At 53.4% G+C, this 70,992-nt stretch overlaps 1 long non-coding RNA gene across 1 annotated transcript; it reads right to left on the reverse strand.

Annotated features, from left to right (window-relative positions):
- Window positions 1-33,969: 33,969 nt before the first annotated feature.
- LOC125915229 (uncharacterized) lies at window positions 33,970-43,863 on the reverse strand. The gene is made up of 3 exons (XR_007455611.1): window positions 43,641-43,863; window positions 35,732-35,864; window positions 33,970-34,417 (listed from the first exon to the last, which is right to left on the reverse strand). It is a non-coding gene; the product is annotated as an uncharacterized LOC125915229 (long non-coding RNA).
- Window positions 43,864-70,992: the final 27,129 nt, after the last annotated feature.

Below are 70,992 nucleotides of genomic sequence, written 5' to 3' on the forward strand. Positions count from 1 at the left end.
GTCAGGCTCTGTGCTGACAGCTCAGAGCCTGGACCCTGTTTCAGATTCTGTGTCTCCCTCTCTCTCTGACCCTCCCCCATTCATGCTGTCTCTCCGTGTCTCAAAAATAAAAAAACGTTAAAAAAAAAATTAAAAAAAAAAAAGGTATACGTACACCTATCCTACGACGGAATGCCTCTACTTCGAGCCCTCATCCAAGAGGACTGTGAAAGCCTACATCCCCACGAAGACTCGTACGTGAATGTTCACAGCGGCTCCGTCTGAAAGAGCTGAAAACTGGGAACAGGGTAAATGTCCTTCGAGTTGAACGGATGAACCAACGGACGTGTCTCCCTGTGATAATACACCACTCGGCAATAAAACTTGTCAGTTGGTTGTTAACGCAACAGCGTGCACAACGCCTCGATATCGAGGCGCCGGAGGGAAAAGAGCACATATGGTGTGACTGTATCGGCATAAGAGTTTCGAACGTGGAAGCAGCTTGGCAGTGACTGGAAGCTCATGGGCTGCCTGGGGATGGCGGGGAGCGGGGGGCAGACGAGAGGGAGGGATTGCAAAGGAGTAGGAGGAAATTTGGGGAGTGGATGGATATGTTCATTATCTTTTTTTTTAATGTTTATTTATTTTTGAGAGAGAGAGCAAGTGAGCAGGAGAGAGGGGGAGAGAGAGAGAGAGAGAGAGAGAGAGAGAGAGAGAATCCAAGCAGGCTCCATGTTGTCCGCGTGGAGCCCGACGGGGGGCTCCATCCCATGACCGTGAGATCGTGATCTGAGCCCAAATCGAGAATCAGATGCTTAACCCACTGAGCCCCCCAGGCGCCCCCGCTGTGCTCATCATCTTGACTGTGGTGATGGTTTCGCGAGTGCAAGCACAGCTCGGAATGTATCAAATTACGTATCTTGAAAATGTGCAACGGATGGTGTGTCGATTACACCCCGACGAAGCTGTTAAATTAAACAATAGCAGAATAGTGCACAGGGGCGTGGTAAGCACTGGAAGCAGGAGTTTTATGAGGTGAAGTCGGATGCTACCAGGGAGCAGAAGCCGCAGGTGAGGAGGGCTGAGAAGAAAGCAGACGATCCATGTTCCTGCCTAAACCTTGCAGAGTCGTCTGGCTTTAGAAACCATAGACGTTTATTACTTTGCGACGTTTGAGACTTTTTCGTGATTAAAACAAACTAAGTCCACACACGCCTACACACACACACACACACACACACACACACACCCCTTCCCTTCCGAAGCAGGCTGGTCCCCCGAAAGATATTAAGCTTCTGTTATTTCGCCTCTGGGCCGTCGGTAGTGGTGCTGTTTGTTCGCTTTCTGCAGCCAGACTGCTGTCCGTCGGGCTCTGATCAGGGAACTGCACTCAGGGATCAAAACATCGTCCTGGATGGGGAGCCGGGGCCGGGAAGGATCTTTCCGGGGCCCTGGAGAGTCCTGTGTTAGAGGCTTACCAAGGAAGGCCAAGAACAACCCAGAAACGATGGGATCGCAGACGGCAGGCGGGACAAACATGACAGGGTCCCGGGAAGCCAGTGGATGCCAGGTAGAGGGATCCTGGGGAGCGTGTGTGGCTGGGCCTGTGCACCTGGCCCTGGCTTATGGGAAAGCCCCTCCCCCCTTCCGGGGAGTCCCCCGGCCCCCCCCAGTTTATAGGCTGATGCCAGGCCCCCGGTGCCAAGGCATTTTACCAGAGGGGCAGCCAGTCACAAGAATTAAACAAATTGGCTCTGGGCCCCAACCTGCCTGGTTGTAAATCCCAGCTGCGACCCACCCTGGCTATGTGATGGACGGGACCCCTCTGTGGTTTGTTTCCCCCACCGGGAAACGGGCCCAGTGACAGTGCACAACTCACAGGGGTGTTTGCTCAGCGACTTTGTACTTGGCAAGCCTGGGCAAGTCGCTTCCCTCCTTTGAGCCCCCCTTTTCTCACCCATAAGACGAAGATTAAAACAGCGACCCTCGAAGGCTGCTGGGAGGGGGGAAGGAGCTACCCTGCTCTGAGCAGGGGCTGACACAGAGTGACACCCCGACAGATGAGGGTCGTGGTGGTTTTCCCATCATTAGCCTCTAGGCTGGGGTCAGACCCCCCCACGGCTTCCCCGCCCTCCACCCCGGGTCTGCGGCCTAATCTTTCTACTCCCGGACTTCCTTCAGTTGCTGCAACGAATGCCAATCTCTGAATTCAGGTCTCAGGAAGCCAGACATGGTGGAAAGACCTTGGACTTCAGATTTGAAAAGACTGGAGGACCTTTGGCGAGTTACTTCACCTGTCTGGGCCTCACTTTGTTCATCTCCACAGGAGACGCGATTACGCCGTCGTGGGGCTGTTGAGAGATTGAAGTGAGAGAGTCTGCTTAAAATGCCTCACACACGGTGGGCATTCGATGAACACCGGCGTCTCCCCAGCCCCTCTTCGTCTTCCTCTCCTCCCGGAGGGCAGTGTCCAAATCCTGATCCCATAGCCCAGTGCCTGGTCTGCAGTAGGTCCTCAGGAAATGTGAGTTATTCCAGGTGAGTTATTCACTGAGTGAATACGGTGATGCCTAAGAGGCCACCCAGATTCCTCCCCCGGCAGGCCTGCCCGAGCGGCTGACATATCTATTATGGATGCCTCACATCCCGATAAATATTTCAATGCAAATAAATAAAGGATGCTATGGGCCTCTCAGCGAGTGACTCTTCATGGCTCACTGCACACAGTGTCTGTCCCTGATTCCTGCCCCAAGTCAGGGTGTCTCCTGGGATTCCCCACTGGCTCCGGCTGGACACAACGTGTGCCAACGTGGGGCCATGAAGAAACAATTAGGCTGGCTCCTTGCAAAGGGGAGGTGGCTTCTTACTTTGAGGTGGCCTGGGGGACACTGGGGAATCCAAGCTTCTGTTCCACGGGGGCTGACGCTCAAGTGCCAGCCGTCAGCTCATCACATCAAATGACCCCAGAGGAGTGAACGGGGCCGTGCTCCACATGTCCAGCCTCGTCGGTGAAAGGAAAAGTAGCCACCGAAGGTAGAGTCCAAGGAGCTGATTAGATGGTGAATGAGGGGTCACCTTCCAGGCTGATGTGTAACTCGATCCCACCGTTCCCTCCCAAGGAAGAAGCTGTGAGCCGCACGGCCATATTATTCATTCATTCATTTGTTCATTCATTCATTCATTCATTCACATATTCAGTAATAGGTTATGAGTACCTGCCATGGGCAAGAGGCTTGAAACACGGTGCTGGTAAAAGCAGACGAGTCCACCCGCACCCCCTCTGTTGTGGGAGGCAGAGTTCTAAGACGGCCCGCAAGATTCCTGCCCCCTTGTGTGCATGTCCCGTGAGCGCGGCAAGCCTCAGGAATATGAAGGGGTTTGACTCTGTGAGTAGGCCATATTATCTAGCAAAGGCGAAGAGATTTTTTTCAGATGTAATTCAGGTCTCAAGTCAGTGGGTTTGGGGTTCATTTTGAGCGAATCACAAAGAGAGATTGTCCCGGGTGGGCCTGACCTAATCAGGTGAAGGTCTTTAAACCCGCGTGGGCCCATCTGGAAGACAGAAGAGATTCTCCTCTGGCTTTGAGCAGGTAGGCTGCCACATGTGAGAGGGTCTATAAAAAGGCCACATGGCCGGGAACTGTGGGTGACCTCCTGAAGCTAAGGGCATCCCCTGCTCTCTCACCCCACCACCCCACAGACAGCCAGCGGGAGAGCAAGGGCCTCAGGCCTACAGCTTCAAGACGCTGACTCCTACCAACAACCACAGCATCGTGGAGCCCTGCCCAACACCTCGAATGCAGTCTCGTGACACCCTGGGCAGAGAATCCAGCCAGGCTGTGCCCAGTCTCCCGACGGGGAAAGTGTGAGGCAGTAAGTGTGCATTGTTTGAAGCTGCTAAGTTTGTGCAAATGTTTAGAGCGGCAAGAGAACATTAATACATCGTGTTTGTGGTTCTCAGAGTCGGCTGGGGGAGACAGACAACCCCAGCCTGGTCGGACTGGGGCGGCACGGGGGTGAGCCGGGAGGCTGTGGACATACGGACACTTGGCCAAGGGGCAGGAGTCAGGGGGGAGTCGGGAGAGTCCAGAGCGGGGAAGGGGAGAGAGGGGGGGAGGAGCAGGAGGCAGTGCATTCCAGGTGGGTGGAACCATATGCCCAAAGGCTTGGCGCTAAGCAGTTGGGTCATAGGAGGAGGGGAGGAGGGACTTTGAAGGTCACACGCGGATGCTTGGACCTGATCCTGAGGCTCAATGCCGAGAGCAACCATCAGAAGACCACTCTGGCCTGTGGGTGGAGAGAAGATTGAGGCAGGCGTTGCGGGAAGCCGCGAGACTACTTAGGGGGCGGCTGCAAGCCCCGCAGGGAGAGGAGAAGGAGAGGGCCAGGAACGTGGCAGTGAACGTGTTCACCACGTGATAACATGGGTGGCTGTAAGGAGGGGGCAGGATACAGGAGCAGGTTTGATTTCCAGGGTGGATGGTGGCGTCATTTGCCAAGATGGCGGGGGGGCGGCTGAAGAAGGGGCAAGTGTAGGGAAGAGGGGGAAATATTAACGACAATAGAAAAAGCCACGTAACAACTACCGCGAGCCAGGACTGTTCTCGGGGGCTTTGCCTACGTGAACTCGACGGCCCAGTGAGATAAGTACTGTCTTTGCTCCCATTTACGGATGGAGACACTGAGGCACAGAGTGGTTCAGAACCCCCCCCCCAAGGCTGCCCCGCCACCGGGTGCCAGGGGCCGGATTTGAACACAGCCAGTCCGGCCCTAGAGTGTGTGTGCTCTCGACCACTTTGCACGGTGCGGCTTGTGACATGCCGAGTTGACGAGGGGCTGGGTCAGACTCCTGGGTGGAACCAGGAGGTAAGCGGCAGGTGGCCCCGGTGAGGAGTCTCGGCCTATATATATATATATGCGCCTGTCAATGCTCAGTGGGCCCATGGAGGTCCATGAGGGTGCCCGGGAGGGAGGGCCAGCTGGGAAGGGGAGAGGGGAGGGGGAAGAGGAGGGGAGAAGAGAGAGGAGGGGCGGGCCGAAGGAAGGATCAAGCCCCAAGGAAGTTTGACCGCTAGGGCCCAGGCTGAAGAAGAGGTTCCGGGGAGGAGGCTGAGCCGGATCAGGCGGAGAAATGGGGAGCACCGAGCGAGGGGTCAGGGAACAGCACGCTGGAGGGAGGACGGAGAGATTAGTGTTGTGGCTGCTGTCGAGGAACTGAAGCAACCAAGGGCCAGATGTACTCATCAGGTGTAGGAACCACGAGGCCTCTTCTGAGGACCCTTGGGGAGAACTGCAGCCACGAAGCGGGGAAGTCAGCTCCCCCCCCCCCCCCCCCCCCCGGCCCATGACTCCTGCAGCTGCCAGGTAGAGAGTGGGAGCCTCGCCCTGGGGGTCAGGAGTCCTGTGTTCAAGCCCCTGCAGATGTGGGTCCACAGTCCCCAGCGGCTCTGTCCCTGGGCAAGAAGGATCCACTGGTCTCTGTGGTCCTGTCTGGCTCAGTCTTTCTGGTACCATCGCGGGCAGGCGCCTGGCCCGGGCCTTGGTGTGGCTTTTGCACAAGGAGCATAGGGGACGTGGTACTTGCCAGCTCGTGAGCCCAAGAGAAGCAGATCGGCTAATAGGGCCGGTGGTCAGAAGCTGAGGACCCCCCAGGCCCGTTCCAGTAAGGGGAGGAGCACACTTCACCCACGCCATGAGCGCAATGAGGCTCCAAGGAGTCTGGGGTTGCCCTGCGGGTTCAAGGGCAGAACCCTTAGGGACCCCCGCTGCTGGGTTTCTGGGCCCGCGGGGACGGGGTTTCTAGTCAGATCATCCCTGGAGCCTTCCTGGACTCCATGGCCTGTGGCGACCCTTTCAGCTTCACAGCTGCCTCAAAGTCAGGTCTGATGGGAAGTTCTAGAACAACGTGCAGAAATGGGAGACTAGCCCCACCTGATGTGGCCCCAGAGGCTGGGGCGACCAAAACAAGACAAGGGAGATGACTCCTCAAGCTGAAGAAGGGGAGTCTCATAGACTGGGGGATAATGGTGGGGCATGAGGAGACCCCCCCCCCAAGGAGCAAGGAAAGTCCTTCCCTTCCCCAAACTCTCAGATAGACAAACATGGACAACAACTCCAAGCAGCCTAGTGGCTCAGGAAAGGTATAGACCAGCAGAGAGAAACCCCCCCAGGGGATCCCGGAGAAGGGCCTAGAGGAAGCGGCATCTCAGCGGGGCTTGAGCCAGCGGCAGGGTCGCATTAGGCAGAGGAGAGCTGACATTCCCAGCTAGGGGTTCAGCATGGGCAAAGGCCCTGAGGTAGGACCTGGACAGTGTCAGTCTCCCTCACTGGGCTAGCATACATCTCAGACTCAGACACCGTGTCTGTTTTCTATCTGCTCTGCTGAACGTTTGTTTAATGGCTATCGCAAGGGGTAAAAGGGAGGCCAGGGTTTCCGTGCCCAGGTTCCTGGAGGTTGTTCATACCAGGTCCCAGAAAAGTGTGTGAGGTGGCCCCAGGGAGGCTTGGCCAGGCCCAGGGCTTAGACGGGCAGAAGGAAGGAAGTTGGATATGTTCTTGAGGGCTCTTTGATTGTAAGGGAGAGAAGCCTGAGCTTCGGGGCTGTGGAACAGGCTTAAGAACGGTGACTCTCGGTCCATCTCTCAGCCCCGCTCGACCCTGTGCTGTCCTCACCCTCTGACGGGCTCTTCCCACAGGTGACACGATGGTTGTCACGAGGCTTCCCTGAGAGTCTAGAACCCAGTGGACATAGACAGCATTTTCCCCCTGGTTCCCATTTGGGGTCATGTGACCTGGCTCGAGACCTGTGTCGGTCCAGACAAGAACCGCAAGGCATGGGATAAGGGAGGGTTTTTCTTCAAAAGAAAATGACAATGGAGCTGGCCATGGAACGGTGGGCGGGTACGGAGCCCCACAAAGATTGCCATCCACACAGTGGGCCATCGCTAAACCCTCCCCGCAGCCCAAGGAGATTGTTAAATACGTCCTTAGTACAGTGACGAGCGGTCTTGGCCCCCCTCTACTCACCAGAACCCTCCGCATTGGCTCTCTTTGCCTCTATGTATTGGAGTCCCTGGAAGCCCCGCCCCCCCATCCATGGTCTCTCCCCTGCCGCCTCCCCTACCCTCTTTGCTGCACTGCCTGAAATTCAAACCTTTGTAACAAGCATGATTGTGGCTGATACCCGATGTCAACATGTCTAATACTTATAACAACCTAATGCTCACAAAAGCCCTAGGAGGTAGGTACAGTTGTTTTACAGATGAGGAAACTGAGGCACAGAGAGGCCAAGTAACTTGTCTAAGGTTACACAGCCTGTAAGCGGCAGAGCTGGGATTCAAACCTTGATAGCCTGGTCCAGAGTTCATGCTCTTGGCCACCACACCACAGCTCCTCTCGCTGCTTATAGAACTAGGTCGTAAGGCGCTATCTGCATGTAAGGACCTATGGGGAGACTGTCTACCGTATTTTTATTTTCCCATCCAGGAGGAGATAAACCACCATGGGCCCTCAGGACAAACTCATCCATCCATCCATCTACCCACCCAAACAGTCAGCCAGCTACCCTTCCAGCCACCCACCCAACCATCCACTCATCCAACTGTCCATCCATCCATCCATCTATCCATCCATCCATCCATCCACCCATCCATCCATCTACCCACCCACCCACCTACCTACTCCACCCACCCAGTCAGCCACCTATCCATCCATCCACTCACCCACTACCCATCCTTCCATCCATCCATCCATCCACCTACCCACCCAAACAGTCAGCCAGCTACCCTTCTAGCCACCCACCCAAACATCCATTCACCCAACTGTCCATCCATCCATCCATCCATCCACCCACCCACCTACCTACCCCACCCACCCAGTCAGCCCTCCAGTCAGCCACCTATCCATCCATCCACTCACCCACTACCCATCCTTCCATCCATCCATCCATCCATCCACCTACCCACCCAAACAGTCAGCCAGCTACTCTTCTAGCCACCCACCCAAACATCCACTCACCCAACTGTCCATCCATCCATCCATCCATCCATCCATCCATCCATTCATCCACCCACCCACCTACCTACCCCACCCACCCAGTCAGCCCTCCAGTCAGCCACCTATCCATCCATCCACTCACCCACTACCCATCCATCCATCCATCCATCCATCCATGCATCCATCCACCCAACCCATCTACCCATCCTTCCTCCCTCCTTCCCTCCATTTTTCCCTTTCATTGTCTCTCCCTCCATTCCTCCTTCTCTCTTTTCTACCCTCCCTTCCTCCCTTCATTCCACTGAAAGACCATTAGCTATGCCTTTCCTGAAGGTCAGGCATCCACAGATTGTTTCCCAGAATGGGGTCAGAGTCTTGGGGGTGGCCCGGCCCCTGACCCAGGGCAGGAAAAAGTACAGAACCCACTTCCTCAGAGTAGGCCTTAACCGAATACATCTTACCGGACTCCAGCCTGCTACTCAGAGTAAAAAAAAACAAAACAAAACGAAAAAAAAAAAAAAACCCACCTAAAACCTCAGGATGGAAGCAATTTCTGGGAAACTGGGGCTGGTCTTCCCTTAAGCCCATACCTGCCAAACAGTACAGACAGACAGACAGACAGAGGCTGTGACCATGAATAGACGCGTATGCTGAGCCAACACCCCACCCTGCACACTTCCGGAAACACGGCGAGATCTGGGGCGTCAATTATTTAAACCCTAATTAACATAGCTCTGCATGTCTTTTTGGGGGGTGCACTCAGAACACACAGCATTGTTATCGTGGAGGAAAAGGAGAATGAAATATTGATGGGGGCCGGCTTTGTTCTCGGCTCAGCAAGAGCAGGCTGGTTGTAGGAAGCGGATTCCCGCCGTTGCTGCAGCTTTAATTAGGAAGGTCGGTGGCTTCTCCGGCGTCTTGGATCCCTTTAATTTCCACAGAGGGAAGCGGCTTCTGAATTTTATTGAACACAGTTGAATTTTTATTTTCAAAAATCAAAACAGAAACAGTTCTTGGCATCTGTTATGAGCGCTGGGTGTTATTTGCTCTTTAGAGATAAAGTTGTTTTTATACGGGGAGAGAGAGCCAGGGAAAACGGGGCCGGAGATTTGTCCTGGGAAAGACACTCAGCTGGGAGAGGGTAGTCAGCAGAAAAATAAACCTCCGCTCGACCCAGCTCGGCCTGGGCTCCCGGCACTCTGGCTGGCCTGAGAAATCCATTTGACGGTGAACGGTTGGAGCTGAGGTTGAGGTGGTTAACTCTTGGGGCCCTGGAGTCTGACCTGGCTCCAGAAGTTTCTGGGGCAGGAAGCCAAGGCCCTAGGTTCTGGGGGAGGCCAGGGCAGACCCCTGGGAGGAAGGGGAACCGGGGGTAAGGGGGGGAGACGCAAGGAGGAAACCTGGGGGGTGGGAAGGGGGAAGGCAGAGAAGAATGTGGGTGCCAGAAGCGGGGGTGGCAACCTCAAAGGCCGGAGAGGTTTCTGGATGCTCAGTCCCGGGTCCACCTGGGCCGGGAGAAGATGCCACGGAGAAGGGCTCAGGTTTAGCAGTGTCTCTCCCTCCTCTCGCCTTTTGGGGGGGGTTGGTTGATGGGGTCATTTACGAAGCACAGGCCACCCATGTTCCAGAAGCCAGACGCCTTAGCAGGCCCTGGGGGACCAGAGGGACAGAACCACAGTTCAGAGATAGATCCCGCTCTGCTCATTTTAACGCGAATTATGAGTCGCAGGCGACGGCGGTGTGCTCATATGGGATGAGGTCACTTGTGTGGCTACCAGCACGTTCTGGTTGCAGATGAACCAGGCTGGAGCATTTACCCCACGAACACGGGGGATAGGGAGCATGTGCCTCACAGGCACAGACACGGTCCGTCCCATCTGCAGGCCCCGGGGATCCCTTTCCCTTTCTGCACACTGAATTCTAAATCTGGATGTGCTTCCTCTCCCATTAGCCAGCCCCCGAGTCTTTTTGCAGAGAACGGCCCTCAAGTTTCTGGAACATTCTCAGCCTGCGCGTACCGGAAGTGCCTGGGCATGGGCGTCCATCTAGACAGCATGATGGGCGTGGGATATAAAAGCTTCCCCTCTCCTACCCCTGGGCAGGACAACTCAGATATGTGACCCCGAGTCCCCTCTGTAAAATTTTGCTTGGCCATGCGCCCTCTCTTGGCCTCCTTCCCTTCCCTGTCCCACTTGCTCACTCCCTATGGATTGTTCCCCCAAACGCTTCCTAAATATCACTTTCACTCGACTCTGCCTCAGGGTCTGCCTTGGGGAACCCACCTAAACACCCACGGTGTACCAGCCATTGTCCCCCATCCCCCCTGCCCCCCACCCCGCCCCTGGCCTTGCGGTCGAAATAAATCACATACATGCATCCACGCCAAGAACATGCCAAGCGACAATCTAGCACAGCAGAAAACAAAGCTGTTAGGGGCCCCTACCCTCGAGGAGCCGATACTCCCACGGGGGAGACAGACAACACAAACATTAAGGAAATGAGGCAGTCAGGAACATCTCCCTGAAGAGGTGACTGCTGCATAGACACGCAGAAGAGTGGGAAAGCTTGCAAGCCACGAAAACAACCTCTGTAAGAGGTTCAGAGTGTTCCGGGGAGCAGCGACAGCATGTGCAAAGGCCCTGAGGCAGGATATACTTGGAGTGTTCGAGGGCTCTCCAGGAAGCTGGTTTGGCAGGGGCTGAGTTTATATGGGGGAGAATGAAGGATGAGGGTCAGTGAGGCACGGGGTGTAGGTGGCGTTGGGTGTTGCACACACATTAGCTTTTATCCTGAACGTGATGGGAGCCAGCAGGAGGTTCTGTGTCTTTTGCCTCCTGCAGTGCAATTTCAAGCCCATTCCGCAGCCCAAGGGGGAGGCGGCCTCCTCAAAGTGCACTTGTGCTATTCAGGTGGAGACTGCCGTTTCCCTTAAAAGCTTTTTTGTACCAGCCGCCGCAGGAATGAATCTCTGCATCTGGTCACACACGCGTGCACACAGACGTTAAAGGGATCGTGCCCCACACACAGGCGCGTGAAGCCGCTGCCTTGTTCCTCACTCCCGTATTTATTCCACAGGCATTCGGTGGGCTCCTTGACCTGTCAGGTTTCTGCTCTCGGGCACCCTGGTGAACGAGGGAAAACAGGGGCCCTGCCCAAGCAGGCCTCGCGTTCCAGTGGGGGCAACGGATGAGACACAGCTGATCAGAAATACACGCAAAATACACGTCAGGTGGTGCCAGAAATTTTTATTTACAGAAAAATAAAATAAGTCGGACAGCTGGTGCTCAACTGGGAAGGCTTTGCCCCCGGGGCACGTTTGAGAATGTGTGGAGACACTGTTTGATCATCATAACCTTTGGAGGGTGGGTGCTCCTGGCATCTCGGGGAGTAGAGGTCAAGGATGCTGCTAAGCACCCCACGCGGCACAGGGAAGCCCCGACAGTGAAGCATTATCCAGGGCGAGGTCGAATAGTGCCGGGATTGAGAAACCGTAGATCGGAGGAAAGAGAGTGGCAGGCAAGAGCCACTGAAGTCCGAATGGCTCAGGGAAGACCGTTGGAGGCGGTAACGTTTCAGCAGAGACATGAACGGAACTGGGAAGTGAGGGCGGTGGGCTTGATGTGTTCGAGGAATACGCGCAGACGTAGCTCATCCTTCGTAAAGACTTCGGGGGACACCGCTCTGACAATTAGCTAGCTCGAGGGACACAGAATTCACCTTGCGATCGTTTCCAAACATCGTCTTCCGAAGATAGCAAGGCGTCCCTATTCACCAGAAGGGCTGTGGGCTGTTCCCCACCCTACCCCAGCCTCCAAGCTGGGCATCTTGGTGGAAGAGAACTTCCTTCTAGGATAAAACCCTCAGCCCCTTGAACTCGGACCGGGCCCCAGGGGTCAGGGAGGGGCGTCCCTGCTGCTTCCAACCCTGTCCGGGAGATCATTCCTTCTATCTGCATCATGAGGGCCCGAAATGGCTGCAAAGCACTTTGTGTCCAGGATAATTTTGCTTTTCTTCGTAGAATAACCTGGAAAAGTTAGCGGGTCCAGTGGCGTCACCCCAACCCTCCGTTTTATAGGGGCAGCTCAGGTTCAGGGAGAAGCCAGGACTTGTCCAAGGTTTGTAGGCCGCCAGTGCAGGGGCTGGGGCCCTCCTCCTCCCTTCCAGGTCGACCAGCATCTTTCGCCTCGTTTGCCAGCCACAGGGCCCCGCAACGATCCGATTTTATAAACAAGCCTCAGCTCTGAGAGCCTCTGTCTCCCAGGCCCACACCCTCTTTGCTGTGACATTTCCTCTTCTCCCCTCCAGGGCCCAGCCTCGCTGGAGGCTTTGATTAAAAATGCACCTCCTAATCTCATCAGAGGCCAGAAACATGCATATATGCAAATCAACATCTGCTCCTTTACTCCGGGAAGGTTCTTCCCAGAGTGCTCTGGGAAAAAGGGCCCAGCCCAGTGAACTCTGAAGGGAAGGCTCCAGAACATCCGAAAGTCGCTTCGAAATCCCTGGGTCCCTGATGAAAGTTCACTCTTAATGCAATCGGAGGTTATACTTGAAGGAGCAAGAAAGGAGCAGTCCCAGTGGGGCCCATCTGAAGCTCTGGGTCTTTCCTAATCAAGCCCTTTCTACGTTATGGGAGACACAGCCTGGCCCCCGGTCGGGGGAGCCCGCCCCTCTGATTGACAACGGAGCAGCAGCCGTGGTCACTTGCTGGCTTTGATGAGCGTCTTCTTTGCCAGCTCGAAGGCATGGGACCCTCTCCCAAGAGACCTACTGTGCGCGCACCGAGGGCCCACAACATCAGCTCTGTAACGAGTACCCGTTGAAGGGTCTATGGCTTAAAACGGTGAGACTACATTTCTCACCCGTGTGGCATCTTCCGTCCAGAGCACTGCCCGCCTCTAGGACCCCGGAGACCCCGTGGACGATTGCGCCGAGGGCCTGCAGGCCAGGTCTGGAAGTTGCACCTCACGCCCGCGTTCCCCTGGCCGCCACTTAGTCACATGGTCTTGCCTCCCTGCAAGGGAGGCTGGGAAATGCCATCGAGCGGTGCAGCCAGGAGGAAGAGAACATACAAAGGAGTACTCAGCAGGGGTCTCGGTCACCGCCCTTCTCTCAGCCAACTTTGGCATCGAAGGGCCCTCGGGGTGCTGGTGGGTTCAGGTGTCTTGGCCGTAAGCAGCAGAAAAAGCATGATGACATTCATTGGCAAAATGTCAAGGAGTCACCAGACCGGGATATGGCAGGGCTGCTCTGGAAGCCTGGGGAGCAGCCATGGGGTCGCAGCAGGAATGACGCGGTCACGAGCAGGCCACAGCTGGGGCGAGGGAGTCCACCCGTTCCTTTGCCTTTGCATCACAGATTCCACGAGCAAAGGCCCGATGAGAGCACCTGCTTGGCCGCATGCAGACCCCACACCCGACCCACACTTGACCTCGCACCTGACGCCAGCTGTAGGGTGAAGAGAGGGCTGAGCTTATCCAGGTGGCTTCCACACAGCATGGAACACACCTGCATTTGTCATTCTACCTGAACTGCCCCTCTGAGGAGAAGGGCGATTTCCAAGAGGAAATCAGATGCCGAATTCCTCTGTTGGGAATGAACAGATGCTGAATTCCTTGTTGGGTGCGGGTACCCAGTAGGGTCTGGTACTGAGATGAGAGCTCTTCCTTTTTTCAGTGGGCCCACTGCGGATCAGAGAGCAGAGGTCAGAAAAGAGGCAGGGGCGTCTGGGTGACTCGGTCGGTGAAGCATCTGACGTCGGCTCAGGTCATGATCTCACAGTCCGTGAGTTCGAGCCCCGCGTCGGGCTCTCTGCTGATGGCTCAGAGCCCGGAGGTTTGACTTTCAGGGGTGGCCCGTGCGGTGGGGCTGGAGGGGGTTGTCTAAGAAGGGCATCAAGGCAACACCACTTGAGGGAGGAACTGCAGGGTGTAGCCTCAGGTAGGGCCCCAGAACTGTCGTTCACAGAGGTGGTTAGCAATCTGTGCCTCTCCAAGCTCCCGGACACTCTTGACTGTATTTTTGCTGGGATGGCGGGAGCATGTACTCGTGCGTGATTATATTCCAAGAATGTGATAGGCACGAGCTGTTTGGCCTACCCGGCATCCGTGCAGTCTGCTGCCGGGAAGAAAACCCCAACGTCCTTTGGGAACTGCCCCCCACTTCAGGCCATGTGCTCTCATGGGGCCGATTTGATCCCCAACAACCAGTATGAACACGGGGCATGGGCCTGATCAATCAGAACCCGGTGATTGGCTCAGGAGGGGGCACATGACCCAGGGTGGGCCAATCAAACGGAAACCTGGGGCTTCTGCGGGAGCAACGGAAACAGAGACGCTCTGAAACAGAGACACTGTCTCTCGTAAATAAAAAGGTAGGAGGTCAGCCTGGGGCTGCTGGGGGCCACTGGTCCTGACGAAGGATGAGGCAGGCAAAGGAAATCAGATTTAAGGACGCAGAGCCGTGGATCCCTGGCGTTATAGGCCGAATTGGGTCCCCTGCAAAAATTCGAATGTTGAAGCCCCCAACCCCCAATGGGAGTGTATCTGGAGATAAAGCCTTTAGAGAGGCAATCAGAGTTAAACAAGGTCGCGACGGTAGGGCTGTCACTCAGGAGGACCGCTGTCTGGTGTCCGTACAATAAGAGTAGCGATCCCGGGAGGGTGTGAGCACAGAGGAAGATGGCCATCTGCAAGTCACGAAGAGAGGCCTCGGGAGAAACCAACTCTGCCAGCACCTTGGCCCTGGACTCCCAGCCCCCAGAGCTGTGAGGAAATGCATTTCTGCTGTTTGAGCCACGCCGTCTGTGGTATATGGGTTGCGGTACCCCAAGCTGACCGCTCTACCTGGTGACACCATTCAACCCCTGGGCCAGCCGTGCCTGACATCTGACAAGCTTCCTCTGAACATTTCAGGCATGTGGGCTCATCAGCTCCCTTTCGTCTGAGGCTAATTTGACTCAGATTTTCCCTACCTGCAAATTATACATCCGGAACCCCCCATCATGATAAACTGTTCACGTTGGTAGTCTCAGGGCACGGGATTGGGGGGTGGGCGGTGGGGGGGGGGGCGTCTTATCTTCTCCTTTCAGTTCATTGCTCAGAATTTTACAAAACGGGTTACTTTTGGAACTGAAAAAAATTTTACATAAGATGAATGTTTGTGGTTCCCCACCACGCGTAGGGCCGAAAGGCATTTTTCCTTCCCAACAGGCCAGAGAGGCCCAATAAGAAAGGGCGAGGTCACCTTTTGTTAAGGTCATTCTGCACACCAGGGGTCAGGTCCCAATCAGTTATCCCGGTTCAGGCCAAGCTGGTCCTGTCTATATCCCCCGCCCCCCTCCCCCCCATTCACAGATGAGGAAACAGAGGTTCCAGGAGATAGTATCTTAACTAAGATCACCGCAGCAGTAAGTGGCAAGGTGGGGATCTGGTTCTGGATGTTCCTGATGCCAAAGCTCAGTAAAACTGATAAATTCGATGACTAGTATACTGTTTTAAAATATGTGTGCCTGTTTATAAGTCTGTATATCTCTGTGTGAATGTAGACTGAGATCTAAGTCAATGTCGCATCTATATCTTTATAATGGTTGGATTGAATCACATGAATTTGCTAGTCTTAGACCAGTTTTACTCTATAATACTGGCTCTTTTAAACGCTTTAGGTCTGCACCTATACCTAATCTATATAATCTATATCTCCTTTTGCCACAAAAACAAAACACACAAAGGCTCTTCTAATTCTGAATCTGGGGGTACCGTCCCTTCAGCCCCCACCAGGAGCCTGACTGCTCTGGGATGGAAAGGAAGCGAGGCCTGGGGGACCAGAGGGTCAAAGAGGCCCCCGGATGGCTGCCAGCTGTCCTGGCCTCTGAGGAAGCTGGTCCCCTCCACTCCCTCTGCTGACCAGGGAGGCCCTCATTAACTGGCCACTGTGCCCCCCGTAGCAGAAGGGAGAGATCAATAACCCATTTGACACTGACTCGTGTTGATGGGCAAGGCGGAGGCAGCTCGCAGGAGTCGGGCCCCAGGCCCGCGTCCCCGGGGATGAGGTCAGAGATTGCAGGGCACAGCCAGGGCAGAGGGAAGAGGCCTACCCGAGGCTGTGCTCTGGGCCAGGCCAGCCTCTCCCTTCCAGACTTCTCGCTTGTGCAAGCTCCCCTCAGTCCTGCCCGGCCGCCCGCCCGTGCCAATCCCTTAGCAGGCTCGGTTAGCCTGGCCTCCGGGCGCCCCCTCCTCAGTCCCGCAGGCCCCTGGCTGCCCAGCTGAGCCCCCGGCCGCCTACTCTGGCCGCGGGGCTGTTTGTGGAGCCATCCCAGGCAGTTCCGAGCCTCTGTCTTCCTATTTAGACAAACAAACAAAAGCCGATTTGGTTACCACGGGCGGGCTGTGAGGCATCCAACACAAACCGAGGCCGCCCGCCTGGCGTCTCCAAATGCCCCGGGTTCGGTTCAGGCGGTCCCAGGACATTTGCCTCATTCCCGCTCTGGCCTTGTTACCCGACTCTCCTTGCATCAGTGACACACGCCCCTCCCCCCCCCCATCCCCAGCCCCTTTACAGAAGCTGTGTGCAATGGGGCCTGGCGATTCCTGGGCTGTAGAAGACGACCCAGATCCTGAAGTCCCAGGGTCACGGCCAAGGCTGGAGTCTCCGGGTATCCTTGAAGCCCTAGAACGACCTGCGTCAGAAGGGCTTAGAGATCGCCTTGTCCAACACCCATTTAACAGATGGGAAAACTGAGGCCAGAGAGGAGGGACTTGCCGAGGTCACAGAGTGAATTGGGGACAAAACTTAAAAATCCACAAGCAGGATCAGGAATTATCTCCTGGTGGAATTTGAGGAAGGCCTAAAGGATTTTTTCTTCCATTGAATCTCTTCCCTGAGGGCCTGAATATCTAATATCTTCAACTCTACCATTAGAGCTCAATTCCTTGAGTCCAGATGTGCTCATAAAAAACTTGAAAATAAGTTACAGAAAGAAAGCAAGGTACAGATGAATGTCTATAAAAGTATTCAGTATTCTACAACCTGTGTGTGTGTGTGTGTGTGTGTATGATTTTTAAAAAGCACACACACACGGGGCGCGGGGGTGGCTCAGTGGGTTAAGCGTCCTACTTCGGCTCAGGTCATGATCCCACAGGGTTTATAGGTTCGAGCCCCACATCGGGCTGTGTGCTGACAGCTCAGAGCCCGGAGCCCGCTTCGGATTCTGTGTCTCCCTCTCTCTCTGCCCCTGCCCCGCTCACACTCTGTCTCTGTGTCTGTCTCTCTCTCTCTCTCTCTCTCAAAAATAAATAAACATTAAAAATTTTTCCAAATAAAAAAGTAAAAAATAATAAAAATCACACCCACGCACACACACAGGCTTGGATGAATATTTCTGGCAGTGTATCCAAGAAACTACCATCAGAGATCACCTCTGGGGAGGAAGGCAGGAGATACAACTGTAGGAAGACTGGCTTTCCACTGTGCATTCTTCTGCATTCTTCCTCCTAGGTGTATTTTCGTTCTGCAATCCTAAAAATAAGGGCAGACATTCGCCTAATCCTTACTTACTATGAGAAGGTACCGTTCTTGGTGCTTTATATTAACTGACTTCATCCTCCTAGTAGCCCCCCTTAGGGGTGTCTCTTTATTATTATCCCCATCGGACAGACAAGGAGACTGAGACATTAAAGAAGTTGCCCAGCAGCTGGCACATAGTCAGTAGACGGCAGAACTGAAATCGGAACCCGGATAACCCAGCTGCAAAGACGTGTCACGTCTGTATTCACCTGCCACTCCCTAAAAAGCCACTTGACAGATAAGAAACGCTACTGTACGCGTCTTGGGGGTGGGAACGGGGCACAGGTGTGTCACCGAATCACACAGAGCCTCTTATTGGCTGCTAAGCCTGCAGCAGACTCGCTCGCCATCCGACTCGCTTGCCGTCGCCCTGGGCGGAGGGGGTGGGGGGGGCAAGAACCCCACACATATGGGGCGGTGGAAGGCAGTGCTCCTGGAGCTAGAGAACTGAGGGGGAAAAGGGTACACCCTGGGGGACAGAAGTCGGCCAAAAACTTGCTCCTCACCTTTCATCGGACCGAGCACCGAGGACCGCCACCCCAGAGGAAGGAAGAAGCTGATTTTCAGGGCTTTGCCCTTTCAGCCAAAGCAATGGGAGGGTCTTAGTGGCAAGGCTGTGTCCTCAAATTTCTAACCCTGGAAGCCTCATAATAAATACTGGTCGATTCCTTTCAGTGATAGCATTTTGGCAGGTTAAAGATGGCCACAGATTCTTTGACCCTCTCCCATGGAGAGGTGGGGTACCTGTTTCTTCTGGAGCCTGGGTGTTCTGCGACTGCTCTGATGAGTGGAATACAGTGGGCGGTCAGTGTGCTCGTTTCCGGGCCCAGGTCTTTAGACCCAGCAACTTCTACTTCTTGTCTCTGGGAACACTGACTCTCAGAACCCTGAGCCTCGTAGAAGAAGCCACCCGCTCTGCCGGAGACACCACACGGAGGGGGTTCAGGAGCCCAGATGAGCCCAGCCTTCCCACGGGTGTGATGTAAGGCATCTTGGAACCTCCCAACTAGCCAGTCACCCACCAGGTGACCCCAGGCAATACCACTTAGAACATAAGAATTGTTCAGCTGAGCCCCACTCCAGTTCCCAACTCAGACAACCATCTCCCAGGTCAAGAAAGTTGCCAACTTTCTGTGACAGCAACACAGAGCCCCTGGCATGCCCACAGCCAATCGCCACCTTTTCTCTGCCCTCACGGAGAGCCACCACCTCGGCCTTCTCAAACTGCTTTCCTCTCTTTTAAAAATTGCTTATCATTTATGCACATGAATGTTGGCATATAGTTTAATTTTACTCCCTCTAGAACTTTCTATAAAGAGAATCATACAGTATGCATTCTTTTGAGTCTTGCTTCTTTGCTCCGAATCACGTCTGTGAGACTCACTTATGTGGCACCCGTTCACCCACGTATCAGTATTTTGGTCATGTTCATTGCTGCATAGAACTCCCTTGGATTGCTCCACAACATGTGTAGCAGTTCTATTGCTGAGGGGCATTTGGGTTGTTTCCAACATTGGGCTTTTGGGTACAAAGCCACCATGCTCACCCTCGACCGTGTAGCCTGGTGAATACGGCACCTGTTTCTTAGTACGTGCTGTGGAGTGGCATTTCTGCATATGGTCTATACATACCTCCGACTCCTCTAGATAATTTCCTGCCCCAGCTTTCACTCCCATCAGCAGGGTCTGAGACTGTGGTGTGAACGTACCTCATCCTGGGATTAATTTGCATGTCTCTGATGACTAATGAGGTCCGGCACCACTTCACGTCTGTATTGGCCATTTGGATTTCCTTTTGGGTGAAGTGCCTGTTCAAACTTGTCTCCCATTTCTCTACTGGCTGTACGGGAGTTTAAACATTTATTTTGTGTCCAACCTTTAAAAATTGAGAGACACTGTACTAAAACGCAGGCATCTGCTGACAACAGAGAAAATATACTCTCCAGCCACCCTTGGCTGGTGTTCCTGCATGGTAATGACTGGCTGGGGCTGAGCTGTAAAGAGACTCTTTAGTCATGGTGCGGGTCACCGGTATCCCTCAGTGCCTACTGCCAGGCCTGCTTCATTCATTTTTGTGTCATGCATTTCAGGCACTGGTATTTGGGACCTCTGATTTAATGAAGCAGGCTTTCCCTGCTTTTCACCTGACCTGTTGTGGGGGGTTAATTATAGGAATGTCCTAAATTTGCTCCTGCCTCTTATGCCTTCATCCTCTGATAGAGCCCTCCATGTGACCTGCTTTGGCAAACAGGACAGTGGCAGACGTCTCTGATGCAAGAAGACACTTGAAAAGCATTTAAGCATGGGGGCTTACCTTCTAGCAACTCTTAAAACCCTGTAGCCTAGGCTAGGCTGCTGGAAAATGGCTGACGACATAGAGAGAAGGTCCATTTGTCCCAGCTATCCCAGATGAGACCCTCATCAGCCAGCCTGCCCCAGCTGGTCCACTGGTTGACCACACATGCATGGACAAGCCTAGGCAAGATGAGCTAAATCTGGTGCAGACTAGAAGGAATTCCCAGCTAAGCTCAGCCCAAATTGCTGTCATGCAGGATTGTGAAATAATAGAAAGTTGTTTTTAAAGCCACTGAATTTGGGGGATATTTTGTTACACAGCAAAAGCAAATCAATATACTTGTTAAGCGGGTATTCCACAAACCTCGGAAAGTCAAAGAGAAATGCAGATAAGTATTTGGAAGCAGCTTCCAGATCCACATCTTCACATAGAAAAATAGACTAGTATAGGATCCCCTTCAAGTGACTAGGTCTTGACTTGCCTGTCCCCACCATCCCAACCGTGACTCCCAGCCTTCCCTTTCCCCTCTAGGCCCTTGTGTGCCTGGTATATTATGACTTCACCATCCTGCAAAAAACCCAAGCAATAATCCCATGTGATTGGTTCATATTTTCTCACCTTAATTAAAAGTCCAAATGGGAATATTGGCAGCTTAGTCCCTCATTTGAAAATTGAGCCATATTCCCATTACTAGGAACATCTAATTAAAACATCCGTTAAAAGTCCATAACATTAAGTTAATGGGGAAAGCCAGGAGGCATCCAATTTGATTTTATTTCTGTAAAATTAATATTAGTAACTTTTCAAAAAATGTCCCCAGTGCTGATTATTATTCATAAGAGGCTCTCTGAGCCTCAGGATGGGAGTCTTGGAGATCAGGTTGAACTCAAGTGGGATTCTAGAAGAAGGTAGAAGATAGAGAGTTGATGTGCCAAGTCCTGGACCAAGAAGGTGGAGTTCTTGGCTTTGCACCCAAAGCTTCCCATAGTCCTAGCCCAGGAGGCTCCAGGCTGGGAATATGGAGACCTGGGTTCTGGCCAGGGGACTTTGGCCAAGCCACTTAGCCTCTTTGGATTCAGCTTACCCTTCTGTCCAACAGGGCTAGCAGTCGCAGTCCAAACTTGCCACTTGACAGGTGGAACTTGAGGCCATTGGGCAATGTCTATGAAAGACCTTTGAAGAGATAAACTTGGCTGAAAGGGAGGGAGGAGGAAGAGGAAAGAGGCTAGAGCCACACAAACTGTAGTCTGCTTTGGGAGACACTCATCCAGAATGTTGCAGGCACTCAATTAATGGCAACCATCATCTTTATTTTATCAGCAAGTTAGGTTTTACAAAGAAAATAGGTAATAATTTTATTTTTTGGTAAAATAAAAAGGTGCCTGCTCATTTAAAAATATAAGAATTTAAAATGGAAAAAACTGGAAGAGAAAGGAAAATCATTCTAAGTTCTACTGCTAGGAAATAGCCATTGTTCACACGACTGCCTATTACTCCCGCCGTTCCATTCACATATACGCTGAGGGAACATTACATAGATCGGCCGACAGAAAGGTGGACAGGCAAATGGATCAAAACAGAAATGCGTGATCGAAATGGGTTCCTACTCGACATTCAATAAATTGTAGACATTAAAGAAAAGCCACGGAATATGTTTAACTTGAATTCGGTGGAAGAGAAAGAAACTTAGTCAACTAAAAATGTTGCTGGATATTTTATTTCAAGAGATACTCTGTCCTAAACGAATCAGTGTTTCAGAAAACAGATAGTGAAAGCATTAAGAGGCTAGGCCACTGCTGTGGTCTGAATTGTGCTCCCGCAAATTCACGTGGTGAATTGGTAACCTTTCACCTTCGGTAACTCCCAAGGTGATGGTGTTAGGCACTGGGGCTTTAGGGAGGTGATGAAGTCAAAAAAGATGCTGGACAGCCTCTCTCTGCCCTCTGAGGACACAGTAAGAAGTCAGCATCTGTAACCCAAGTAATAAAAAAAGTAGCCCACTCTTGCCTAAACAGGAAGGGAATTTATGGTTTACACAGATCTAGTATTTGAGAGCTTCTGGTCACTCCATCAGGCAGTTCAGAGATTTCAAGGATTAGATTCCTTTTCTTTTCCCCTCTGCTACCTCAGAGCTGGCTCTTGCCCCAAGATGGTTTCCTCATGGCTACAGGACTTCGTGGTGCTAAGGTAACAAACTGTATAGAACAATTCCTTACCTATCTCTCCCACTTGAATCAGATCCTTACAACCACCCAAAAGGAAGTTACCATTAGTATTTGTCTCTTAAAAAGGAGAAAACTGAGGCTCAGAGAGGTTAAGTGACTTACTCAAAGGCACACAGTTAGCGAGCGGCAGAGCCAGAAGTCCAGAGAAGGAGTCCAGGACAGATGATGTTATTGGCCCTGATAGTTCACCCTTGGTCATGTGACTTTATGGTACCTCTCCGTAAAAAGGTGTAGTATATTTCCCTAGCCTTGCCTTTGGGTGCTCTCATGTGACTTCCTTTGGCCAAGACCATGAGACCGAAGTCGACAGTGTTCCAGTTTCGAGTCTAGCCCTTGAGAGGTTTTATGTTTCCATTTTCTGTACTTGTGAGAACATTCTCCGGCTATCTCACGGGAACAAGGAGGATAACAGACTGCACACAGATCTTCAGGGAAGCAAAACTATCCGAGCTCCACAGCTGAGATCAGTGAATTTGTAGATGAACCACAAACATATCAGCAAGCCCAGCTAAAGGTCAGAGAAGCTGTTTCAGCAACCCCCCCCCCCCACACACACAGGGGCGTTAGCTAAATTCTTATTGTTGTCAGCCACCGAGAGTTTGTCCTTTCTTTTGTTACACAGCATTACTGTGGCAATAGCTAACTGATACAGTCTGACTCCAGAGCCTGCCCTCTGAACTGCCACTCCCCATTGCCCATGTCCGATGTGTCCTTCCCTCCACTAGATAGAGGCTGTTGTCACTGAGTGAGGAGAGGGCTGGGGGCTGAGAGAGATGCCTCAGAGCTGGGCAGCAATCCTCAGAAGGACTCCGGGGCTGGCAAGGGGCTGCGTCTCTCGGGCTCACGGATGAGTAACCAGACAATGCTGAGCCTCTCAATTATGCATCGCTATCGATCCACAGGGCCTGCAAAACACACAGCGCATTACTATCAGCAAGGCATACCTCCGGCTTCCCCTGGATGCCTTTTTCTTGATCTCCCTCTCTCACGGCTGGGCTGACGTTACCTCTGGAAACCAAGATAGGGCAGAGGGAGCCGGCAGGCTCTCACTGGTACTTTGCCAAGCCTGCGTCAGGACAACAGCTGGTGCAGAATCTCTGGGTTTTGCAGGGAGAGTCGGCAGCCTCGGGGCTCACCACGCTGCCCGCAGATTCCACGGCCCGGCCACCCTGAATCGTGGTTTACAAGTTTCCCCTATTTTTCCTTGTCTCCAACGGGGCTTTTTTATGAGCTATCCTTTCTGCTGGAGTAGTGGGTCATCGGGTGTCTTAGGGTAACTTCCCCAGAAACAGATCAGCATGGGGATTCTTCTACAAGCAGCTCTTTGAGGAACTGTTCCGGAAGTAACCTGTAAGCGAGCACGGGAAGGAGGAGAGGACAGGCGAGGGAGCTGAGCAAAGCCGTGGGTGCCACAGGAGTCCATCCTTAGCCTAGCCCTGGGGGGAAGCTCTGGGGAGTGATGGAGCCAGAATTGTCCCACCTTAAGTCAAGGGGACCCGGGTTTGTGGCCCTACATCAGTTGTTGACTGAAGTCTACTCCCTCAGGGCAGTGATGAGGGGAATAGGGAATCTCTTAGGCATTTCCAGGTGAAGCGTTCACCCAGTGGAAGATTCTCTGGAGAGCGGGCAGAAGTGAACCACTTGACCCCCACTCACAGTGGCCGCAGTGGATGCCCCTGTGTGGGCCACCTGGTTAACCCCTCCCTATCCTTCAGGTTGCCACGTGAATGCCACCTCCTCCAGGAAGCTGTCCCTGTCCCCTTTCTCTTTGGCTCTGTGGGTTGGTTCTTATCTATGCTCTCACAGCTTTGACCCTCAACATACAGACGGTAAATACTTATTCAGTGCCTGTGTCCCCACCTCCCCGGAGCTGAGGCAGGGACCGGGTCTGTCTCGTTCACTGTTAAGTCACTAGCACAATAGTTGCTCAGTAAATGCTTCTGGAAGGAAGGAAAGGAGGAAGAAGGGATAGGAGGAATATAGAGAGGTGGGTCATTGCCGCGTACTCTTAGAACGGATCCTTAAACCCTAAGTTGGGGAGGGCAGAGTCATCTCCAGGCGGGGCTTTGAGACGTCTATGGAACAGAAACAAGAGCCCAAGGGCCCGCCCCCTGCCTGAGGCTCTGAGAATCGTCAATGTCAAGTTCCTTGGCTGGAACTGTGACACCAGCCCAGAGAAAACACTGACTCTCTCGTTCGGGAGGGCCTCTGTTTCTCTACGGCAGTCCTGGCTCGCCACGTCCGGGGCTTCCTATGGAATGAGGACCTCGGCTTTCTCTCCCATCGTCCTCTTCGACCCCACAGATGTAGTTTAAAGCTCTGCAGCCCAACACAGACCACCTTGTCTAGCTCCCTCCCCGAACACGCGGGACACTGAGGCACAGCCAGCATCTGGTTGCAGGTCACGTGGCAAATCAGAAGCGTCCCTGGGACCAGCAGCCAGCCAGCCCTCCGGGGGCTCAAGCCTGTGCTGCCCGCCCTGTCCCCTCTGTCCCAGGCAGGCCCCTGCACACTCTCAGGCTTAACTCTGAGATCAGCACAGATTCATCCGATCCTGGAGGCAGAATCCTGGGGCAGATGAACTGGCCACTGCAGCGTCAGAGGAGGCGGGACACAAGCAGACGGGTGGGCCTGGCCTTCCCCACGGAGACACGAGGGGCCTCCTCTGCTGCAGGCGCCACACAGAATGGTCACCAGCTCCAGGTTACAGCCACAGAGCCACAGACATAGGAAGTGTCCCTGAGGGCCCAGAGTTCAACTCTCTCCTGGGACAGAAGGTCAGCTGAGGCACGGAGAAGTCAGGGACTTCTCGTCAGAAGAAAACCTCTGCCTTGACCCCTTTCCCCCTGCCTTTGATGCAGACGTGAGGTCGAGAGAGCCACTGGCCATTTTGGGGTCAGGAAGCAAATGCATGAGGTCCAAAGTCAACATCCCAGGGATGGTGGAACTGAAAGATGAAACAAACCTCAGGCCTTGTTGGCATCATCGAGCCACCGAACCGTTGCCCCAAACTGCGTGCTCCAGCCTCCCCATGGCTCGTTATGGGGAGAAAAAGAAACCCCTATTAATTGGGATCACGGTCGTAGACTCCTCTGTTCCTCGAAGCTGGCACTCGCCACTGACAAAGGCATTTTCCGCGCTGTTTCGTAACGTCCCTGTGAGGCGGCCGGGCCGCGGAGCCGCGCACCCGTATCATGGATAGAGAAACCGTAGTGCGTCGGCGTGGTCTCGAGCCGCCTTCCCTTCCAGCCCTTGCAAACTCCAGATTTGCAGAAAAATGTATGCATGTTCTTCGGTCCTGGGCTTGCAGTACAAAGGGGGTGGAAATGTGTTCTCCAAACAAACACGGTCCCAGCACATTGTGCGGGTCCTGGGTTTGCAGGAGTATCAAATAGCACTGAATTAGGCCATGGTTTGGGAAGGCCCTGGCTGTCGCCCCACGGGTTCTTCTGGGGCTTCGTCCTGGGAGAGCAGTGGTGGGGCCGGCAACGGGCGGGGGTGGGGGGGGGGGGGGGGGTGGGGATGGGGAGGCACGACGGGTCTCAATTACGCAACGAAAAATGGCTCCATCTGGGGGGAGAAAATGAAAAACCAGGAGAATCCAAAACGAAACAAGACAAACAAACAAACAAACAAAAACCCCCAGCCATTGGAGACTTGAAGCCGAGGGAGAGCTGCTTCGATCAGTATGCAAGAAGACAGCGTGGGGGTCGGATGTAGGCGTCCTGCCGGCTGAGTTCCCCAGGCTGTTGCCGCACCCGGAAGCCCGTTGTGGGAACCGGAGCAGTTATGCGTGGAGTTCCAGTTGCTTCTGGGTCCCTGGAGAGCAGGGGACCCAACTGCCCAGATCCCCTCAGATCCCCGGCCCGGGTGCGCCTCACCCTGCCGAAAGCCAGAAATTTCTTAGGGGAAGATGTACCTCTGTCTTGCCTAGTGGAGCTCTTCTTGGAAGCCAGGGAACCCTCTGGAGGCGGTCCGAGCTCCCCATCCTGCAGAACCTTCCGTATACAAGATTGGACCCACGCAAAAGCTCCAAGTACTGGCGAGTTAACTCTCTCTCGTAACCAACAAACCCTAACATGTCAGTGGCTGGACACAAAAGAGCTTTATCTTTCATTCACATGATTAGTCTAAGGCAGGGGTGCCAAGGTGATTTACACATGGTGATTACGGACTTGAGCTCTTCTTATATTTACCCTTCACTCTCCCTGGGACCCCGCTGTCCTCCGTATTAATCCATAGATGACCCAAAAAAAAGTGTGGGGAGGGGAGGCAGCCCTGTTTCTTCGGTTCCTGGAAAACAGAAGTCAAAGAACTTGCTCAAAGCCTACAGAGCCCAACGGCCAGCTGGGTATGTCCAATTGCGTGTTCTACGGGGACCTCAGAAAGAACTGCTCACCCGCGCCCCTCGCTCCCTCCGCTTCTGTCAACACAGGGTTCCAGGCCCCGGGGAAGCCCCAGGGTCACCTGGAGCCGGCTGTCTCCTCTGTCCGCAGACCCTCATTGTCGCTGAGCGTTACGTTCTGTTTCGTCTGCTTTGCTCACGCCATCCACCCCGGCATGCCTGTATCCAGGGCTGTGCTCCCTGCCTTCACGGGGCTCGTGGTTACACGATGAGTCCGTGAGGCCAGCCCAGCAAATCTCCATGGTGCCGAGCACAGGGCCCGACACTTGAATATGGAACCACGCAGAAGGCATTCATATGACGCTGGGATCCAGAAGGGTGAGGCAGGGACAGCCCTCTCTCGCCACCTGAGAGCCCGTCACAGCCATGTGCTCGAGGAATCTGGGATCCTAGGTTCAACTCCTGCCTCTTCCAGTGAGTGGCCGGGGGATCCTGGGCCTGTCAATCGGCCTGCTTAAGTCTCAGTTTGCTCATCTGTAAACTGGGGATAATAGAGTCCCCACCTCCTAGGGCTGGCGAGGCAAGCAAGGGAGACAGCGATACGAAGCGTTGCCAGGGGGCCCGGCGCACTTTACAAACACAGCGACTGGTACCTGCGTGCTCCAGGTGGCTCCAAATGTCTTCTGTTTCCCCTCCAGACCCGGTGACCACCTTCCACACCCTGTTCTGTGGCTTGAAAGATTGATTACCCGGACAGCTATGAGAACTTCCTTGCTCTCTGGCTTCCAGTTGGGTGTGGCCAATGGAAGACCCCAGCAAGACTGAGGAGGGTAAGAGGAGAGCGTATTGGGCTATTTATTCCTCTAGCTTCTCCCCTGCCTCACCAGGTCACCAGGGGCTGGCTGTATGCCCTACTGAAGGCGGCCCTCTTTTTTTTTTTTTTTTTTTTTTTTTTTTGTTAGCTTTAATTTTCATTTTTCTCTATTTTTTTTTTATTGAAGTATACTTAGCACACAACGTTACGTTAGTTTCAGGTGCCCAACACAGTGATTCGACAAGTTGAGACATTCTGTTATCCTCACCACAAATGTAGGTACCATCTGTCACCATACAACCCGATTACAACGTCACTGGCTCTATTCCCAAGGCTGTGCCTTTCAGCCCCACGACTCGTTTATCCCATAACTGGAAGCCTGTACCCCCCCCATCCCCCTTCACCCCTTTTACCCATGCCCCCACCCCCACCCTTCTGGCAACCGCCAGTTCGTTCTCTGTATTTATGGGTCTGTTTCTGCTTTTCGTTTCTTTGCGCAGGTAACCCTGTTTGTACAGCCATGCTTCTGGGTTCTCTGCCAGTTACTCCTTTCCTTAGACCTCCACAGATACAACCTAGGGTGCTGCCCGATCCCTTGTCAGTGTCCTCACACCCGCCTACTCCTTTGTCAATAGTCCTCTATTTCCCCTCACCCTCTGTTACCTTGTTTGGGTGGCCTTGTTTGTTTCCTTTGGAAGCCCTCACGGATTCCTTGTCGTTCACTGAGTTTTATGTATCGTTTATGTCTCTCGAAGGCTTTTCCTCAGCCACTATCACAATACATTTTCTCTGGGGCATGGCAAACCCCCACTTGGCAGAGGAACAGTCAGAAGCCCAGAGAGGTAAAGCGCTTTGCCCAAGGTCACACGGCTAAGGAGCAGAGAGCCGCGTGGGTGGACCCAGAAACCATTACCATTGCCTCTGCTGGCTTCCCCCCCAGCCCCACCTCCCCCGGCCTGAGCAGCACCGTGGGGTAACAGGCCGGCTTCCTCCTGGGCCCACGGGGAAACTTTCTGACACAAATGATCAGAGGAGCTGGGCTGTGGGAGAGGCTTCAGGAAAGAGCCAAAACACAGCAAAGGATTCAGAGCTAGAGACTGAGTTTTTAATAATAAATAAACGCCAAGATCGGGCCCTTCACATGGAAACCTCGGGGTGCCTGCAGCCAGCATGGGGTGCCCAGGAAGCCACCCGCCCTCGGCCTACAGGATTCTCTGGTCATCCTCCAAATGGTCGGTGGGACGGGGTCTTGGGGGATGATCTTCAAACCCCAGAGGGGAGGAACAGTGAATATTCTGGGATGATATTTTTTTCGTACAAATAAAGAGGCCCTTAGAAGTCGTATCGAGTGTCTGAATTTCCTGACTGTATATTAATCCGCTTTCCTGTGAATTATGCAATACTGTCATGGGGGGAAGCGAGCGGCCGCACGTTGGATGGGCACGCCAGAATCAAAGAGGGCCCACGCTGTGCTGTTGTCTCTGCAAAGCAGCTCACGGAGGCTGGGCCTGCTCAGCGGCGCCCCGTCTTCCTCAGGCCCACGGGGCGCAGGTGTGCCCGGAGGGAGCCCGGGAGGTCACGGCCAACGGCAGGAACCGGGGTGAGCTAGGGAGTAAGTCAGACGCCCCATCGGAACAGGCTACTCCCACACTGATTGCTAGTCTGATGTGCTGGCCCAGGGAGACGAGGGACCTTCTGATTTTCCAAGAGATGCCAGAAACCCAGGTTGTCATGGGAAGCCTTCCAATCTTTAGAAATTGGCGACAAATTCAGATTTCTGAAAGACGCGACGCGGGCCAAGAATAAGCATCGCAGATTCAGTATGTCAGCGGGGTGTCTGCTCCGAGGCTCGGAGAGGAGCGTCTTTTGGACTTGGGCTGCAACTAGGCCCAGACCTTCGTCCCTGTTCGTTTTCTTCTCTTCTCACCCACCTCGGATGCCTCTCCCTACCGCGTTCGGTTTCCAGGTGCCATAGGAGGAGCACCAGGCTAGGGGTCGGGCATGGACTGAATGTTCGAGTCCCTTCCCCACCCCACCCCTGCCCCGCCCCGCCCACCCACTGGTTGAGGCCTTTGCCTCCAGGTGTGGTTGTATTTGGAGATGGAACCTCTAAGGTGATGAAGGTTACACGAAGTCCTAGGCGTGGGGCCCCGACCTACAGGATTAGCGTCGCTCGCTCTCGCTGTGCACACACAGGGGCAGGGCGGTGAGGGGACTCAGAAAGCAGACACCTTCTGTAAGCCAGGAAGAGAGCTCTCGCCAGGAACAACCATCCCGGACCCTGATCTTGGACTTCCAGTCTGAAGCCACCAAGCCTGTTGTATTTGGTTGTGGCGGCCCGAGCTGACCAATGCAGGGCTCACACGCTTGATTTCAGTGGCTCGTGTCCTGGGGACCAATGTTTCCAATCCTCTGAATGGGGATCATCCCAACCTCTCGGGCTTTCTGATGGGATCTGCTTCCTCAAACATAGGTCTGACTATCAGTCTACACACTCAGGTGTGCAAAGAAGGCAACCTTAACTTTCCAAAACAATTATGCCTCCATTCTTTTGGGTGGCAGAAATACTCTCTGGGGGTTGGATTCACCCCCCACCCCGCGGTCGCACTCAGGGTTCAGCCAGGCAGCCAGGAGCTGCTCAGGGTGTTTCTAGTAGGGAGGGTTTGTTTGTTTGTTTGTTTGTTCGTTTTTCAGGAAATTGTGCAATTCTTGAAAGGTGGTCGGGAGGAGGGTGGAAGCAGGGGTCGGGAAGGCTGCTGGGGACTTTCCGGAAATCTGGGAAGCTCACGGGTGGCGGGGAAGCCGTTGCCGGCGACCTCAGCCGCAGATGGCCCCAGTGCGTGCGCTTTTCTGGAAGAAACCTGGACAGCGTGGGAAGCCAGCCCCCGCTGGCTCCCAACTGGGAAATTCTCTCCTCCCCTCGCTCCTCTTACTCAGTGGCTCGTAGTGCCTCTCACAGTTTTTCTTTATACCAGAGTCCTGAAGCTTTAAGGCAACTCTTTGAGCAGCGGGCACAGGTTCGGCACCAGGCCCCGATTCGTGCTCCAGGCTCCTGGTCCGGCCAGAAAGCCCGAACCGGGAGCACAGCTACTTCTGGGTCCAGTCTTGGCTGGGAGGAAGCCAGCAGTGGTTTCCAGAGGGTGATTCTCTCCCACAGAGCTGAGGAGATCTCTCGCTTTGGAATTTTGCTCGTTCTTTTTCGCCAAGTCTTCACCGGGTCCTCTGCTCCCACTCTCCACTCGTGTGGGCTGTGTGTTCCCCCTACAAACCCTCTCTTCCTCCGGCACAGCGATCCGCAGCTCATCCAGGTGGCTGATTCCAACGGCGCCCCCTTCCTTCTCTCCCTCCTTCCTTTACCTTCTCTGTCCTCTCTGTCTGTACGTCAACATTTGTAAATAGCAGAAGCCGCACGAGACTCTGGGATCAGCCAGACCTGGATTTGAATCCTGGCTCTGCCTTTGGACCTCCCTAGTCTGAACTTGCCTCTTCACCTACGTTGGGTCACAGACCGCGGTTAAAGGGAGATGCCACGATGGATGGAATGCTGCCACTTTTCACCGGCATCTTTCAGTGTCGGGTCCCCTCGTGTGTTCAGATTGTGAAGGGACGCTGTAGAAATGCAGAAACGTGGCAAAGACAGAGGAGGCAACCGCTGTCCCTTTAAGGAATAGCTTCACCCATTGTGGCCTCTTGGCTTGAGTGAGGCCAGAAGGCTGATGGGCAGGAACCTGGGACAATCCGCTTGCCCGGTAGCATCTCAAGCGCTTCCCGGGGGCAAGAAGTGCTCTTATATAATAAGCCACACAAATCCCGCAGCCTCGAAAATCGGCTCCACCTCGTCCGGTATGGGTCCCCGGCTCCTGGGGTGAGATGCCTTCTCTGGCGCTGAGCTTAAGCTCATTGTTATTGGAGGCTCAGGCTGGTGTCTGCACGATAACCCCAGAGCTCGAACACTCGGGCGAGAGGCCGATGGGAAAATCCCCAACACGTGCCTGTTGTCAGATGATGGCTAAACCGCCCTCGTCGCCACCGGGCCTTGTCACAGAGAAATCGTGTTTGTCAGACAGGAATTGTAACCCTGAGGTTATCACCCAGGGCCAGGGGATGGATGAAGAGTGTTTGCACTGTCACCTAGGATCGCTTCTCCTGGAGGCAGGGAGATCCGCAGGGGCAGGACTCAGAGACAGAGCTCGCCAGCTCCAGCAGAGGCAAGAGGCCAGTCCTGGGGAAACCAAAGCTCTGCCACAATTCTTTCGCAGAGAGGGTGATGGATTGAGACATATAATTAATATACGTCTCTATATTTATATATAAAAACCCTTACAAATCACATCCCTTGAGCCAGGTCTTTTAAATAATGGAAGACGGTAGATTATTGCTTTATTAGGCCCTTCCAAAAGCTTATAAAAATTATCTTTTGCCGCTGGGAAGACATTTTATCAGAATTTATGGCAACTCAGAGAGTCTTGAGATATCAGATTCAGAAACTAAGAAGCTTTCTACGGCTCTTTCTGCTGCAGACAGACCCTGGTCTCTGCTCTCCTTGTAAATTAAAATCTCGAACATTATCTACTTTATGAAATAAGACAGTTGGCTCTCCTATCTTGGGTCTGCTGTTTAATTAATATAGACTTGAGTAGGCAAAGCCATAAATGCATATGAGTGGCTCTGGAGTGTGGGTGTGGGATGGCACCGGGAGGCACACGGAGTCCGGAGAGAAGAAAATTCCAAACACACCCCTCCCGGGGGCAAGGCTCTGACGGGGGCGGGGGGCACGCATCCCACTTCTGGCTTGGAGAGGTTTTCTTCGGCACGTTCCCTGGCCAAGGCTGGGGGTCCCCATTATTCACCAGCCAGGCTTCTCTGGGGGGGGGGTCTGTATCTCCCACATATTTCTTGTTTTAAGTTTATTTATTTATTTTGAAGGGGGGAGGGGAAGGACAGAGAATCCCAAGTGGGCTCCGTGCTGTCAGTTTTTGAGCCCAATGCGGGGCTCGAACCCATGAACCACGAGATCGCGACCTGAGCCAAAGTCAGATGCTTAACCAACTGCGCCACCTGGGCACCCCTCCCACGTATTTCTTTTTAGGGCAATTCAGGCTCTGCCTACCGGGAGTCTGCAGCTAAGCAGGCCAGTGTATTCAGAGCCCAGTGCTGAGCCACAGACCTTTGAAACTGGTCCACCATGAGGTGAGTACAGAAATCCAGGGGCGCCTGGGTGGCTCAGCAGGTTAAGCGTCCGACTTCGGCTCAGGTCATGATCTCACAGTTCGTGGGTTCAAGCCCTGTGTCGGGCTCCGCGGTGATGATGCGGAGCCTGCTTGGGATTCTCTTTCTCTCCCTCTCTCTGCCCGCCCCCCACTTTGTCTCTCTCTCAAAATAAATAAACTTAAAAAAAAAAAAAAGAAAAGAAATCCCGAGAAGCACTTAACTTCCAGAGCAATGTGACACTGCCACAGTATCCTGGTGACTCAGTCAGTGGAATTGTCTCCTCCAGCAGGATTCGGACAAGTTGTCACGTTCTTCCTTTTATTTTCTTAGCAGTCTTTTTTTTTTTTTTTTTTTTATTTTTTTTTTGACAACGGGTTACGGGAAGTTGTTTTTTTTGCCTTTGGGTTTTTTTCTGTATCATTTTTTTTAAGATTTTTTTTTTTTTTTTTTTTTTTGTTCCTAGAGTATCTTCCAAGTGATGATCTGTTTATTGGGTTCTTTTCTAGAGTATTCCAGCGGGGCTACTGTTGTTTCCCAGATTACTTTCTGGATCGGGCAACTTCTCTAGTCGTACCTTTTGGAAGTCCACCAGAGATCGGAGAAACACAGCCGGTCTCTAGCCACAGATAATTGGAGAATTAAGGGGTCCTGGCTGGCCTGGGCGGGGACCCAGCGAGTGTCAGTGAGACCCCGGCAGGGGCCAGCGGACTGTGGTGACTGGTGCTGGGCGGGAGGCCGTTATTCTCCAGGGTCCAGGACCAGCTTAAATCTAGCAGAGAATGCATCCAGGGGGGCTGCCGTCCCTCGCCCCATATCTGCACCCCCTTTCTCTGGCCCCTTCCCTCTCGCCCTGAGCGTACAGACACTCCATCCTGTCCCAGATGCAACTTCACGGCTCCACCATCTCTGCTCTGTCTCCTGGTAAAAATGAGCGAGAGACAGAGAAAAATTGCTCTGGCGAATAATAATCACAGTCTCTCCTAATCGTAGCTCGCCGTCGTGGCCGAGACACCGACAGCTCGCCAAGTATTCCCGCGTTCCCCCACTATTCCCCAGCCTCTTTGCCGTCGGTCCTCGCCATGTCCTAATTCTGACCAATGGGCTAGGTGCGCAGGTGACAAGTGTCATTTCAGGTTCGAAGCATTTAAAGGCTGGTGTGGGCTCTCCAGACCTTAAACCCCTGTCGAGGTGGCTTGGGAAGCCAGGAGTTGAGACAGTGAAGCCAAAAGGTGGAACCAGAGAACTCGGTATGAGAGAGAAATAATTATGTGTTAAGCCACTGAAATTTCTGGGTTTGTTACTACAGCACGGCTTAACCTCATCTGACTGATACAGCTTCACAGCTTCTAAAGCAGTTTTTCAAACCACTGATTAACCTGATCTTTCTAAGAGCCGCAGGAGAGAGGTCCTATAAAGACAACTGATCCCAGGGGGTATCTGAGACTCAGAGAGAGGAAATGGTTTGCCTGATTACCCAGTTTCTAAGTGGCACATATGGGAATCCACACTCTGTCCCAACCAAAGAGCTCTGACATTGGAACTTCTTTCCAGGGGTGTTTCTATTTTCAAGCAAGGGGCCTGCAGAAAAGACAACCCCCAAGAATGAATGTGGACGTGTGGAATTAACCCTGGGCTCAGCCAACGAGAGAAAGTGCCCAGGGGTAGACTTTCCAGCCAGGCTACAGGAAGGTGGAGGTGATTTAGGAGGTCTGTATGACCTGGAGATAATGCTCCTTCCTGAGTCCCATCGGGAAGATCATCCATCTGGTCCCCATTTGTTGAACAAACTCTGGTACTCAGGTCACGGCAGCAGGAACTCAGACGTCGCTGGAGAGCTGAGGTGGGGGTCGCTGCTCCGTCAGGCCAGCCTCGTGGAGGATTCACAGGCAAACTCCATCTGACCTTGGCCAGCATTGCCTGCCTGGCGTCCGGTCCCACCTCCTTCCCCAAAAAGGGTGTCGGGCAGCCTTCCAGGATGGGTTTTTATTCCTTTTAATAGAGGAGTAGGAAATGAGCCTTAAGAGAAGGTGAGGAGTTATTGCTACATTTAATGGCTCTAAAAATATCTCACCCGGGTTGGCTGTGAGTTCACTCCTAGGTGCTGCTCCGGTGTTCCAGGGAGAAGTAGCCAGAGCCCAGGCGGAGCTCCAGAAACCAAAACGGCCAACCCAGCTGAGATCTCCGAAAAGGGAGGGCCTGTCCCAGGCCAGCTCAGTAAGAGCAGGGCCCAGTCTCGGGTGCTGGTCCCGGGACAGGATGTGTGTAACCTGTTCCGGAAGAGTCTGCCTAGGTCCCAGTCTCCTGTTGCGGCCCGAGTTCACCTTGAGACCCTGGGTGCGTCTCTCCCACCTCCGCTCTAGACCTCAGTATCCCTATCTGTAAGCAGGGGTTGTGTCCTTTGTAAGGTCCCCTCCGTAGCAGATGCCGCTGGTGGCCTTCCCAACGCTCTGGCCGCACAGATATGGTTCAGGATCCCTCCCTCCCGTGCCCAGGTCCAGGACAAAACTTTGGCCTCAGGGGTGGCTCACAAAAAGGCCTTTATCACCTGCCCTGGAAAGGCAGACACAGCCGAGCGAGAGGCAGAGAGCTCCATGGTGACAACACCGGAGATGTCTGTGTGCAAACACCAGGGCAGTTCTGTCATGCAAAGGCCAAGGCCCTGCTTGGGAAGACCTGGGGGGTCCTGAAATGTGGAATGGGGACATCTGGATGGATGTCCTCGGGCACATGGATGCCTGGGGCCTTTGGAGCTTGCAGGGGCAGCATGCCCTGCCCCTAATAGCAGGTGCTTCCTCCACCCTGGGGGGGGGGGAGGGGGGCTGGAGCAGCCTCCCCGTCACTAGGCAACAAACGCTTCTACTGGGAGCCCGGCTACCAGGCTGAGAAGTAGGGCAAAGGCCCACATTGCCGCGGAGGCTGAGGTGGAAGGCGGTGGGACCGGGGGTGGCTCTGCAGCCGAAGAAAAGCAATAATGAGTGGCGCGGTCCCGGCTCAGTGTGGGCGGAGCTCCGGGGGAGGGGGTGGGGCTCAGGGGTTCTTGTTTAAGGGGGCTGGCGTGTAGGACCAGAGACACAAGAATCTCTTGACGGAGGGCACTTCCTTGGGGCCTGGGAATTTCATACCCCAGCAAGGACCCCGGGGAACGGGCCAAAGTGGCTACTCAGATGGTTATTGGAGAAAACCAGGCAGGACTCCGAGCAACGTGCAAGGGCCCGAGGTGCCCTGGCAGGGGGCAGAAGGAAGCATGAAGGCCGAGGGAAGGAGGCAATGATGACACGGGCACATGGAGGCCAGAAGACCCACCTGGAGATTCCGCTCCAGGAGGACATCCGACGGGCACCCGCCCCCCCCCCCCGCCCCCCAAGGCCATCAGGAATGCACTGCGGAGCGTGAAGCAGCCTGCTTAAAACCTCAGCGACACCTCTCCCCTGCAGACCTGTCAACACAGGGATCATAAATGTCCAAGGACTGCGGGGCATTCTGAAATCCTTCTCCACCTTGGCCCTGAGGCCACGCCTCCCTCCGGCGGCTCCCGGCCAATGAATGAGCGTGGCAGGGACACCGAGGCGGGCTGCGTCCAGGGGATCTGCGGGGACCTTGGCCCTAGGACTCCCCCACAGCCTTGTTGACCCTTCCTTAGTCCCTGCAGGCACTCCAGAGCGTTTCCACCCAACCTTGATCCCGGTCTTTAGTGCCAGACTTGCCCGGCTGTCTCTCCACCTTCTCTCCAAGGCAGTTCCCTGATAACACCCTTGTACATTTGCTTCTGGGAATAACACACAGAGGGAGGAAGCCACCCCAAGGAAGACGGAGCCGTCTTTGGGGGTTCTCAAAAATGACACTGAGCTGTTGAAGCCACCGGCCCTGCTGTCCCTCCTGTGAGATTCCCACTGCAACCTGATGCCAAGTCCCTTGTGAGCCGATGACGTCACTTCCCTGTTCATAAGCCCGCCTGTCATGGATGCAGCGGCCCGCTGTGATTTCCTGAGACTCTGAGGTTCAGGCTGTGTATTGCTAGGTCTCGAACCCAGGTCTTTTGGCTTCTACATCGTGGCTATTTTCCCTGAAACACAAGATTCTAGACACAGTGATTTTTGGTTTTTTTCCAAGCCAACAATCTTTCTTCAGCAAACGATGCACGATTCTATAAACAAATAGCCACTCACTAATAGATCCAGTGAGTCACTGAGGGCTGCTAAAATTTGGTATTTATAAACGAAAATTAGCACGTTAGAAGGCTCTTGAAGACTTGATTCAGCATTTGGCAAAGACGTCGGGCGGCCATGCAGCACTTGGCCGCATCGCAAAACGCTACCACATGTTCCCACAGGCCGAGATGTCCTACGCGAGAGGTCTGGGCATCATCGGGGCTGCCTGGGGCTGGTCCTGGTTTGCAGTTGTCGCTATTCTTATGTTTTAATTACGAATCGCTGTTGGTTTAGTTCCCTCGTCATCAGGGCAGCTTGTGGCGGGTTGTCGGTTAACCCCACAGCATGTAGGGATGCGTATTTGCACCAGCGGAGTGTGGGGCCTATCATTTTCCAATAACTACTAGACTCTGAAACATGTAGGTGTTACAGTTTGGTTATGAATCACCCCCATGCCCTTATTTCTGTACAGAGGCTCTCTCGAGGGCTCCCACGGGGCTCCTCCGTGCTCTCACCGCCTTCTCTTTCCTTCCTGCCCTGGGATAGGATGAGATTCGTGGTCTGGGGGCTTTGGTGTGGCCTAAGGGGAATGTGGATGAAACTGTTGGGGAGCCACTGTTCTGGAAGATTGTAGAACTGAGGCGCGGGGGTGCTGAGGAAGGGGAAAGGGAGGAGGGGAAAGAGGCAGGAGCAAGGCTCTTGACGTCCACTCCCACGTCAGAGACGCTCTATGGTGGCTTGCCATCTGTGTTCTAGTCCTGCGGGGGGCTGGGTAGGGCAGGATAGGGTGAGGGGCTGACGGTGAGTGGTAAGCAGAGACCAGAGACCGTTTACCACTAGTGTCTGCTGGGAGGTGACCCTGACCTGATCCTGTATCACTGCTGTGGTTCCATGGAGCCAGGGCTTTCTGCTGGCCGTAGTTCACAGAACAGACAGGACAGTGGAGGGCCGGGTTTGGAGTTAGGACGGGCACTGGGGCAGCTTAGAACTCCAAGGTAGAAAGAACGACTCCAGGTACTATTACCGAAAGGATGAGGACCATAATAGGCAGGCTTTACTGAGATGTTCTAGGCACTTGATGTATTCACTTATTTAAGCCTGGCAACAATCCTATGAGTTTTGCAGATCACGTCCGTTTTGCAGATGAGTAAACTGAGGCATGGGTAAACTAAATAACTTGCCCCAAATCATACAGTTAATAGGTGCCAGAGCCAGTAGCCTGTCTTGGGATGGCCGTGCGCCCCACAAGAAAAGGTCACTGCCGGCAAGGGTCCTCGGTACCAAAATGTCTCCCGAAGGTTCCGGTAACCCCTCGCCCCCCACCTCCTTCTTGAGGTCTGGAGTCATGAAAATGCTTCTCTCACTAGTCCCAGTATCTCACTACCGCCCGTGGTTTTTCCACATCCTGCTCACGGCTTTGCGTTTCTTTATTAAAACCTCCTCTGGGGGCACCTGGGTGGCTGGCTCAGTCGGCTGGGCTTCCGACTTCGGCTCAGGTCATGATCTCACGGTCTGTGAGTTCGAGCCCCCTCGTCGGGCTCTGTGCTGACAGCTCAGAGCCCGGAGTCTGCCTCGGATTCTGTGTCTCCTTATCTCTCTGACCCTCCCCCATTCATGCTCTGTCTCTCTCTGTCTCAAAAATAAAAACATAAAAAAAAAAAAAAACCTCCTCAAATTAGCTTAATTCAAATGTGCCATCCGTTACAGGGCTATGAGCCTGTTTCATAGAATTCTACACGCCATCGATTATGAACCACACCCTCAGTTCCTGTTTCATTAAGACAGAGGAAAAACTGGAGCCACGCTATGGACCGTAAGGCCAATGTGAGAGTGTGAAAATGCGTGTCTTAGAAGCATCTTACATCTTATTCCCACTTCGTGGATGGAGGGGTAGCAAAACAGAGGAGAGAAATAACTCGCTTGAGTAACCCAGCCAGTTGATGGCTGAACCAAGGGTCAGACCGGACAGCTCTGTTCTAGATCCTGCGCCCTAACTGCCCCCATGCTGCTCTGGATGTGTGGAGTAGGGTTCCAGAAAACTCTACGGGGGGCGGAGGGCTTGCAGCTGAGGCCGAAGGCCTGGGGGAGCCAGGCCCAGGGGTGCTGGGCAGTGCGGGGGAGAACAGAATGGGCAGCTCCCCCCCCCCCCCCCCCCCCCCCCGCGGCAACCCCGCCGGGGGGGGGGGGGGGGGGGGGGGGGAAAGAGGGCGGGCCCCCCCCCCCCCCCCCCCGGCAGAGAAGTCAAATGCCGTCCTGGACGGTGGGGAGGCCTGAGATGATGCCCCAGCCTCCCCCAAAGAGGCCTTGGTCCCCCCAACCCGTGCCTTCCAAGTTCAACATGGCATCCGTCGACAAATATAGCCTAGGAGAAACCTAAGTAAATGAGTGGCTGCTCGAAGCCGCAGGACAGCTAACCATAATGGGGGTTTTTGGTTTTTCTGCTTGAGACACAAACAGCACATTCCTTAGCTGAAATAGCCGGGTGGAGAAACAGGGCATCATTGGACGGGAACACCCGGCCAGGACGAGCCAAACAAGACAGAAATAGGCCCAAGCTACCACATGAAGGGAGCTCATCAGCGCTTGGCCGACGGTGCCCGGCCCGGCCCTGCCCTGCCCTGCCCGGGGCGGCTGTGTCACCTGGGGAGGCTCTGGCTTTGCCCCCGGGAGAAGGCAACCGTGTGCGTGCCCGGGGTCTCGGCTGGGGACAGCTGGGGCAGCAGCTCCCTCCCCGGACAAGGGCGCACGGGACCCAGTGGCTCCGCCCCCGCCGTGCCCACGCAAACACGCGCTCACAGCCCACCAACACACGCGGCGTCCCCTCACCCATACACCCGGACGCGTGGCATCGACCTTCACGTCCAGAAGTACGGACGCGCGCTCGCGCGGCGAGGCACGCACGTTTGGGCTGTGCGCGCACCCAACGCCGAGGCCCACGCGGGCCGCGATGTCACGCACACGTCTACGTACACACAGACACACACACCTGCGGCCTTGTGGGCATGGTGTCCTCGTATCCTTGCAGACGCACGACAGTAAATGCAGGCAAGCCCACAGCGCGCGCGGCCACGAGAGCGGCCACGCAGCGCCCCCCACCCTCCACAAGCACACACCCACAAGCACACAATCTTAGTCGCATCGGCCCTAGCTCCAAGGACCTCCTCTTTCCCTGGGCAAGATCACCCCAGAGGTAGCTGGGCCCGGGCTGGTGTCATCGCATCTGAATGAGCACCCAAGGATAGGTTCAGGGGGCTCTGGGGCGAAGTCCAGAATCTGTCTTGTTCCACACCCCGCACCCCCAGCTCCCAGCCAGCCTAACCCCACTTCGTTCCCTGGGTCATCTCCCGGAGTGAGTAAATAGACCGGTTCCAAGCCATCCTTGTAGACTGGGCCTCGTCGTGTCCACCGTCCGTCGCTACCCTGTTTGCTGTGAACCTCCCGGTCCCTTTGAGTCTCTGAGCTCTGTGGGGCCGGGGACCCCGGCAGCCCCGTGCGTCTCTTCACGCCCCCTACGGTGCCTGTGCTCGGTGTGCAAATAAAGGAGAGAAGCGAAGAACAGGGACTGGCATTCCCATTTAACAGCCAGGAAGACTGAGGTCCAGAGAAGGGCAGCACTTAGCTGGCTACCCTCAGCAGAGCTGGGCCGACTGGGCCTCTGTGGCTCTGTACCCCAGTCCTGCCCCCATCTGTGGGACCCCTTGATGCCCTCCTCCCCCTCCTCCTCCCCCTCAGGCCTGGGCAGTGCCACCGGGACAAAGGCAGGTAGGCAGCAGGGTGTCCTGGGAGCCCCTGGGCTTCCCATCCGGGCTCTGCCCTGTCCCAGCCCCCAGAGAGGGCTGGTGGCTCCGGGACAAAAGCCTAGTTCCAGCAGGACCTCCACCCCGCTGAAGGGCTGGCTGCCAGCTCTTGCTTGTGTCCGTTCCCCTGCTCCTCTCCAGAAGCTCCCCCGACCTAGGCACGGACCACAGTTTCCTGGCCCCGAGATGCAGGCTAGAGGGGAAGAGAAGCAGAAGGAGACAGCAGGGGTCAGTGTTTGTTCAGTGGAGGCTGCGCAGGGGGAGCGGGGGAGGACCAGTGTCTCCCAGGCAGGGCACCCAGCAGACAAGCCGACACAGGGTGTCAGATCCGCACGCCGAGCCCCTGGGCGCGGCTCCGAGCCGGGAAGCCCAGCTCTGCGTCCGTCCGGGATCCCACACTGGCATGGCGGGAAGGACCTTTAGAGTGTCCCAGCTTGGGGACATTCCGGCTTCTGTTTTGGAACAGCAGAACCCTTTCTTCAGATGATGATGATGATTTTTTTGTTTTTGTTTTCAGTTCTCAGCGAAGGTGTAACTTACATTCAGTAATTTCACCCCCAGAGCACGCAAGTCTGCTAGTTTAAAAAGCACGGTGGCGTCACGGCTACCACGATCGGGGTTAGGAGAGGTCCACTGGCCCCGCTTAGGTCCCCCGCGGCCCTCTGGGGTCGACAGCTGCCCTCCCCCCCGCCACCACTGGTTCAACCACTGATCCCCTCTTCCAGAATGACGTATAAATGGGATCCTGCATTGTAACAGCCGTTGCATTTAACGACGTATGTAACGATGCGCTAGGATTATGCCCACGGTGCCGTGCGTGTCCGTCGTTCATTCCTTTTTATTGCTGAGTAGTATTCCATCGTATGGAGGAACCGCGGTTTATTTACCTATTCTCCACCTAGCGGCAGCTAGGCTGTGTCTACTTTCTGGCCATTACACACAAAGCTTCAGGGAACAATTGTGTCCAGATTTTATGTGAACGTAGTGTTTTCCCCCTCCTTGGTAAATACCTATGGTGGGGATTGCTGGGTCACATGGTAAATCTATATTTAACTTTCTGAGAAACTGCCAAGGTTTCCCAAAGTGTCTGTAGCGTTTTTGCCTTCCTGCCAGCAAGGAGGGAGAATTCCAGGTGCCCTGAATCTTCACCAGCAATTGGTGTTGTAACTTCTCGCCATGATTCTAGCAGGTGTCTATCAGGTGATGTCTTGCTTAGAAACCCCAATCTACAGAACAGAAAAGTAGAGTTGCCCTGGGTGAAGGCAGGAACCGAGTGGGGGCCCGGGGCTCTGTGCGCTGACCCCGCCTCATGCACAGAGGGGGCTCCTGAGTATCTCTTGGAGCCAAGGCCACAGCCAGAGAGAGAAGACGGGTTGCCCGAGGTGACACGGGGCAACGAGAGGGAACGGGGCTAGGACCAGACCTTTGAGCCAGTGACTTGTCCTTGGGAGCATTGTGTCACTCCTAGAGGGGAGGGACACTCAAGCCAGCTCCGGGGGCGTCCTGGCTGGCCGGACCAGAGACCGAGTTGGGCACAGAGATGCTGGCCATTCCAGGGCTGATACCACTCGGGGGTATCTGATAAGGCCACACGGTGTGGGAGACGCAGCCGTGGACAGGAGGCCTTGCTTCCTCCCGCGTGGACCTCTCCACAGGGCTGCTTGAGTGGCCTTACAATGTGGTGGCTTTCTTCGCCAGAGTAGCAGGGCAATGTCCTCTGCCCTAGCCTCAGATGTCACAGACCCTCACGTCCACTGGATTCTATTGGTCACACCTGACCATACTGTCACAATGCGGGGGAGGCCGGCTACATACGAGTGGGCATCGAAAGATGTGAAGAACACTGGGGGCCATCTACCTATCGAGACCAACAAGCTACGTGATTGGAGATAACGGCAAGTGATTTGAGTAACCCAGAAAATAATAGGAGCAGGAAAGGTACATGTCTTAGTTCCAGCGTCCCCAAAAGCAGAGCCTGAGACAAGGATTTGGTGCAGGTGGGTTATCCACGAGCTGACTGCAGGAAGCAGTGAGGGAGCAAGACAAGAGAGACAGGGAAATGAGAAAAGCAAATACAGGTGTTTCAGGGAATCGGTTACCTCTGTGGACCACTGGGCCCAGTACCCCTGGACACCCTCTGTGGTGCTGAGCAAGACACATCTCAGAACTGTCCCGCTGAAGGCCACGAGTTTGTGGCGTCTATCTACCAGTTTCCATCCGTCCCTCATTGAACGGGCCATCAACTCCCCTGCATTGCAACCTCCAGCCCACACCCCCCCCTCCCCCACCATAATATACAGAGGTTAGACACGCTGCCGAGGCTTTTTGGAAAACGCCAGGAACAGAAAAGCCGGGTGGCGAGTCAGCTCCAGAACTGTTCATCGCCCACCGCGGTAGTCAAACTCCACTCAGGCAGCCTGAATGGATGTGGCTCAGACCACTTCCCAAGGCGGTGCCATCCAAGCTGGAGCTCTTGAATCTGAATTACCCAGCAGAGGCTGTGGGAACAGCAAGGGAAGGGTGAACTGGCTGCAGGGGCCCTCAGGGCCGTGTGGCGGGAAGAGAGGAGATGGAACGTGGTCAGAGACCTAGGTTAGGGCCAGATCACATAGGGCCCAGCAGGCCACAGCGGGGAGAGGGGTTCTACCAGGGAAATAACTTACTGTGTGACCTCAGGCAAATCGCTGCACCCCTCTGAGCCCGGTTTCCTTACAGACCGGACAACACAGATACCATTCTAAGCATGGTCCACTATGAAACTCATGTTAGGCACGTTGTGTATTTCACCTCTGATGGTTCAGGACTCTGCCTCTCTCCCGACACCCCCGCCCCCCGCCGTCTCTCTGTCCCCATGTCCTTAAAACTCCAGCTGCAAGCAGAGTGCGAAAGTCCATGAGTCCTCCTAGTCAGGCCACAGTGACCGAGCCCCCTGCTGGGTGGCGGGACCAGAGCCTTCGCGGGTCAGTCCCCAGTGCCCTTGGCAGTGTGGCCAGCCCACGCCCCTCAGCTGCCCGCACCCCAGCTGGATCAGGCCGCCTCACGCCTCGGCCCCGAGCATCGCCCCTCCTGTGCCAGCACACTTCTCTCCTGCTGTTGCACCTGCCGGAATGCCCTCCCCCGCTTTGCTCTGCTTGCTTCCCTCCCCTTCCTCACACTTCAAGAGGCGCCTCCCCTCCACCTGAAAGTTTCCTGATTCCCCTGTCGTCCCCGCTCTCCTTCCCCGCGTGTCAAACCTAAAACGGTAGGCTGGGTTCTCAGTTTACCTACCTGTCTCCCCACGGGGTCCATCCTTTACCAGGACACGTGTGATTTGGGGTTATGCTTGATGTTATTATTCGTCCTTCCTTTCTCCTTGTCACTGGCTGACACAATGTTACATACTTACTTGTGTCTTTGTTCCCCCAACTACAACTTTCTGGGAAGAAAGGGGGCTCTTTTACCCCCTTTCTCCCCATTGCCTAACAAGCACCTGGCACAAAACAGATGCCTAATAAATATCTGTGGCATAGTTGAAGGACTGACCTTCCCACCCCTGAGCCTGTACGATGTCATAATACCAAAAGCCAGCATCTGCCAAATAGTTACTATGCCCTGACCACAGTGACAGCGTCCTCTCTAATCCTTGCAATAGCTTGATTTACTCCAGAATGTGTACCATTATTTTCTCTGCATATATACATGTAGATTTATTATATGCGTTAATATACACATAGGAATATATAAAGTCGAATATATTAATTAAATTAAATTAAATATAATTAAAGTCTAATATTAAACTAATAATAAATGTATTAATGTCTAATATTATCTATATTAAAATACAAATAAATATATGTATATTTATTTATTATCTATATTATATATAGGTATCTATATCTGTATTTATAATATTATCTATATTAAAATATAAATAAATATCTGTATACGTTTCATACATTACAGAACCTAGAATACATATATAATAATCATATAATATATATGTACGCACACATTCACGAAGCAGATACTTGTATAGCACTTAAGATGTGCCAGCCCCTTGCCTCAGAACTTTACAAGTATTAATTCATTAATTCTCAAAACAGCCCTTGGAGTAGGTTGAAGGGCAGCCCCAGAAAGTTACATCCAGGTCCCAACCTCCGGAATCTGTGAATGTGACCCTATTTGGTAAAAGGGTCTCGGCAAAGGTAATGAAGTCAAAAAAATTTAAGGTGAGATCGTCCTGGATTATCCGGGTGGGCCCTAAGTCCGATGGCAAGTGTCCTTACAGGGGACAGAGAGGAGGGGGGGGCCATAAGAAGACCAGCCCAGCCACAAGCCAATGAACTCTGGGGCCACCCGGAGGCGAACAGGCAAGGAAGGGTCCTCCCCGCAACGCCTTCAGGGGCAGCGTGACCCTGCCAGCACTTTGATTTCAAACTTCTGGCCTCCAGAACTGTGGGAGCATAAATATCTGTTGTGTTAAACCCCCCAGATCGTGATAATTTGCCACAACAGCCCTAGAAAGCTAATACAGCTCTGTTGAGTGTTATTATTGTCCCCATTGTACAGATAAGGAAAATGAGGCACAGAAAGATCGAGTAACTTGTCCAAGGCCACACAGCTAGTGAAAGGTGGAGGTCAGATTCAAATCCAGAGTCTGTGCTCTGAACCATGATGCTCAGCAGGGAGAGGTTACGTGACTTTGGCCACCGGCCCTCAGCCGGTAAATGGCAGATCCAGGATTCGAACCCAGGACGCTCGGCAGAGGGCATCACCTTCCCCTGAGGCTGTAGCACCATTAGCTTCCCAGTCCCTCCCTACAGGGCCCTCTTTCATGGGGGGGTGGGGGGAGTGTCAGAGGAGCAGGTCCGTGTCTGGGACTTTCCCAGTCGGACCACCCGCCTGGCCAACTGGGCCCCAGGTTGTTCCACAAAAGGCCACGATTACACATTGCAACCCGGCACCTTCCCGCTTTATCTTCCCACAATTAGGCAAAGGCTGGTGGTGACAAATGGCCCCCACGCCCATGGCATCACGGCTCCCAGGGACTCTGCTCTCGTCCGCAGGCCGCTGAAGCTCATTCATCCTTTTCGGGCTGCCCGGGTTGGAGTGGATAAATCAAGCTAGCTTGTGAGCCAATTACAAGGTCATCACTCAGCGGAGAGAGAGGATTGCCTGGGGTTTCTGAACTTCATATTTTATTAGAATGGCTGGCAGGGCAGGGAGGGCCACTGACCTCAGGAGAAGCATGGCTTCCAATCCATCAACACAGCGCACATGCCCAGACAAGGGGTCGCCTCTCCTCGTTCTCTATAGGGCTTGGCGTTCAGCCCTCAGTGCGGGTCCATGGACGCAGGGGCAGGAGGGTCCAGACTCCCTCCACCCTCTCCCAAAGCTGCCCCGTGGCCCCCTTGCTTTCTTATCTCTGAGAATACAGCTGAGCATCGCCCCATGCCAGGGCGGGGGTGGCTCCAGCCTCTCCTAGCTGTTGGGAGGGTGGCATTTACAGTTCAAACACCGACTCTGTCGCTCACGAGGGTGTTGTGACTGTGCGCAAGTGACTTACCCTTTGTTCACTTGAGTTTCCTCATCTGTGAAATGGGCCACGAGGATTAAATGAGATAATACTTGCAGAGCGCTTGACTTCACACGTGGTTCCTGTTTTCAGAAAATTTCTGGGCAACTCAGAGAAACGGGAGGTGCCAAACGATGGATCTGGGCAAAGTGGGACCTCAACTGCTCCCCGAAGAAAGGCATTGGGGCCACCCAGTCTCCTTTGGGGAGGTCAAGGCTGCCTTCAGCTGGGGTGGGCACGCTGGCCGTCACGGCTTTGCCCTCCCTTCCAGCCCTTTGATCTCCTGGGTGCCAGGAGGGGAATGGGTAGCCCCCTGGCTATCATTCCACCCCTGTACAAAAATAATAATCACATTTCTCGAGTGTGACGCACTTACCTTGCTAGGTAAGTTAGGATTGGGTTCTGCTTCGGGAGATAAAGAACTTCACTGATGATGGCTTGAACCGGTGGTTCTCAAGGTGCACCTTGTACCCAGGCCAGCACCGTAGCATCACCTGGGAACACGTGAGAAACAAAACTGTGAGGCCCCATCCCAGACCTATCAAATCAGAACCTCCAGGCACTGCAGCCTAGCTATCTTTGTGTGTAACCAGCCTTCCAGGTAATTCTAGTGGAAGCTAGACTTTGAGAACCACTGACTTAAACCAACATAGAGGTTAAGTGTCTATCCCTTAGAATAAATCCAAAAATAGATGGTCCAGAGCCAGCGTGACATCTCCATCCTTTCGTTCCACCATCTTCAGTACGTGGACCCGTTCCCGAGATCACTTCATACGCCAAGGTGGTTGCTAGAGCTCCAGCCATCATGTTTGCATCCCAGGCAAGAAGGAGAATGAAGCAAGGAGGAAAGAGCAACAGGTTTGTCTTTATTGAAGCAGATGAACTCCACCGCCACGGCCAACAACTTCCACTTATATCTCCTGGGTCAGCCCTCGCTGCAAGACAGATCAGGAAACATGATCTTTTATCTGGGCACTTTGCTGGCCAACCAAAGAATTCTGGGCCTGTAGGTAAGAAGGAAGGGAAAGACGGACATTGAGTGGGTATCTAGCCAACTCTCCCACACGAACACGGCCTCCTCTAATCCTCCCATCGATCCTCAGAGGGAAATGTGATTATTTCCCCCACCTTACAAGTGAGGGGAATGACCTTCAAAGAGATCAAGGTCAAGTAGCCAGAAGGAGCTAATTAGCCTTGGCTGAATGACTTCATTCTCTTGCCCCGTATCTCTAGGCTTGCTCTCCACCTACAGGGGCACTTGGGGGTGGGGGGGCGGGGTGTGCACAGGGGCTTATGTGACTTTTTCCCCTTCTCCAGGCCCCAACAACGATGTACCCCCCTCTCAGAGCCAGAAGTTTCCAGGCCTGAGCAGGGTGGAGGATGGAAAGACGAGAGGGGAGGGGTCAGGCCCTCTCCAGAGCCCAGGAAGCCACGTCGCTTTCCAGAGGTAAATAGTAAAACTTAATTAGCAGGTCACACGTGCCAGGCAAATAATCCTCAGGCTTTCAGCGGCATCTGTCTCCGTGTGCTCAGAGGGACTATCGCGAGCTCCCTTCCGCCTGGGCACTGATGCTCACGCCTGCCTGCACGGTGGGGCTCGCTCAGCTGGTGAGGGCCAGGCTGGGTCCATGGGGTGCTTTCTAGTGAATCCCTCTGACCCCGGGCCCTTTGAGGAGCCCAAAGTGTGGCCTCAAACAATATCGCAGTCAGAGCGCTAACGGCCGGAGACTCGTCCCTCAACTCATACGGAGTCACTGAAATACTTCCAGAAAATGGAACTGACGGGGTGGCGGGGGGGGGCAAGAAAGCAGCTTCAGAAACAAAAGGAACAAGTCAGAGCCTCAGTTTAGGTGGTGGTGGGGGCCCCTCAGTTTTGGGGGGGAGCCCAAAAGAGGCGAGCTGTGGGCTTGGGGCACAGGCATGGCCCCCTACTCTCCTCTGAAAGTTCCCTCCTTCCCTCTTGGCCTCTAGCCAGTTGCAGGCTTTCCTGTTGGCTCCCTGGAGTTAAGGACCACCCTGTCTTTGGGTTGAGAATCACCCCCTTGCCACCTTGTCGGGGGAGCACGTCCAGTGAGTGCCCGGGCGTGCACTGCGGAGGGAGTTTGGGGTCTTTTCTTCTGGGTAAGAAGGCTTGAGTCTCTTTTCTGGAAGGAGGCAAAGGAAGAGACACAGATACCTGAGATGGGAGAGGTATAGGGACCTAGTTTCACAAATACAAGACCACAGGTCAAATTTCCCTCTGTCCCTTACCAACCGTGAGCCTACACAAAACTTGGTGTATCTGGGCCTCAGTTTCCACCTCTGTAAAAAATGGGGATGCCCCAGTTATGTGTCTTACCTGTCCTCAGCTTTGAGTCCCTACTTTTTTTAATGTTTACTTATTTATATTTTGCGAGAGAGAGAGAGAGAGAGAGAGAATCCCAAGCAGGCTCCGTGCCATCAGCGTAGAGCCTGATGCAAAGCTCGATCCCACAAAATCAAGGGTCAGACGCTTAATCGACAGAGCCACTCAGGCACCCCCGATTACCCACTTTTAAGCAGAGCCTGTGTATTGCATTTTTTTTTTTAATTTTCTGTATATTACGGTGTTTTGACATCTTAACAAACTCTTTCTGGCTGGGAGAGTCTGCCTCTCCCTGGGCCAGCCAGTTCTTAGAGGTAGCAAAGGGCCCAGCTGGAGCGTGCCTTTGATATGCAAACTAGCCAATCGGAGCCTTTCCTCCTCTTTCTTGCCTGGGCACCCAGGAGGCACTGTTTCTCTGCCTTCATCATCCCAGGGCCAGGTGCCCGGCAGCTAGAGACCGCCCCTACAGCCCAAAGCCGGAAATTATTCAAACTAGCCCTTCTAGGCTGTTTTCCCCGCCCTGCTTTGCCTCTGCCTCCGGGAACCCCGCGCAGCCCCCTAACGTCTCCTGCCTCCTGTCCACCCCGGGGGTCTTTCCCTTGTGGCCCTGCATGGTGTTCCGTGCCTCCCCTCTCTAGGACCTGTGAGTCTCATAACCGTTGTTATTATTACTTATTACTGAGCCTCTCCTGCCCCTCCTCTTGTGGCTACATCCAACTGGGCGGCTCACAAAGGGTACAAAAGAGCCTGCCCAGAAAGTGGGGGTGGGGGGGTCTCCCAGCTGCACCCTCCCTGGCCCTGAGGCCAAAGCAGCGGGGACGTGAGGGCTCAGAGGGGACGTGACCGGGACAGCAGAACCCGGGATGGGGGCTTCCTGCTTCTCCGGTCAACTGTGGTCCTAGAAGGCCGTCATCAGGGACTGAAGGCGGGTGGGGCTGGGGTACGTCTTGGGGCCCAGGGTCTCTTCCCTGCAGGTGGCATCCCCCCTCCTTCCCACCCACGCTGGAGGTGGAAACCCGGGGTGGGGGGGCGGGACCAACCTCAAGCGCAGCCAATCAGCTCAGCAGCGCCCACTGGTCAGAAGACGCTTCTCTACGGTCCACCCTAAGCCAGGTTCCGGTCGCCAGTTCTGTGCGGCCAGCCCACCCAGCCTCCAGTGAGGCCACCCTCCAGCTGCACCCAAGGGATCCTCTTACTCCAGCTCGCCGTTCCTGGGGCCCCTCTCACTTCAGGCGACAGCCAAGCTTCTAAAACGGGTCCCAAGATTCCTGACACACACACCCCCCCCCCCTTTAGTCGATCGAATGCTACTCTGGGGGTTGTCATGTCGGGATTTGGCAGGTGGGATTAAAGTCCCAAAGCAGCTGCACTTAAAATACAGAGCTTGTCTAAGGGAGGCCGACCTAACCACGGGAGCCCTTCACAAAGCAGAGTTTTGTCCCACCGGTGGCCAAAGGGGAAGTCAGAGAGACACGGCGGCCTTGGAGAAAGCGAGCATCCTTGCTGTGAACTGCCCACGGAGAGGAGCACGTCTCGAAGCTCCAAGCGGCACCCCCCCACTCCCAACTACCGGAATTCAGTGACCTTGGTCCAACAGCCACAAAGAAATACGGTCTGCCAACAACTGGAGAGCTTGAGACGGAACCTTAAACGTCGGGAGAGAACAGTAGGCCCAGACACCTTCATTTCAGCTGGTGAGACCCTGAACGGCGAACTCAGTCAGGCCAGGCGTCGATTCCCGATTTACACATACCCGTCGGCGAAGAAATGGATGTTGTTGAGTCTGCTAAGTTTGTGCTGATGTGTGACACGGCAAAGGGCAATAACACACTCTACCTGGAGCACCCCTCTGTCTTCCCCCCGCCCGCCACAGGCTCTGCCCTCCTTCACAGACGCAGATTAAGCCTTCATTTCCAAACCTGACATCCCTTCAACCTTCAGGAGGACCCGAGTAAAAGGCCCCTTGGGCCGTGAATTTTCCCCGGTGTCCACCTCAGGGCAGAAGTATCCCTCCGGGGCCACATCATCTGACCTTGCTGGCCCCCTCCCATGCCCTGTACCCGATGTTATAGCCGCCTTCGGCAAATGCACATTCTCAGGACACAGTGCATGCATTCCCGAACTCCCGGGCCTTTGCACATGCTGTTCTTTCTGCCTGGAACGTTCTTACCCTGCCCCCTGAGTCCAAACGCGTCAGCATCCTTATCCCCTCTTCACGGCAGCCTTCCTGAAGGACCGAAAGTCACTACCACCCCTGGGGCTCCGTCATATTTTGCACCTGTTTCGACTCTAGGACGACCTGTCTGTCTACCTCCTGCACGAAGTTCCTCAAGTGCAAGCGGCCTTGTTTCGTCCCTCTTTCTGGGCTGGACCTGATGTTTGGCACCCTCAGTAGCTGCATGAGTGAAGGACCCTTGCCCCACGCGACCAGCTCCCCCCGCCCCCAAGATGCATACTCGGTTCCCGGGGCCTGGGTCAGGATTGGACAGTGTAGCATCCCACACCCCTCGTGTTTGGGCTGTGGATCGGATTCTAATAGGCCTCCCCTTGTCTGGCCTAATGGGGAACAAAAACAGCTTCCATCGAGCTGCAGGGAAGGATGTGGCAGGGGAGAGCCCACGTGGGTCGGGGAACCCACGGTCCACTGTTGGGAGACGGGCCCTGTGGTTGGCCCACTGCTCCTCCCTCGCCGCCAGGCCTGCTCGCCTGAGGTCCACGGGCCCCGGTGACGTCCTCGGCCAAATCCTCTGGGCATCGGGACCAGACAGGAACAGCCAGTCAATAAGCATCTAACTCGGGGGAAGCTGGGCCCGCAGAGGGGGCCTGGCCGGTGAGGCCCCGGCTGTCTTGAGGAGGAAGGCCTCAAGATGAGCAGCGGTCTGGGGGTTGCTGAAGCTGGCCGCCATCCGCTTTGGCAGGAGAAGCTGCCATGGATCCCCCCCTGACGGCACCTCGACCCCTTGGAGTTGACTCCTGCACGGCCCCGGGGTCTCGGGGACCGGTCACCGGCCTGTAGATGTAGCTTGGCGAACTCGGGGGTCTGACCGCCCGAGCTTTGCCAACTATTGATGGACAGACCAGGGCAAATCATTTAATTTCTCTGGGCCTCAGCTGACGCGGCAGTAAATGAGGAGTTCGTGGTGATAACGCGCGGAGGATGAAACGAAACAACGCACGAGAAGGTTCGGCGCCCGCCTGGTGTATGGAAAATTGCCGAATAAATATCGGCGATGATGGTGGTTGGTGATGATGATGACGGTAGGGATGATTCTTCCGTCCGCTGCCTCTACATTCAGGCACATCCCAGCCCGGCCCTAGCAATCGGTTCAGAAGGGAGTTCCCTAACACCCGAGAAGAGGGACTTAACGAGGATTCCGAGAGGCAGAAGGTGGGGCGAGGGGTGGCAGAGGGAACTTCCTGCTCCCCTAATGTGTTGCCTATATTTCCCAGACGTCTCGCACTGAGGAGGGCCCTGTGACTGGGGCTGGTCAACGAGCAGAAGCCGTGCATGCGACTTCTGGGCTAAAGCATTTGAAAGCCGATTCTCAACCTTCTACGTGTCCCTTCTGTGGTCACGGAGCCACGTGGTGAGACCGTGGAGGCTGTCGGCCTCACCAAGTCAGTGCAAGGGGCCCCCTGAGGGCCCCTTCATCTGCACGGGACTCTTCATGGGTGACGCATGGGCTTCTGTGGGGTTCGGGCAAGGTTACTTTGCGGCATAACCTAGGCCATCCTGGTCAGCACGGGATGGCTGAGCTATTTGATGGTGTGTTATTCAACCTCGAGGCTTTGGTTAGCCCTGACTTGGAGTTTAAAATAGCATTTCAATAACCTCGGCCTCCTCCCGCTCCCCCATCAGCCAGGGAGGAGGGAGACAGGGGCCCATGGCTTTCGAACCCATGAGATGAGGAGGCTATTTCTTTTTTTTTTTTTTGAGACAGAGAGAGACAGAGCATGAACGGGGGAGGGGCAGAGAGAGAGGGAGACACAGAATCTGAAACAGGCTCCAGGCTCTGAGCCATCAGCCCAGAGCCCAACGCGGGGCTCGAACTCATGGACCGCGAGATCGTGACCTGAGCCGAAGTCAGACGCTTAACCGACTGAGCCACCCAGGCGCCCCGAGGAGGCTATTTCTTTAAAGAAATTTGTTTTCAGTGTTTCTCTGTTTTTGAGAGAGACAGAGTGTGAGCAGGGGAGGAGCAGAGAGAGACACACACACACAAAATCCAAAGCAGGCTCCAGGCTCGGAACTGTCAGGACAGAGCCTGACGCGGGGCTCGAACTCCTAGACTGTGAGATCGTGGCCTGAGCCGACGTCAGACGCTTAACCAACTGAGCCCCCCGGGCGCCCTGGGAGGCTATTTCTAAGTATAGTGATGCATTGAAAGAACGCTTTCATAGGCAGGCTCTGTTAAAGAGGAGGCAAAGCCATCTGTCTTAGATGGGAGCTTGTCTACCGGTAGGTTCCCAGGGCAGATGCCAGCATGGCAGGACCAGGATGCTACAGAAGGAAGGGGTAGAGGTGGGGAAAAGGGACAAAAAGCAGAGGGAGCAAAAGCAGCCTGACCCCCATCCCAGGAGGCTTGTGGATTTCCCTTCCCAGGGCAGGGAGAGCAGCGAGGGCTTTATGCCATCTCGGGCGTTGGGTGAGTTTCATAAGCAGCTTGTGGGGGAGGCTGTGATGCCTCTACTCTCCCCCTTCACCCAGTTTTGAGGGCGTAATTGAGAACTTACACCGGGGGAGCCCCATGCTCTCTTCTAAAGAGCATGACCTACCTTTAGAGTCCAAGCAGAAGAGAAGAAGGAAATGCAAACCCCAGCCGGCACTCTGCTACAGCAAGTCCCCTTACTGGGGAGCACTCAGGACCTGGTCCTGGCCAGGGCCCTGCCCGAGGTGGCCCAGGAGGGCAGCTCTCCATCACGGCCACCAGCCAAGCGCGGCTCGTTCGCTTCAGAACCTTAACAACAAACACGCAAACCCTTCGAAAGCCATGGGCCCCTGTCTCCCTCCTCCCCTGGCTGATGGGGGAGCAGGAGGAGGCCGAGGTTATTGAAATGCTATTTTAAACTCCAAGTCAGTGTTAACCAAAACCTTGAGGCTGATTAAACACGACCTTTGGGCTACGGGGCTCCAGCTCAAAAGGCAAACAGCTTCCACCCTCTCAACAGCTCCAGGCTTGTTTATTGGTTTGAAAGCCCTTAAGGGGCCCGCCAACCAGAGGGGTGAGCAGGGGAAACTTTAATATCTAAAGGGAGAGATCAAAAGCAGTTGACATTTCTGGCAGAGAGCAAGCACGTATGTATCTTTATATGTATAATGTTATAGCTGAGCAGAAGGAAAAAGGCATTTCTTCTCTGGGTTAAATCAAATCAGGCCACATGTTCTTGATCTCGACTGTGTTGTCTTGTAATCTAACCAAATTTAACTGACACTGAGCATTTCTGCTCTGAACAGTTAACATGGAAATTTGGCCCAAATAACTTTATATACATTCTGAACATGAACTTGGTTCAATCATCAGAGATGAGGGGAAGGGGCCCTCCCCACTCCCCTCCATGGAGCCAAGCAGAGGGGTGGCTGGCGGTAAGCCCCTCCACGTCTCCACGTCTGATCTTGGGGCCCTGGGGTTCTTTCCCAGCCATCCCAAAGAAGGGAGATGATCTTGACCTGGCAAAGGCATCTAACGGGCCGTGAGGTCTAGGAAGGTATCTCTGGGGCTGATCCACATTGAGGTTCCTGGTAACTCCGGTGAGGGCAGCTTTAGCGCAGTGTTGGGTGGGAAGCAGGGTGGCCTCGAACAACGGAAACGACGTCCCTCCTCAAAGCTAGCCCAGCGCCTGGCACAGAGCAGGTGCTCAGTCAGCGTGTGTGGAATAGATTCTGAATAAGCGAGTACGTGATTGACTCAAGCGGCTGGTTACTCAACAGCCATTTCCTCTCCCTCTTCCTTGCTAACCAGTGAGAGGAGACGGATGAAATTGCGCTGCCTTGTGCCCCCTCCCCTCCCCCCATTTACCGTGACAGGTGGCTAGTTGTCACCCGAAGTCCTCCCTTTCATTCCACGCTGCGGAAGTGTCCCCGAGAAGGGCCTGCCTTTGCTTCCATCTGGATGTGGCTATATCCCTACTTCTCATCAGTGGGATATTGTTCCCTGTGGGCCAAGATTCCAAGGAAGTGAGTTCTCTGTGCTCTCCCTCCGGATGGCTATGGTGGACAGAGAGGGGGCCCTCGGGGATAACAGAGCTCCAAGACGGAAGGAGCCTGGGTCCCCAAAGCACCATGTAGATAGAGGACACCACCCTGTGACCAGGAACACCAGCATTGGAGTGTAGAGGGGTCTGCAGGTAAATTTCTACTGTGTTAAGCACTAATATTTGGGGGATTATTTGTTATAGATCGATGCTACCCTGACAAGTACACTTACTTTTTTTCAAATTTTATTTATTTATATTAATTTTTTGAATGTTTATTTATTTTTGAGACAGAGAGAGAGAGAGAGAGCAAGCGGGAGAGCGAGCATGAGCGGGGGAGGGGCCGAGAGAGAGGGAGACACAGAATCTGAAGCAGGCTCGAGGCTCCAAGCCGTCAGCACAGAGCCCAACGCGGGGCTCGAACCCACGAATTGCAAAGAAAAAAATTTTTATTAGTTTTCTTTATTTTCGAGAGGCAGAGGGAGACTGAGCGTGTGTGGGGGAGGGGCAGAGAGCGAGGGAGACAGGGAATCGGAAGCAGGCTCCAGGCTCTGAGCGGTCAGCACAGAGCCCGACGCGGGGCTCGAACTCACGAACTGGGAGATCATGACCTGGCCGAAGTCGGACGCTCAACCGACTGAGCCACCCAGGCGCCCCTCCATTCACTTTTCTAAGTTACTCACCTAAATAACTTGTGAGCACGTTGCTTAAACTCTCTGTACCTCAGTTTCTCTTCTGAAGTTGGAGACGTCTGCCGTACCAAACTCCTAAAATGGTTGAGAGAAAGAAGTCCGTAACGTGATCAGCAGGGTTGCCCGTTACATAGAAGTGTTTATTGTCGGTCAACTAATCTCACTACTGTTATTACCATTTTCAAGTTGGAAGCGGGTCAGATGACCCCCGTAAAGTCTCTTGTAGCCTCGAGATGCCATGATTCTCTAGGTGAGTCAGAATGTGCTGTGTCTCCAGTGGAGGAAAAACTACCTGTGAAAGAGGGATAGATAAAGAATGGGGCTTGAACTTCCTTCCTGCCGTATTCTCTGCCTCATGTGGACAAGGGCTCCTGGAGTGCCTTCATTCCTTAAGCTGACGGACTATCGATTGGAGCGGAGATCCGACATTTTATAATCAATCTTTCCTCCCCGTTTTGCACGATTCATGCTCTGAGACTAGGATGTTTCCTTTTGTTGTGGTTTGTTTTGGTCAAGCATTACTACTAACTTCTTACACCCCGAGGGCCAGAGGAGAAACACTGGGAACCCTAGAACAGATTCTCCCCTGGCCTTGTAGTGGGGTGATGCCTCCTCTCTGAGCCGAAGGACAGAGAGAGCCCCGATGAGGAGTCGGGAGCACAGCATTCCAGCGGTCCAGTCCTGACTTTTCCCCTTCACAGTTCTTCTAGGGCCTCCATTTCCTCATCTGCAAAATGGGAACGATAATGTTTCCTACTTAAGAGGATTGTAGCAAGGGGTAAATGAAGTAATGTATGTAAGCTCACTAAAACTGTGGCTGGCAGTCAGGGATGTGTTCAGCTACAATTAGCAAAAAATCCTTCTACAGTGGCTTAAACAGGTAAGAATTTATTTTTATCACACACCCAAATGCCCATGAATAGACAGCCTGAAACGGTAAGTGGCTCAACAGCAACACTGGGGACTCTAACCCTATCCCTCTTTTTGCTCCAGCCATCCTTATCGCCATGACCTTCATCCTCAAGCTCGTAACCTCATAGCCACAATATGGCTGCTGTACCTCCGGACTCACAGCCACATTCCAGGCGAGAGGAAAATGGACGGAAGAAAGGGAAAGAGGTGGCGCATGTATCGGATCAGCAAAAATTTCTTCCCAGAAACCCTCAGCGGTGTCTCCTTGCCCAGAACTGTGTGGCCAACCCTGGTTTCAGAGAAGTATGGGAAAGCCATTTTTTTTTTTCCTTCGAGCAAAGCACACTGCTACCCTGAAAACCAATTGGCGTTCAGGCGGTTTGCACAAAAGGAAGAAAGGAGCGGGAGCGGGGAAGCTGGAAATTTCGCTTCCGAGGTGGAGGGTCAAAAAGTATTAACCCCCTCCTGACAATAACCCTTTATTCCCGATGCCCCACATATCAGCTATAGCAAACCAAGAGCCAAGTATTAAATAGTTAGCATTTCACAATGACACATTTGAGAAGCGGCTCACTGTTTTCTGTGCCACAAGCTATTTATAGAGCAGATTTCTAATAAACACGGATTGGCAGCTGGGGGGTGGGGGGAGGTCAGCAGTGCACGGGCACGGCTTTATTGATGCCTTGTCAATCAACGGCTCTTATTTTGTTGTTTAATTTTTTTTAAGTGCGTGTAAGCACTTTCCCTGCTAATAGCGGATTTATTGAACAGCTCCACAACGGGGTTCGTCTCTCCCGTAGACCGTGGCAGCTGATTATCAACTTTGCGGCTTCGGGTCGGAGGGTAAATTAACCCCGTGCCCGTGGCCCCTTCCTGGGGAATTGCAGGGGTCTGGACAAATTCAATAGCGTCCAATAAAACGTCCTACCTCTCCCGTTCCGGGCACCTCGCACCGGGCCTCGGCGTGGCTGTTGAAGCCAAGGGTGTAATTTGACAAATGGAACATCCAGGCACGTGGTCATGTTGGCCATTTTGTTAAGGCCCGAGGAGAATTCCGTGATCCGAGAAGTCTGGCCTCTCCCAGAACGCCGGCTTGCCCCTTCCTGAGCGCTCACGCTCCCTGCTCTGATCAAAGAGGTCCCCCTGGCTTAAAACCGCACGTGGCACCCCTACCCTTGAGCCTGCCATTCCGGCCAGGCCCAGCCCACCTCTTCTCTCTCTTCTCACCTCTTCTGTCTCCCATCTCTGCATCTCTCATGCCCAGTGCCGCCGAGTCGTGACTTGGTAACCCTAAACACGTGTGCGATCTTTCCTTCCACACCTCACTTGGCCCCCTCCACCCACTCTCTCCCCTGACCTGCCATCGGCCCCCACGACATTGCCACTCGTCCAGCTTCTGCCCATTCTTCAAGGCCCATCTCCAAATCTTCAGTATTATGATTATTATATTATTTATTTAATTTTAGAGAAAGAGAGAGTGTGTGTGAAGAGGGGGGATGAGCAGAAGGAGAGAGAGAGAGAGAGAGAGGGAAAATCTTAAGCAGGATCCACACCCGATGCTGGGTTCGATCCCATGATCCTGGGATCATCATGACCAGAGCCGAAGTCAGGAGTCAGAGGCTCGACTGACTGGGTCGCCCAGGTGCCCCTCCAAAACTTCATTATTTTTTATTTATTTATTTATTTTTAACATTTATTTATTTTTTGAGACAGAGAGAGACAGAGCATGAAGGGGGGAGGGTCAGAGAGAGAGAGGGAGACACAGAATCTGAAACAGGCTCCAGGCTCCGAGCGGTCAGCACAGAGCCCGACGCGGGGCTCGAACTCACAAACCGCGAGATCGTGACCTGAGCCGAAGTCAGACGCTTAACTGACTGAGCCACGCAGGCGCCCCCAAAACTTCATTATTTAGGGAGCTACCTTTGCTCCTTCTCGATGCACGGGCCCCCATCCTTATGAAAGGCCAATGCTCAGTGTTGGTATTTCCGGAAGCCCAGACGACAATGACCGTAACGGTGATGATGGTGGTGATGCCGGTGATGGCGACAAGAGGTAGAAACAGCTCTCATTTGCCAAACTCTTACTGTGTGCCAGGCAAGGGGATTTTCCTGCGTGTCTTACCGTTGTAAGAGCTCCACGAAGCAGGTGCTATCATTGTTTCCATTTTATAGACCAGGAAACAGGGACAGAGAGAAGTGAAACGACTTGCCCAACGACTCCTTGCTGGCAAACAGCGGAGACTTGTGCCCTGAGCCGTAAGTCTCGAGGCCCGCACGCTTGGCTTCGTGTCTTTGTGTACTTCCCTGTCCCCGGTGCCCGTCACAGCTCAGTGTAGCTACACTCCAGAAGGCAGGAACCCTTGGCTACATCCAGTGGGCTAGCCTCACCCACTCTCAGTTTACAGCATCTGACAAAGGGGAACAAGACGAGAAAGGGTCAGAAAAAGTTCCCAGTTGTGACCCCAGGTCCTGATGGGCAAAGACTTGGCGGGGGGGAGGGAGGGGGTGTTGCGGAATAAAAGCCCTTGGCCGGCACTTTCTGGCAAAATGAATCCCTGCGGGGCTGGGGGCATGGTTCTCAAAGCTTAAAAGCCCCAGACCAGAGATCTTTTGGAAGAGAGATGGTCAACGGGTTCTTTTAAACAATAGCTATGGGCGTGGGGTTTACAAGACAGATTCTCAGAATAAAAGGCCTGGCAGAGAACCCGCGCCTCTCATTCGTACACATCACCAGCCCCTTCTGCTCCAGGAAGTGGTGTAGCCGTGAGCACAGATCGGGGTCCATCGGGGTCCATTGGTCCCTGCTGTTCTCCCTCTGGTCGGCGAGGGGATGCCAGCAAAGGTGGAAATACTTAACGAGGCATCATTTTTAATTACCCAGATCTGGAGATTGGCCCTGGAAAAGGATCGTTCATCTCTGCCCTCCGATTAATCCCCCCCACACCTCACCACGGAAACCGGGTAGCTGGTTAATGTTACAACGAACAAAGGAGCGGAGAAACTTGAAGGATCGAAATGTTCTGGGAGGAAGGAGCCAGACCGGCCGGATAGCAAGGGGGAAAGAGAGGACCCGGGGCTCGGGCCCTGTCGTCAGCCCCCTCGAGAAGGTCGGCCACAAGCGGGATTTGGGAGAGAGAACAAGGCGATGCAAGGCAGGCGCTGTTCCTTCCGTGGGACAGTGGGCGCCTTGCCTCAGTCCACGGCCCCTCAAGCCCACACATATGCTGTCATGTTAACACAGCACAGAAAAGCCATCGAGTCGGACAAGGACTAGGATGGCAGGCGACCTCCTCTTGGGTCAGGGTTGGACCAAAAGGGTTAGAACAGAGGTGGCGAAGCCGGACATGTCACAAAGGCATAGCGGAAGTCCCTCGCGGCCCGCTCCTGGGGCAGGCCTCACCCTGTTGGTGCACCCCCACCTTTCCTGCTGCTACGATCAGCCTCTCTTTGCCTCAGGGCTTTCTCTGGCCCCTGGATCTCTCCACGCTCCAGCAGCCTGCACCTGAGACTGTACAAACACCCTCCTTCCTCTCCTCGCAGGAGGGAAACTGAGGCATGCCCTGCGCTGACTCTCACAGGGACCGCGGCAGGATTAAACTCTAGCTGCGCACAGTAGTAACTTGGTAGGCTTTCTTCCCCCCCTGCCCCCCAGCCCCCCGCATTCCACATCCCCACCCACACGCGTCCCAGGCTCACTTCCCCAGTAAACTACTGGCTCTCCCATCCTGGTGTCAGGATCTGCTTTGGGGGGAAGCCGAACTAAGACAAAGGGAGCGCTGGTGACAAAGGGAGGTGGACGGGGCCCCGGCGGGAGGCAAGCTCAGGCTCCCAGACCGGAGTTTGACAGAGACCCCTGGAGATCTGCATTTCTTACGTGAAATCTCCCGTTTTGTTTGGTAGGGGAAGGATCACAAAATAAAAACAGCAATAGCCTCCTGGTCAACCCAAATGCGTTGAGATTAGCCTGTGGGCCACCTCAGGCCTCGAGCAGGAGACTGAGGCTGGATGGGTGAACCAGCACTTTTCAGGATGTATAAGGTGGGGATGACAGCCGGCTAGTCTCTTACTTCCCGCCAGGGCACTGAGACCTCCGGGCGTGTAATGAATGGCCTAGAAAGGCCAGAGTGACAAAGAGAACTCCCTGTGGCCTTTTCACATGTCACCCGGGAAGAGCACTGTCACCTTCTCCACCTGCACCTTTGGAGACCCCACACCCCTCTGTCTCTGCCCCAGAGGCTCTCCATTGCTCAGGCAAAATTGGGTTCAGTTCCCCAAATCGGGTGGGGGAAAGAATTAGCGATGTCAAGAAATTGGAGGTGAGTGGGTCCTCTTTTAAAGTATGGAAAACGTCTTTAAAACACTGAAATGTTGGGCGCCTGGGTGGCTCGGTCGGTTAAGCATCCGACTTCAGCTCAGGTCATGATCTCACGGCTTGTGACTTTGAGCCCGACATCAGGCTCTGTACTGATAGCTCAGAGCCTAGAGTCTGTTTCGGATTCTGTGTCTCCAGCTCTCTCTGCCCCTCCCCTGCTTGGTCTCCCTTTCTCTCTCTCTCTCTCTCTCTCACTCTCATAAAATAAAATAAAATAAAATAATAAAATAAAATAAATAAAATAAAATAAAATAAAATAAAATAAAATAAATAAAATAAAATAAAATAAAACGCTGAAATGTCTAATCTACCAGGCACGGCTGTTCCACCAGAGACCTGGGGTTTCTGTGCCATATGTCTCTGTTCTTGAAGCCCCAAATCAAAATTGGAAATCAGAGCATTCAAATGTCGCTCTGGTCACGGTAGTTATTTGGCCTCTCCTTACACACCCCCAGCCACAGAGGGCTCACTATCTTCCACATCAATTCATTCCGTGGCTGGATGGCTCATTTATTATTTGTTTCAACTTTTTTTTTTTAAAGCTTATTTATTTTGAGAGAGAGAGCACATGTGTGAGCAGGGGAGGGGCAGGGAGAGGAGACAAGCAGAATCCCAAGCAGGCTCCCCCTTGACACGAACCGTGAGGTTATGACCTGAGCCGACATCACGAGTTGGACGCTTAACCGACCGAGCCAGCCCCCACGGATGGCTCTAACTTTTAGGATGTCTATGCTGAAACCCACCCCATTGGCTGAATTCTGCTTTGTGGAGTTGCATCCTTACAATAAAACTCAGTGAGGAGGTCAAGAAGCAGGCTGGGTGAGGCTATCAGAACCTCCAGAGTAGAGAGGGTGCCAGGGGCATAAATGGTTTGAAAACACCCAATTGAAGTTATAATAGTTAAAAAGGAAAGCCGAAACATAAATCCTATTTTCCCAGAAGACGAATAAGAGTACGATGAAGCCTTGGCTGATAGGATACCCAGAGGACAGACTCACATGTGTGCCGGCTCAAGGGAGAGGCACCAGAACCCCCAGGACAGTCGAGGTTTTTATATTTATTGAAAGGAGACCCGGTGTTTCTCAAGATGGAAGGTCCTGGTTTGATTCACGTCTCCATTTCCTCTTCCGGCAGCTGAAGGCGGCTGTCATGCCTGTCCACTTGACCCGTCCTCTTGGGGGCAATCACCCCCAGTTCAGGCAAACACTTCTCCCAGCCTGGAGCACGGCACCCTCCCTGTTCTGGCCTCAGCCCCGCTCAACGCTCGTGGTCTACTTTGCAGAGTGGGCACGCGCACCTGAAAAGATAACGGCAGAGGAGATGGGGCGAAACTTCAGGAAAAATGTTGTTTTAAATTACGACTGTTTTAAATGTCAGGACAAAGACTTTATCGTCAAGTGAATTACACCAGAATCAATTTTGTAAAACTAGTTCAAGAAACTTCGGGGCACCCGGGTGGCTCCGTTGGTTGAGGGTCCAACCTTTTTCTCAGCTCAGGTCTTGATCTCGGGGTCGTGAGTTCAAGCCCTGTGTTGGGCGTGAAGCCTGCTTTAAAAAAGTAGTTCAAGACAGGGGCCTGGGTGGCTCAGTCAGTTGAGTGCCTGACTCTTGGTTTTGGCTCAAGTCATGATCTCCCAGTTGGTGGGTTCGAGCCCCACGTCAGGCTCCACATTTCCCTCTCTCTCTGCCCCTCCCCTGCTCTCTCTCTCTCTCTCTCTAAATCAGTTAATTAAAAAACAATGTAAGAAACTTTAGAGATGGCCTGGTACCCCCTTCTAGCTTTGTCCTTAACACAGCCTTTCCTCTGAGTGTGAGACAACTCTCTGTGCCTCTTTTTCCAAGGACGCGAATCCTAAAAGATCAGGGCACCGTCCTACGACCTCAGTTAACTTTACATCCTTAGAGGCCCTGAACACAGTCACATCGGAGGTTCGGGCTTCCACAGAGGAATGTGGGGGAGACACAATCTAGTTGAGTCCCCAGCAGCCCTGCTGCCGTTGTTTGCTTCGGGGAGTGCCCCTAAATCACGGAGAGTGTGAGCTCACGCTTCTCTGCCCTCGCGGGTGTTTTGGCTGGCAAGTCTGAGATGCCCCGCGCTCCCGAAGCGTCTCCTCACACGGGGTGACGCCCAGAGGAGGAGTCAGTGAGGGACACACGCCTCACCAGGCTCCCCTCGATTATTGGTCAAGGTTGAGCCAGGCTGGAGCCAGCCTTGGAGTATGCAGAGGGAACAGTGTGGAGCTTGGGAACCTTGAAAGCCAAACCAGTGGAAATCACCAGGCCCCAAATCTGGAATTTCTGGCCTATGATTCCCCCCAACCCCCGCCGGGTTCCAGATGGAGGCAGGTCAACTCAGTTTTGTTTGGACCTCAAAATATTACATTTCTTTCCAAACCTTCTATAATCCCAAGAGCATGTGGTGACTTCTACAGTGACAATATGTTCATTGATTCATCCATTCAACAAATATTTATTGAGTCTCTACCATATGCCGGGAATAGTGTTTGGCAACTAGTGATCCCCAAGGACCCACTTTAATGACTAACTAAAACCCGATGTATGATTAGCAAAGCCGTCGCTGTGTGTGAGTGTCTACAGGGCCGGTCCCTTCAGCAGGCCGAAGGGCCGCTGTCTTACTTCCATCTTTCCTCCATTGAACAAAGTCATCTCCTCCTGGCTTGAGAACATTCGGAAATTCTCACCTCACGTCCAAATTAATGACGTATCATGACCGGCGAACTTCAGGCAGTCCAAGCTGGTTTGACCTCAGTGAGGGGGCACAAAGCAGCCTCTGAACTCCATTCTGTCCCAGTCAACCCCTTTCCTCCCTCTCTCTGCCCCACCCATGCTAGGTAAGGCACTTGGGGGCTTCAACAAATGAAGATCCAGCTTCGTAGTTCAATTAATCTGTCCTTTTTTCCCAAAAAGTAACTGGCCCAGCTCAGTAGCTCTGCAACCCTGACTGAATCTTAGAATCTTGGGAACTTTTGAAAAATAATGATGCCCAAGTCCCAAACCCAGAGCCTATGATTCAGTTGGTCTGGAATGTGGCCCAAGCATCCGACTTTTTTTTTTCTTTCTTTCTTTCCAAAAAACTTCCTCAGTAATTCTAAGTTGCAGCCAATATTGTGAATCACTGAGAGTCATTTCCCCAAGATAGCTTCAGGAGTCCTCGGAGGACACGGCTGGGTCACAGGCATAAGTTGGTCTTACACACCTGGTGCCCAGAACTTTGCCAGAGGCTGTAAGGAAGAGTCATTTAAGTTCTGAGTCTTGGCCATGTCACCTGTACAGTGGGCTTTATCTTTCACCGTGTAGCATCCTGGGTTGATCCCCACGGAGTGTAAGGATTCTCATGGCGGGACATGAGGCAGGCGGGCAGGGGCTGTTTGGGGTCAGGGAAGCTTTAAGGGAGTCACCAGATCACACAGCGTCTTCACCCACTTCTCTATTGGCACCCCCATATGGGAGAGAGAATTAAGAGGCATTACATAGATATTCCCTAAACTGAATACTAAGAAGGTATTATTGCCTAGCTTTGCCTGCAGGCACTGAGGCCATTTTAGGCCATGACACTTTCTCACACGGCTGGTGTCTCGGGGGCAAAGAGCAGACACCCAAAGTTGCACGAAAAATAAAATGTTGCGATAAAAAGGTCGACTGTTTGGGGACGCGGCTCTCAACACCCGAAGAGAGGCCATGGAACAGTGGCTCACGGAGGACAGGAGCCAGGGCCCCATGACCAAGCTCTCTCTCCAGCTCCATGGCCTTGAATCATTTCTTTCCTCTGCATCTTCCTTCTTTTCTTTGTCTGCAAACTTGCTTCTCTGTACAAGGCGGCCAACCGGCACACGCTGAGCTCACGCTTCCGCAGTCTAAGTAACACACAGAAACTCACCAGCAACGGCAAACGCCCGTTCCAAATGCTGGGCGGAAACAATCTGATTGGCTCAGCGTTGGTCAGGTGACCACCCCTGGTCCAATCAGCTGCACCCGGGGCTGGGCTCTTGTGAGTCAAATATGGCTGAAGGGGAGCGGGAAGAGAGAGGCAGGTCTCAGAGAAAGGAGCCCGGAAGAGACGCCCCAGTTGGTGTCTTCTGTAGTCACACCCAGGGTGATTTAGGTGACAGTCTTACAGATGACCTGGGCTAGTCTGGGGGTTTACTGGTCTCATCAACCATCCAGTTCACCGCAGGGCAGGAAGGCAGGAGGTGAGGGCTCTCTCCCCTGGTGCCCTGACTTCCCTCCTCACCCTTCATGCAGCTCTTGGGAGCTCTTGGCACAAAACAGTCTCCAGCCTAATTACCAGCCGGAATTAATCAAAGGTATTCCCAACTGCACGAGCGATGCTAGCCAGGAATGTCTCCGAGTTGAAATTCTTAAAATACTTTTGTTTATGAGGAAGTTTTACATGTTAACTTCTGCCAAAAGCCAGTGAGAGGAGCAGTCCCCACAGACATCTGAGATCACTTTGGCTGTCTTAATTCGCTCATGATGTTTCATTAATATCAATTTTCTCCCCGCATCCCAGCCTGGCAGGTTCTTTTTACAAGTGTTCTGCTCTCCCAACCTCTTGCTTTTTGCTTTGTTTTAACTTTTTCTTAGAATTCTTTCTCCGTCTTCTAAGAAGTTCTCCTAAATCTCCACAAGGCACACATCTTTTGGCTCTAACAGCTCCATTTAAAAAGTGGAAGACATCACAGCCTTCATGGGTTCTCCCCCCATCCCCCACTAGGAAGTTACAAGAGGGAGGTTGGAGGGGCAATAATCTAGAGAAACAGACTTTCATCGTGCTTCTTAATCCTGCCCTTGGGGCTGGTGGTACGGAAATTCCATCCCCCCCGCCCCACCCCTCCAAACTCCAGGAGTCCCAAGTGAGCATCATCTTACTTGATCTTCTCAATGCCCAGGGACAGAGGGCTGGTGAGGAGTCCTAATCCACAACCACCACCAGCATGGTCAGAAGGAATCAACTGGACGTCATGTCTGTCTGGCCAGTTTCTTACTCCATAACAGTCATTGGCTTATTTGCCCTCAGATCCATTCACTTCTCTGTGTTGCCAAGCTCCCTCGCAAAATGGTTTCTGGGTTCAACCAATGGAAGGCTCTGGCAGAATGATGGGGGATGGAAGGAGGAAGAAAGCCAGGGTATATCTCTTTCTCTCTCCAGTTTCTCCTGTGGTATCTATGGCAGTGTCTGGGTGTCTTCCACGGCTCTGATTCCTGGTGGGAAACCCAGCCGTGGGTCTTGCTCCTTCTGGACAACCTGAATCTTGTTTTTGGTTGCAACACACGACCCTGTTTTCTCTTTAGCTCCAGGAGTGGTAGCAGCTTCCTGATGTAGCCAAGGTCTGGGTTGTATCATCATCCCTTGTTTGGCTTCTCAGATCTTCCATTTTCTGTGTGATCAATCCCCTCTATTAAATTATCCATGTTTGGGGCGCCTGGGTGGCTCAGCCAGTTGAGCGTCCAACTTCGGCTTAGGTCTATCTCACAGTTTGTGAGTATGAGCCCCGCCTTGGGCTCTCTGCTGTCAGCACGGAACCCACTTTGGATCTTCTGTCTCCCTCTCTCCCTGCCCCTCCCTGCTCTCTCAAAAATAAATAAACCTTAAAAATTTTTAAATTCTCTATATTTGAACTATGTAGGGCATTTTTAGTCTTCCTGGTGGACCCTGCCTGATACATTTGCCCACTCAAAATTAAAGTTCTCTTCCTGCCTATAAAACAGTGTTTTGCAAACTCTCTGTTGCAAAGGACCATTTTTAAATAATTTCAATCCATCATGGATTGACACATAACTGGTATGCAGCTGGAACCACATGCAACTTATCATGCAAATTCAACAGTAATGGAACTGATCTACGCCCTGATCAATGAGACAAGTCTATCAAGCATGCATTTGGATGTCAGAGCAAAGTAAAATTGCTATGAGAATTTCAAAACTTTTGCTCTCAACCTGTGTAGCTGTCTCATCACAGATCTCTTACAAAGAGTTTGTCAGCTGGTGTGGAAGCATGGACCACACTTTGAGTAGCACTGTTCTGGGATCCATTTTGTTCACGTGTAGGGCCATCCCACAGCTTGGGAAATCTGGATGCAGCATAGATCATTTTTCCTTTGGCTTATGCACAATTCCCAGGCAGAAGCTGTCTTTCTCGCACAGACCACGTTACCCACAACTTTCCAGCACTGAAGATATATATACTGGGGCGCCTGGGTGGCTCAGTCGGTTGAGCGTCCGACTTCGGCTCAGGTCAGGATCTCGCGGTCCGTGAGTTCGAGCCCCGCGTCGGGCTCTGTGCGGACAGCTCGGAGCCTGGAGCCCGCTTCAAATTCTGTGTCTCCCTCTGTCTCTGCCACTCCCCCGCTCGTGCTCTCTCCCTCTCTGCCAAAAATAAATAAACATTAAAAAAAAAAAAGATATATATACTAAGGACAGCACTTAGCAGGGACCAACTTCTTTTCGAGGCAGTTGATTTAATCCTCACAATGGCCCCATCACGAAATGCCGTGATTATCCCCATTTTACAGAATGGAAAAGTGAATCTCGGAGAGATTACATAGCTTCACCAAGATCACACAGCTTGCCAGTGACAGCACTGGGACTCTTAGCCAAGTAGGTCTGATTCACTGCCCACGGTCTAAGCTATGATGCTGAACTGCCTTATTCATCTTGAACATTTCAACCTGAGATGTTCGTCCTGAACATTCGTCCTGAACAGAGTGTAACACATCAAAGGAAAAATTATGAAAGATCCGAATGACCCAGAGAAGCTATGCCCGGTCTGCGCCCTCTCTCACCCGAAACAGGGCTCTCCCCAACACCCTGTCATTGGAACCCACTCTTTCCCAACAAATCCGCCCCATCGACGTCCTCCTTAAAGAAGCCTCTCCAACCCTTCTAGGGCACTTCTCGACTTTCTATAGCTCTGACAGCCTGCACTACACTCTCGAATGCAGGTTGAATACCATACAATCTTATTGTCCCCGGACTGTGCTTCAGAGCACTTCTTGTCTCCCCACGAGTCTGGAAATCCTTCAAGAACAAAGGCTTTTATAATAACAGTGGCTCCTGGAACAGAGCTAATATTTATTAAGCACTTCTTGGTGCCAGACGTTGTTTTAATTAGTAATTGTTTAATATACACAACAGAACGAGTGAGGTGCTTTTACTATACCCTTTTGACCTATGAGGAAACTAGGATGAAGAAAGCTTAAGAAAGTTTCCCCAAGTCCAACAAGTAGGGGCTGGGATTTCAACCCTTGAATCGTTGGCCTCCAAAGCCAGTACTCTTAGCCACGGTGTGATTCTTGAATTTTCAAGATGCTCCCACCTCTGTGAACGAAGTAGGCCCTTTCAGCGCCTCAGGGAAGGAAGGAAGTACTATCACCGAGAGGGCTTTAGAGCCAAGAGAACCGTTGGGAGGATTTGTCACTTCCCATTGTGTGCATGAGGACTTCGAGGTTCAGGGTGAAGTGGCTCGCTCATGGTCACGGTCACACGGCAAGCCCATGTCAGAAACACCAACAGGTCCTGAGTCCCAGCATGGAGATCTCCTGTCTACACCAGCTGGATCGCAGGCGTGCAGATATTCACCTGACTATCGCGCTCCCAAGAGAGGCACGCGGTGTTTTCTGGAACGCGTGCCAGGCAAGCACTGATGCCAGAGAGGAAGGCATAGAAGCCCCGGATGTTGGGAATGGTCCACGGAGGTGAACGTTTTCAAGTAAGGAGAGGCAGCTAAGTTGCCGAGATGTGAGCCCCTGCCTGGGAGTCAGAAGACCTGGGCTCGAAACCCTGTTCTGCTGCGTGAACTTTAGCAAGTTACTTGCTTTCTCTGAACTTGTACACTCCCTTGAGGACCCTAGAGATGGATCTGACCCGCCGACCCCTCAGCCGACACCGAACTCCTCGGCAACCGAAACCCCTGTGGTGTGTGTTTGCAGAGAGGACAGAGGTGAGTATGGCCAAGAACCGGTTCCCGTAGAATGCCCTAGAAAGGTGGGTACAATGGTTTCCCTTAATTATGGACTTTTTCCAACTGTAAGAATGATGCTGACTTACCACTGGAGAGTCTAAAAGTTCAGCAAAGAACACATACATCCAGGAACCAAACACCTGGAATCTTACCTTCTGAGCACCCTTGCAGTCTTGTTCCTGGTCATGGTATAGGCTCCTACGGGGGCGGTACAGGTTGGTAGCTAAGAGTGTGGTTTCTGGGGTTTAGCTACGTGTAGTGAAATCCCAGCCCTTGCTTGTACCAGCATGTGACTTTGGTCGGGTCATTTTGCCTCTCGTTCGCTGCCTCAGTTTCCTCCCATTTAAAAAGGGACATCGGTACCTGCCTCGTGGGGTAGGTGTGGGGAAAACCCTCAAAGGGACTTAGGATAGTACCTGGCACACAGTCAGCACTCTTCAGTGTTTCATCTTAACACGATACTTAACGTCTCTCCTGACACGATTAGAAATTCTTCACAAATATGTTTTTCTGAGCTTACCCACTGTTGCATGAAGGGATGTATCAGCAGTCACTTGAGAAGGGTTCCGAAAACCGAGGGAGACAGGGGAGGGGCCTGTTGGTGGGCACAGCCCATATTCCCAGAACCTTTCTTTCAGGGTCCGTTTCCCTCAGCGGGTGTCACCATCTCCTGAAACATCTCTCCTTCCCTCTGTCTCAGACGCCACAGAAGCTCCGCCCACACCCCTGGCTCCTTCTCCCCAGTTCCGAGAGCTCGTCCTCGTCCCTCCGCCTGCTTGGCTGCTGACAGCTAGAAGATTCCAGACCAGTCATTTCGTAGAAGGGCCCTCCTTCAGACTTGTTTGATGTTTCCCTTTGATTAAATTCAGGTTACGCATTTTTTTTTTTTTTTGAGAGGACATTAGTTTCATTTGCTACGCGGAAATATTGAATCCACTAGGAATTAATTTGGGTAGAAGTGATATATCTTTCTTCACTTACATGAAACACCTGCTTTATCAGGTAGCAAATGTTTAATTGTAGAGATCTTGCCTTTCTGTTATTCAAAAGCCAGTGTCCTGTCATGCTGTTTTGTGGCTTTACCGTGGCTTTGTTGTGTCTCCAAACTTGGTCATGAGCAAATTCCCACTTAGTGATGCCCCTTTTCTCACAAACTTCCTGGTTCCTCTCGCCCAGTAAGTTTTCCAGGTGCATCTTAGGATTGTATTATCAGGGTCCTCAAAAAATACCCTCGTGATTGGAGTTGTTTTAAATTTTTTTTAAGATTTATTTATTTTTGAGAGAGAGAGAGACAGACAGAGACAGAGCGCAAGTGAGGGAGGGGCAGAGCGAGAGGGAGACACAGAATCCGAAACAGGTTCCAGGCTCCGAGCTGTCGGCACAGAGCCCGACGCGGGGCTCGACCCCAGGGACCGTGAGATCATGACCTGAGCCGAAGTGAGACGCTTAATGCACTGAGCCACCCAGGCGCCCCACGATTTAAGTTGTTTCAAATTTCTAAACCACGACAGACAAGATCGACAACTTTATAGCGCTAAATCTTTCCATATGGGAACATCATGTACGTATCAATCAAACCTTTCGTGTCCTGGAACAATTTTGTATTCTTCTTCATGAGGCTCCTGCCCGTTTCTTGTCAGGCTGTTGACTATTTTTGAGCCCCTCGCGAACGAACCGGCCTCTCTATCTCTTTTTCGTTGCTTTCTCTGGCTGATTACAGTTGGCTGATAGGTTAACATAGGGGTTAAGTTCAGCCTCCCTGGAGACAACTCCGGTGTGAATCCTGAGTCAGCCCTCTTTTGGCTTTTGCCGTATGAGGCAAGCCACGTGGCACTCTGTGCCTCAGTTTCCTCCCCTGTGAAACGGGGATACTGATGTGGTATCTGCCTCATCGAATGTTCCAAGAATGGACTTATAGAAGGGTGCCCAGCCCATGGTCAGAGCTAACTGTGGCTACTTCCTAGACAAGCCCCTTTCTGGCCCCCGGGGCCTTTCGCGGTGACACGGTAGGGAGCGAAGGGGACGTGGGCAGTGGCGGAACCCGGGCAGAGGGCTTGACCTGAGAACCCGAGAGTGGCCTTAGGGTGGGAACATCCGGGGACAGGTCTGGAGGGAAGCCGCCTCGCTCTCCTGCCCCCTCACTTTCTTTCAGGGGCCGTGTGGTCTTCCTCTCAGGCTCTCCCCTGACCAGTGCCCTCCTAGTCTCGTGCTGCACCCCCTCCTGATGGCGACTCTGGCCCTGAACCTCTCTTGCCACTTGTCAACTCAGTATTCACAGGTGGGGTTCCGGCCGTCTTTCCTCATAGCTGCTTCCAGGAGTGCAGCCTATGGCCAGGCCAGCCTTGGGACAGAGGGCAGTCATCCTGGGGAAGTTGAGGCATCTGATTTTAGCAAGTTGGCTGGGGTGGCGGTGGGGGGGGTGGGAAGGGAATCTTCCAGAGAAGGGGCTCTTGGCCATGATGGGCACGTCCAGAAGTCACAGGAATGGGCATTTGAGACGAGGCCCCTGCCCGACAGAGCCCAACAGGCCGCAAGCATGTATCCAGGAACCACCAGCAAAGGCAGAGTCGAAG

The sequence above is a fragment of the Panthera uncia genome (genome assembly GCF_023721935.1).
Source record: "Panthera uncia isolate 11264 chromosome E2 unlocalized genomic scaffold, Puncia_PCG_1.0 HiC_scaffold_19, whole genome shotgun sequence".
Classification (NCBI taxonomy): Eukaryota; Metazoa; Chordata; class Mammalia; order Carnivora; family Felidae; genus Panthera; species Panthera uncia.